This window comes from Peromyscus maniculatus, chromosome 3, assembly GCF_049852395.1.
Source record: "Peromyscus maniculatus bairdii isolate BWxNUB_F1_BW_parent chromosome 3, HU_Pman_BW_mat_3.1, whole genome shotgun sequence".
NCBI classification, from domain to species: domain Eukaryota; kingdom Metazoa; phylum Chordata; class Mammalia; order Rodentia; family Cricetidae; genus Peromyscus; species Peromyscus maniculatus.
Window position 1 is genome coordinate 23085135 of NC_134854.1, and position 72089 is coordinate 23157223.

General features: G+C 41.2%; 1 non-coding gene and 1 pseudogene across 1 annotated transcript; both read left to right on the plus strand.

The window, feature by feature from the left end:
- The first annotated feature begins 11654 nt into the window (after positions 1-11654).
- LOC121828441 (U1 spliceosomal RNA) lies at positions 11655-11822 on the plus strand. The gene has a single exon (XR_006070909.1). It is a non-coding gene; the product is annotated as a U1 spliceosomal RNA (small nuclear RNA).
- Positions 11823-26612: 14790 nt separating this feature from the next.
- Positions 26613-26902, plus strand: LOC121828250 (UDP-N-acetylglucosamine transferase subunit ALG13 pseudogene; annotated as a pseudogene).
- The last annotated feature ends 45187 nt before the right edge of the window (positions 26903-72089 follow it).

A 72089-nucleotide genomic window follows, 5' to 3' on the forward strand; every position in this document is an offset into this window, starting at 1 on the left:
AATAATCAAACCACTAAACATACACAATAAAGAAAGAATATTAAGAGCTACAAAGGAAAAAGGCAAAGTAACATACAAAAGCAGACCTATCAGAGTAATACCCAGGTTCCTGGACAGATGTTATGCAGACACTAAAAGACCACAGATGCCATCCTAGAGTAATATACCCAGCAAAACTTTCATTCACCATAGATGGAGAAAACAAGATATTCTATGATAAAATCAGATTTAAACAACACCTATCCATAAATCTAGCCCTACAGAAAGTACTAGAAGGAAAAGTCCAATCCAAGGAAGTTAGTTATACCATGAAAACACAGGCAATAGATAATTTCACACCAGCAAATCTCAAAGAAAGGAAACACACATACACTACTAACAACTACAACAAAACCAAAAAAATAACAGGAATTAACAAGCACTGGTCATTAATATCCCTTAATATGAATGGATTCAATTTGCCTATGAAAAAGACACAGGCTAACAGATGGGTATGAAAACATGACCCATCCTGCTGCACACAAGGAACACACCTCAACTTCAAAGACAGATGTTACCTCAGAGTAAAGGTTGGGAAAATAGTTTTCAATCAAATGTACCTAATAAAGAAGCTGGTGTAGCTATCCTAATATCTAACAAAATAGACTTCAAACTAAAATTGGTCAAAAGAATTGGTTCTTCAAGAAAATCAACAAGATAGACAAACCCTTGTCAAAACTTACCAAAAGACAGAGAAAGAATATACACATTAACAAAATCAGAAATGAAAATGGAGATACAACAACCGACATTGAGGAAATCCAGAGAATCATTAGGTCATACTTCAAAAATCTATACACCAGAAAATTGGAAAATCTAAAAGAAATGAGCAATTTTCTGGATAGGTATCACATACCAAAATTAAATAAAGAACAAATAAACTATTTAAATAGACATATTACCCTTAAGAAAATAGAAGCAGTCATTAAAAGTTCCCCCCCTCAAAAAAAGCCCAGGGCTAGATAGTTTCAGCACAGAATTCTACCAGAATTTATTTATTTAGTTAGTTAGTTAGTTAGTTAGTTTTTGTTTGGTTTTTTTTTCAAGACAGGGTTTCTCTGTGTAGCTTTGCACCTTTCCTGGAACTCGCTTTGGAGACAAGGCTTGCCTTGGACTCACAAAGATCTGCCTGCCTCTGCCTCCCGAGTGCTGGGATTAAAGGTGAGCACTACCATTGCCCGGCATTTTTTTTTAAGATTTATTTATTTATTTTGTATATAGCATGTATAACTACAGGTCAGAAGAGGGCACCAGATCTTATTGCAGATGGTTGTGAGCCACCATGTAGGTGCTGGGAATTGAACTCAGGACCTCTGGAAGAGCAGTCAGTGCTCTTAATCTCTGAGCCATCTCTCCAGCCCTCAAAGAAGAGTTAATACCAATACTCCTCAAATTGTTCCACACAATAGAAACAGAAGAAACAAAGTGAACAAGTCATTCCAAGACAAAGCTAGATTTAAACAATATTTATCCACAAACTCAGCACTACAGAAAGCACTAGAAGGAATATTCCAACCTAAGGAAGTCAGATACACCCTTGAAAACACAGGTAATAAACACACCAGTAAACCCCAAAGAAGAAAAGTACACACACACTACCACCAAAAAATAACAGGAATGAACAATCACTGGTCATTAATATCCCTTAATACCAATGGACTTAATTCACCTATAAAAAGACACAGGCTTACAGAATGGATACAGAAGCAGGACCCATCTTTCTGCTGCATACAAGAAACACACCTCAAATTCAAAGATAGACACTACCTAAGAATAAAAGGCTGGGAAAAGACTTCCCAATCAAACAGTCTTAAGAAACAAGTGGGTGTAGCCATCCTGATATCCAGCAAAACAGACTTCAAACTAAAATCAATCAAAAGAGATCAAGAAGGGCATTACATACTCATCACAGGAAAGATCCACCAAGATGAAGTTTCAATTCTGAACATTTATGCCCAAACACAAGGGCACCCACATATGTAAAAGAAGCATTACTAAAGCTTAAACCACATGTAAAACCCCACAAATTAACAGTGGGAGACCTCAACACCCCACTTTCACCACTGGACAGATCTCCCAAATCGAAATTTAACAAAGAAATAAAAGACTTAACTGATATCATGATTCAAATGGACTTAATTGATATCTACAGAACATTCCATTCTAACAAAAAAAAAAATATACCTTCTTCTCAGCACCCCATGGAACCTTCTCTAAAATCAACCACATAGTTGGCCACAAAGCAAATCTCAACAGATACAAAACAATTGGAATAACCTCCTGTGTTCTATCAGACCACCATGGTTTAAAGTTAGATTTCAAAAACAACAAAAACTACAGAAAACCTACAATCTCATGGAAACTGAATAATGCTCCACTGAATCACCAATGGGTCAAGGAAGAAATAAAGAAAGAAATTAATGACTTCCTAGAGATCAACGAAAATGAAGACACCACATACCCAAACTTATGGGACACTATGAAAGCAGTGCTAAGAGGGAAATTCATAGCACTAAATGCCCACATAAAGAAGTTGGAGAAATCTCACACTAGTGACATAACAGCACACCTGAAAGCTCTAGAACAAGAAGAAGCAAAGTCTCCCAGGAAGAATAGACGCCAGGATATTATCAAAGTGAGAGCTGAAATCAATAAAATAGAAACAAAGAGAATAATACAAAAAATTAGTGAAACAAAGAGTTGGTTCTTTGAGAAAATCAACAAGATAGACAAGCCCTTATCCAAACTAACCAAAAGACAGAGAGAGGGCATCCAAATCAACAAAATCAGAAACGAAAAGGGGGACATAACAACAGACATTTAGGAAATCCAGAGAATCATCAGGTCATACTTCAAAAAACCTCTACTCTACAAAACTGGAAAATCTAAAAGAAATGGATAATTTTCTAGATAGGTACCACATACCTAAGTTAAATCAAGACCAGATAAACTATTTAAATAGTCCAATAACCCCTAAGGAAATAGAAACAGTCATTAAAAGTCTCCCAACCAAAAAAAAGCCCAGGACCAGATGGTTTTAGTGCAGAATTCTACCAGATCTTCAAAGAAGAGTTAATACCAATACTCTCTAAATTGTTCCACACAATAGAAACAGAAGGAACATTACCAAACTCCTTCTATGAGGCTACAATTACCTTGATTCCTAAACCAAACAAGAATACAATAAAGAAAGAGAACTACAGACCAATCTCCCTCACGAACATTGGTGCAAAAATACTCAGTAAAATACTGGCAAACAGACTCCAAGAACACATCAAAACAATTATGCACCATGATCAAGTAGGCTTCATCCTAGGCATGCAAGGATGGTTCAACATACGAAAGTCCATCAATGTAATACACCATATAAACAAACTCAAAGAAAAAAACCACATGATCATCTCACTAGATGCAGAAAAGGCATTTGACAAAATCCAATACCCCTTCATGATAAAGGTCTTGGAGCAATCAGGAATACAGGGACCATACCCAAACATAATAAAGGCAATTTACAGCAAGCCAACAGCCAACATCAAATTAAATGGAGAAAAACTCAAAGCAATTCCTCTAAAATCAGGAATGAGGCAAGGCTGTCCACTCTCCTCATACTTACTCAATATAGTACTTGAAGTTCTAGCCAGAGCAATAAGACAACATAAGGATATTAAGGGGATACAAATTAGAAAGGAAGAACTCAAGCTTTCTCTATTTGCAGATAACATGATAGTATACTTGAGTGACCCCAAAGATTCCACCAATGAACTGATACAGCTTATAAACACCTTCAGCAACATAGTAGGATACAAGATCAACTCAAAAAAATCAGTAGCCCTCCTATATACAATTGACAAACAGGCTGAAAAGGAAATCAGAGATACATCACCCTTTACAATAGCCACAAATGACATAAAATAACTTGGGGTAACACTAACCAAGCAAGTGAAGGACCTATATGACAAGAACTTTAAGTCCCTGAAAAAAGAAATTGAAGAAGATCTCAGAAAATGGAAAGATCTCCCATGCTCATGGATAGGCAGGACTAACATAGTAAAAATGGCAATTTTACCAAAAGCAATCTACAGATTCAATGCAATCCCCATCAATATACCAACACAATTCTTCACAGACCTGGAAAGAATAAAACTCAACTTCATATGGAAAAACAAAAAATCCAGGATAGCCAAAAGAATCCTGTACAATAAAACAACCTCTGGAGGCATCATGATCCCTGACTTCAAGCTCTACTATAGAGCTACAGTAATAAAAACAGCTTAGTACTGGCATAAAAACCGACATGTGGACCAATGGAATGGAATTGAAGATGCTGACATTAATCCGCACACTTATGAACATATAATTTTTAACAAAGAAGCCAAAAGTGTACAGTGGAAAAAAGAAAGCATCTTCAACAAATGGGGATGGCATAACTGGATATCAACATGTAGAAGGTTGCAAAGAGATCCATATCTATCACCGTGCACAAAACTTACATCCAAGTGGATCAAGGACCTCAACATAAATCCAGCTACTCTGAACCTGCAAGAAAAGAAAGTAGGAAGTAGTCTTGAATGCATTGGCATAGGAGATCACTTCCTAAATATAACACCAGTAGCACAGACACTGAGAGAAACAATCAATCAATGGGACCTCTTGAAACTGAGAAGCTTTTGTAGAGCAAAGGATATGGTCAACAAGGCAAAGCAACAGCCTACAGAATGGGAAAAGGTCTTCACAAACCTCACATCTGACAGAGGACTGATATCCAGAATATATAAAGAACTCAAGAAATTAGACATCAAAATGCCCAACAGTCCAATTAAGAAATGGGCTATATAACTAAACAGAATTCTCAACAGAGGAAACTCAAATGGCTGAAAGACATTTAAGGAATTGCTCAACATCCCTAATCATCAGGGAAATGCAAATCAAAACAACTCTGAGATACCACCTTATGCCTGTCAGAATGGCTAAGATCAAAAACACTGAAGACACCTTATGCTGGAGAGAATGTGGAGCTAGGGGAACTCTCCTCCAATGCTGGTGGGAATGCAAGCTTGTACAACCACTTTGGAGATCAATATGGCACTTTCTTAGAAAATTGGGAATCAATCTCCCCCAAGATCCAGCTATACCACTCTTGGGCATATACCCAAGGAATGCTCAATCATGCCACAAGAGCACTTGCTCAGCTATGTTCATATCAGCATTGTTTGTAATAGCCAGAACCTGGAAACAACTTAGATGCCCTTCAACTGAAGAATGGATAAATAAAATGTGGTACATATACACAATGGAATACTACTCAGCAGCGGAAAACAATGACATCATGAGGTTTGCAGGCAAATGGATAGATCTAGAAAAAATCATCCTGAGTGGGGTAACCCAGACTCAGAAAGACAAACATGGTATGTACACACTCATAGGAGGATACTAGGTGTGGAACAAGGATGACTGGACTGCTACTCACATCACCAGGGAGGCTACCTGCATGACAGGACCCCAAGAAAAACACGGGGATCGCCCAATGACGGAGAAATGGCTGAGATCTACATGAACAACCTGGACATGAGTGGGAGCAATGAAGGGCGAGGGTCAAGGGAAAGAGAGTGGGAGACCCCAGCTAGATCAAGAACAGAGAGGGAGAACAAGGAATAGGAGACCATGGTAAATGAAGACCACACGAGAATAGGAAGAAGCAAAGTGCTAGAGAGGCCCACAGAAATCCACAAAGATGCCCCCACAATAGACTGCTGGCAATGGTCGAGAGATAGCCCAAACTGACCTACTCTGGTGATGGGATGACCAAACACCCTAATTGTCATGCTAGAAACCCCATCCAATGACTGAGGGATCTGGACGCAGAGATCCACGGCTAGGCCCTGAGTGGAGCTCCAGGAGTCCAATTAGCCAGAAAGAGGAGGGTTTATATGAGTGAGAATTGTTGAGACCAAGGTTGGATAAAGCACAGGGACAAATAGCCAAAGGAATGGAAACAAATGAACTATGAACCAATGGCTGAGGGGCCCCCAACTGGATCAGGCCCTCTGAATGGGTGAGACAGTTGATTGGCTTGATCTGTTTGGGAGGCATCTAGGCAGTGGTACCAGGTCCTGTGTTCATTTCATGAGTTGGCTGTTTGAAACCTGGGGCTTATGTAGGGACGCTTGGCTCGGCCTGGGAGGAGGGGACTGGACCTGCCTGGACTGAGTCTACCAGGTTGATCTCAGTCCTCGGGGGAGGCTTTGCCCTGGAGGAGGTGGGAATGGGGGGTGAGCCAGAGGGAAGGGAAGGGAGGCGGGAGGGGGGAGAACAAGGGAATCCATGGCTGATATGTAGAACTGAATTGTATTGTAAAATTAAATTAAATTAAATTAAAAAATAAAATAAAATAAAAAGGGAAACAAAGGTGTTTGAAGAATAATGATAAAAAAATAAGATACAAACAATTTGGAATAGGACAAAAGAACAAAACAAGAAAAAGAGCCAAAGAAAAAGCAAAAGAAACACATATAGATGCAGAGACACACAGATTTGCACACACAGGAATAAAAAAAAAACAAAACAAAACAAAAAAAACCCCAGAAACCATAATATATATGTAAAGGACCTATAAGATAAGAAAACAAGAAAAAAGAAAGTGAAAGAGGAGGGGGAAAGTAATGCCCTGACTTAATATTATGAGACAAAGAACCTGTAATCAAGCTATTAGGTTCATTTTGTGTTGGCCATCTACTGCTGGGCATGGGGACTACCTAAGAGTGGTTTGTTTCCCAAATGAGACTTTGTTGGAGAGAACTGATTTTTCATTTGCATGTGGCTGCCAATTAGAGATGGCTTCTGAGTGAGGGATGGGGGCATGTGTCCCTTCTCTCAGCTCTAGGACCTCCTCTGATGCAGACCTGTGCAGGCCCTCACATACTGCCTCAGTTTCTGTGGGTTCATAGGTGTTCCAGCCCTGTTGTGTCTAGAAAGCCTTTATTCCTTGGTACCCTCCATCCCCACTGGTACATATACTCTTTCTGCCTCCTCTTCCAGAGAGTTCCCTGAGCCCTGAAGGGGGAGATTTTAGAGAGATGTCCCATCTCGGGCTGAGTCTTCCAAATTTCTCACTCTCTGAATATTATCTAATTATGTGTATCTGTTTTTGTTCCCATCTGCTGCAAGAGAAGGCTTCTCTGATAATGGCTGAGCAAGGCATGGATCTGTGCATATAGCAGGATGTCATTAGGAGTCATTTCATTGGTATGTTCTATTAGCAGAACAGTAGTATTTGGTTTTTCCCCTAGGTCCCTGGATTATCTAGTCTTAAGTTCTTTGTCATCCAAGCAGTGTTGAATATGGATCCCGTCCCATGGAGTGGATCTTAAGTCAAATCAGGTAGTGCTTGGTAACTCCCACAAGCTCTGTGCCACCATTGCACCTGTGTATCTTACAGGCAGGTCACCACTGTAGATCAAAGGGTTTGTAGCTGGGTTGGTGTGTTAGTGTGAACAGGTATGGCCCCCATAGACTCATGTGTTTGAATGCTTGGCCCATAGGGAGTAGCACTACTCGGAGGAGTGGCCTTGTTGGAGAAAGTGTATCACTGTGGGGGCAGGCTTTGATGTCTCATATTCTCAGGCTATGCCCACTATGCAGATTCCTTTGGCTACCTGCAAATCAAGATGTAGAACTCTCAGCTCCTTCTCCAGCACCATGTCTGCCTGTACTCCTCCATGTCCCACCATGATGATAATGGACTGACTAAACCTCTGAACTGTAATCCACTCCAATTAAATGTTTTACTTTAATTCACATGGTCATGGTGTGTCTTCACAGCAACAGAAACCCTAAGACAGTTGATTTTATCTTTCTTCTTTGGTAGTGTGCAATATACCTTTCAGCACCATGATCACTAGTCTGCAGAGGTGAAGGCCCTAAGTAGGCACTAGGTTACCTTCTCCATGTTCAATGAGTTGTGTAGGTACTGTCTTCAGCAATGGGGCCTTGCCATGAGCTTGCAGAAAGCAACCTTGGCAAAAGCCTAGGTGGTTAGGAGGTCCCTATGGAACCTGTTTGGCCAAGAACTTGATTAGATGTAACCCATTCCCAGTACTGGAAGCTTCATTTGGTGATAAGAGATATTCAGTTACAACTCTATCTCTATCATTATCTGGGCACTTCATTTAGATTGCCTTCATATATGTATACATCATAGGAAGCTTCTACTGTATTAAGTTTCCATACAACCCCCTCAAGTGGCTGCCCTTAATTTTGGCTGCCCCTCCCAATATTCCCTCCCTTTACCCTTTTCCCTTCCAATCCCTGTTTAAAAAAATAAACTTCTGCATGAATTCAAGTGAATACACAAAAAAAAAACCCACAGCTAAATGAAAGAAAGAAGTGATCAATTCAGAATATGAAATGAAATAAAATAAAGATATGAAGAAAATAAATAAATGATAAAAGAAATCTAAAATTCTGGAAGTGGAAAATACAAGTAAGTCAAATTAAAGTTCCATGGAGGTTATACGAATATAATGAGCCAAGGAGAGAACAACATATCTGAAATTGAAGACCAGGTTGAGGTTGGAACATTTTAATAAAGAAAAAGATAAAAATAATATCAAGATATGAGCAAGACTCTCAAGACATTTGAATATTATGAAAATATCAGATCTAAGAGTAGCGAATAGAAGGAAAAGAAGAAATTCTAAAGGCATAGAAAATGTTTTGAAAAATCATAGAACAAAATTTCTCAAAATTAGGGGGAAAGATACCAATCCAAATACATGACTCATTTAGAATATAAAACAGACAAGACCTGAAAGGAACCTCTCCTCATCACCTTACAATATATACTAAAAATATAAAACAAAGAAAGTATATTAAAAGTGGCAAGAGAGGAGCACCAAGTCACATGCACAGTCAGGCCCACTTGAATAACAGATTTCTTAGCAGTACCTTTAAAAGTCAGGAGAGTATGAAATGATATGTTTTAAATTCTGAAATTCAATAATTTTCAATACAGACATAGCACAGCCATCTGTCATAAAGGAGAAAGAAAAACTCAATGATAAAAAAGGCCAAAGGAATTCATAACCACTAGACCATATCTAGAGAAGACAGTTGAAGGATCTATCAGACTTAAAAAGAAAAAATAGTGGGAAAAAAGATACTAGCACTTCCATGAGTCCCTAAGAAAAAGAACAACTCAAATTTGAAGAATAGTTAAGCAAGAGAGGAATAAATAGGAAAGCACCAAACACTACAAATGTCAACAAAAAAATGACAGGAATTAATAAATGTCTTTCAGTAATAATCCTGGATATTAATGGTTTCATTCCATCCCATGGTTTTCATTTCATCAAAAGACACACACTAGCAGAATAGATTGAATGAATCCTTCTAGTTACTGTGTCTAAGAAACACGCCTGACTGTGAATGACAGGTGCTGCCTCCTATTGCCACATTCCCAACTGCTTCCTAACTATGGAATCCCTGTACTCACAGGCCAGTGTAGTTCTCACTGCTGGTCAAAATGCAAATAACAATTTACTGTGGTCTGGTGGTTTGAATAAGAATGGCCCCCATAGACTTGTATATTTGAATACTTAGTCACCAGGGAATGGAATTGTTTGAAAGAATTAGGAGATGTGGCCTTGTTGGAGGAAGTATGTCACTAGGGGTGGGCTTTAAGGTTTCAAAACTCCATGCCAATCCCAGAGTCTCTTCCTGTTGCCTGCAGATCCAGACATAGAACTCTCAGCTATTTCTCCAGCACCATGTCTGTCTGCATGCTGCCATGCTCCCCACCATGATAACAATGGACTAAACTTCTGAAACTGTAAGCAAACCCCCAATTAAATGTTTTCCATTATAAGATTTTGCTGGAGTCGTGATGTTTCTTCACAGCAATAGAAACTCTAAGTCACATGGAATATCCATCCCCAATTGATATGCTTACAACACAACCCCTACATCAAGGCTAGGAAGCATCATGGAAGAGGTAGTAGAAAGATTGTATGACCGAGAGGGCCAGGATAATTGCCACTTGGTAGTTTCTCCTGGACAGACAAGAAGTGATACCCATGATATCTTAACAATATGGTCACCTAAACAAGATCTGCACAGTGGCAGCGCTAGTTGATATCCCAACATGGATGAGGGAAATATCACAAGGTCCCACACTAGATGAAGAACAATATGCAATTAATAGAGAGAGAGAGAGAGATTAGTCTTTTCCAGGGGTGAGCCCTGATAGGTTATCCAATCATAAGTGGTCAGCCCTTAACATAATCATGTATGTGAACACTAAATGTACTCACATATATGTATATGTGTGTGTATGTACGTATATATGTATGTATGTATATATGTATGTATGCATGTGTGTAGATGTAACCGTCTTATTAAAATAGAAACAGAGCCAAATGCAGAGTTGAGAGCCCAAGAGGTCAGAGCAATAGCTGAGAGCTGATACTAAAAACCCTTTTTACCCTTCACTGCTGCTGCTGTCCTTCCCCTCAGAAAGAGACCTACTTCCTGTGTGTCTGTCCTTTTATTGAATTTCTGTTCTGCCTTCTCATTGGTTGTAAACCCAACCACATGACCTCCTCGTCATTGCCTGTCTATACAGACCTACAGGTCTTCTATGATTGGTATTGAGATTAAAGGTGTGTGTCTCTACACTGGCTGTATCCTTGAACACACAGAGATCCACCTGGTTCTGCCTCCCAGGTGCTGAGATTAAAGGCATGCGCCACCACTGCCCAGCTTCTGCTATGACTTGCTATTAGCTCTGACCCCCAAGCAACTTTATTTATTAACATACAAATAAAATCACATTTCAGTGCAAATAAAATATCACCATATGTGTGTATGTATGTATGTATGTATGTATGTATGTATATAAATAGCATCAATAATAACTAAAGAAGAGCTAATGAAGTTGGGAGGGAGAGATTAAGGACAAGGGAGGATTGGAGGGAGTTAGAAATAATATAAATACAATACTCAAATATGGCATTTTTTAAAAAGTATAAATTTTTTAAATGTAAATAAGTTAAAATAAGTAAATAAATAAAATAAGAAGTAAGCATAAACTGCACTGATGACAGCAGGACGTTGGAGACACTGGGGCTATGGAATATCTTCCAAGGAAACCAGCAGGCACAGAACAGAGCCAGCCCAAAGGAGAATCACATGTGTTGCATGTCTCAGAACTGAAGAGGTGGGACCATCTAAGGCCTTTGGAACCCAGCCCATTCTATTACAAACCTTCGATGCCAGATATGGAACTAGAGGATTTTGTGGATTTATTTCTTGCTTTGATTCAATGATTTCTTCTGCTTCCTGATTTTTTTTCATTTTAAAAATAGGAATGTTTGTTCTATGTCACTGTGGTTTAGAAGTAAGTCACTTGTTTTGTTGTTGTTGTTGTTTGTTTGTTTGTTTGTTTGTTTTAGAGTTCACAGTTAAGAGAATGCCTTGAATAGAAGATGAGAAATGAATTTTGGGCTATGAGAATTGTTAAAGATTATGAGTCTTTTGAAGTTTGTATTTTTAATTATAAGATGAACATGAGACTGTGGAAACAAAAGATTGAAGATTACATTTTAAAGTGATGTGTTTGAATGCTTATCTGGCAGGGGAGACACCATAATCACAAAATTGCCCATCCAGGTCAAGGCTTATGTGTTACACTCCAGATATGCTGATCCCTGTGATTTCCCTAAAGGGATTTCCCTCAGCTTGACTGCCTAATTTGTGGTAGTGGTGGACTGCATTCATGCTCTCCCCTGAGAAAGAAAGAAATAGTAGAAGATAGATAGATGATAGATTAAGGAAATGGGCTATGATTAGGGTTTCTGCAGCATGTTTCAAGGGATTAGGGGATGGTAGTATATCCATGATAGAAAGTAGAGGTCACAATACTTAGGTCAAAAGATTTAAGCAGGAGGGAGAGAAATTAGGAAGAAGCGGATCTCTGTGAGTTCAAGGTCAGCCTGGGCTACCAAGTGAGTTCCAGGAAAGGCGCAAAGCTACGCAGAGAAACCCTGTCTCGAAAAAAAAAAAAAAAAAAGTAAAGATGCATAAAAGATAAAGAAGCCTGCTACTATGTAAGCAAATTGAAAACATGACTTTTTTTTTTAAGATTTAGAGCAGAGGTTCCCTGCATGGGTATATAAAGTTGCTCTCAGAAAACAATGACTATTGGCCAAAAATCCCAGTGCCTAGCTGAGCTAAGTTCCTATGAGCTGTTGGTCATGGGGTCCTTTGAGGTCCACAAAACAATACAGGCTATTGACACCTTCCTTGATCGACCACATGAACTAAATAGTAAGTTCTTATTGTTGAAGATAACATCTGCTATGGCTGTAAAATACAGAAAAAACAAACTGGAACTGAGCTAAAACATTACTCCTTGCTGATTAGATTTCAATGTGCCAGAAGATATCATTGAGGCTTCTGAGGAAAAATTGTCATCACCTGTCTTATCCAGCCTTGAACTTTGCAACTTTGAACTTTGTAAATCTACCAGGTATAATGTACCCACTGGTGCAATAATGGTGTTACTGTTATGAGGGTTACAAACCACCGCTTCTGACAGGATTTGAAGCCTACTCTACAGAAAGGAATTTATGCCTGCTACTGTAACCTTGCTTAAAAACTCCATTGCTGGGAAAATCATAAGCCTTAGTGGAGAAGCCAGTACTATTATTTTGCCAAATGGACATGTTGTGCCTGTCTATGTATGTTTGTGCCTGTAGATAAGTTGTCAGCTTTGGTCAAAGATACTTCTTTTTGCAGAGGAGAATCAATGGGTACTGAAAAGAATCAAACCTGGTAAAGGATTGAGAACAGTGACTTTTAAATGCTCAGTTCCAAGTGTTACATCTCATGGAATATGTCAGAAGAGAGACTGGAAAGAATGCAAAAGCCAAAGGAAGAGAAAGAGAATTATGGGATGCACTCTTCCAAGCCCAATCCTGTTCTATTTATCAACACACAGCAGTTGTGATTGCCTGTACAAGACCTGCACAAGATACAGCCTGTCAACATTCCATCATGGATGCCTCAGAGGCTTACAAGATCCCTTACTTATCCTTTAGCCACTTAAATCCTCTGTGGTGTCCTGCTTAGGTTGACAAGGCTTTCTCTCCTTATGGGTTCCAGAAATTTCTCACTCCCCTCATTTTTCCATGCCTAGAAGGTAACAGCTCTGCTGACACTAACTCCAGGACAGAACTAGTTTCCCACAATTCCCACCTTTCTGTAAAATCCCTCTTTGTATAAATAATCATCCTGCTATTATCATGATTTGTATGAATCATCTGTTTCCTGCTGGGATTCCACAGTATTGATATATTCTGTGCTTGCCCAAGACACACCTGTGATGTGTTTATCTAGGTATTCTTTATCAATTAAAAATGAGGAGTCAAATATTGAGGTAAGAACTTGAATGATCAGAGAAGAGATGAGAAGCAATCGATGACCTCCTATCTCTTCCATTTCTCCATCCAAAAGAGCTGAGATCCTATCTAAGCCCTGCCTTACTACTTTCTATCTCTCTATCTGTCCTCAGCCCTCTGAAATCTCTATGGTTAATTTTGGTCACCTAGTGGCTAGCTCCACCCTCTGATTCAAAGCAGGCTTTATTGTCAGAATGTGATCAAAATATCACACAACAGACCTGGTGTCTGTATGTGATTTCTTTGGAATGAGATTGGCCAACCCCAATAAGAATGTAAAGTTTGAAGTAAAGTCTCACTCTATATTTGGGGTTTTAGAGCCTTTTCCTCCTTCCTTTCCTTCAAGGGATGCCCTTAACTGAAGACTTGTTGTGTTTTAATAACTAGTTTTCCGATCTTTGTCCTGTAGAAAGCCAAATGTTGGTGGAAGGTGTTTCAGGACTCTTTGGGTAACAGAATACAGAGAAAGTGGAAATAGAATAAGTAGATAGAGCTTTCTGTCACCCACTTCACCCAAATTTTATTTGAAAGTTTATGTTTCAGTTTACCAAGTTGCCTTTTAGCAACTGGTTGAGTTAACTTCAATTGTACCCATGACGAGTGAGAGCTCTCTGGGACTCAGGAAGATACCTCTAACAGTGTGACTACAGGCAATGATGTTGAACTGGTCACAGCATAGAGACTTAATCTTAGGTTATTCTATTCCAGTGTACCTCAAAACATACCCTCTAATTATGCACGGCTACTCAAATATTCTCTTGCCTTGTTTCTTTATAGAAATTTCTTTTAGAATAAAACTTGGGAGGCATTTTATGATCAGTGCACCTTGCTAAAGACATTCTACTACATCACACAGACATTAATTTTCAACAATCACTGTGGTGGTTTGAAAGAAAATGACCCCCAAAGGGTGTGGCACTATTAAGAGGTGTGGCTTTGTTGGAAGAAGTGTGTCACTGTGAGGTGGGCTTTGAGGTCTCATACATGGTCAAGCCACTCCCAGTGACTCAGACCACTTCCTGTTGCCTGTACAAGATGTAACTCCTTCTCCACTCTCAGCTCCTTCTTCAGCACCATGTCTGCATGCACACCACCATGTCCCACAATGAAGATGATGAACAAACCTCTGAAATTGTAAGGTCCCCCAATTAAATGTTTTCCTTTATAAGACTTGCAGTGGTCGTGGTATCTCTTCACAGCAGTAGAAACCCTAAGACAGGCACTACACACCATTTCCCAGACTGGCCAGACTGGCTCAGAATCCACTAGCATGTTCCTCTCCTTTCTGCATCACTTGTTACAAATGTAGATGCCTCCTGCTATTTAGAAATCCAAATATCCAAATGAGTCTATCTTTTTCTAATTATTCTTATTGTCTTCTAGGAACTCTTCCCAGGGTAAGTAGTAATCGGCCCTCAGCAGTTACCATCTGGTATTATTTAGTGGATTTCAATCTGAGTCACAAAATTACAGGAACTTGATTGTGAAGGTTGCTTGACTCAACTTCCCTCCCCTATAGAAGCTCTGCTCTAATTTCCTCTACAAATGGTCATTCAACAAGCCACCTGAATGCTTAGACAGCAAAAAAAAAGGCTTTTTTTCATAAGGCTACTTCCATGAGTGATTTTTTTCTCTACATTAAGGCAAAAATGTGCATGAAAACAAGTATTCTAACATTCCTTCTCAAAGTCACATCAACTCTCCTCCCTGTTGATAGGACAGTCCTTCAAATACCACCCAACAGTACTCATATCCATTTTGTCTTTCCCACACAAATCATCCATTATCACCAAATGTGAAACTTTTCCTCTGGGGACATTTGAAGGCTTCCAAATAAAACTTTTATTTTGTTCCTATTTTTTTTTATTTTGAATGAGATTCAGGAGGCATGTTACGATCAGTGCAGCCCACCAGCCACCTTACTAGACATTGAACTATGTCACCCAGACATTAATTGTCAATATTCACTACATATCATTGCCCTGACTGGTTCAGAGTCCACTAGCATGTTCCTCCCTTTTTTACATCACTTCTCACAAACAAAGATATCTTCTTTCCTGTATTGGTACTTAATTTCATGACTTTAAATACCACAGGGAAGACACATTCTTCTTTATTATTAGATAAGAAAAATGTGCTTGAAAGGGTTAAATATTCTACAAGAATCATACAGCTGTCAAGTGGCTTGTGGAGATTTGGTTCACAAATGAAACTTGAGCATCTTCTGCTAAGTCATCCGTCCTCTCCTTTATTTGTTTTCCTACATTATATCTAAGATCCATCTGTATGCCAGACAATAGTCTAGATCTTGAAGAAAAAGTACTAATGGAAATGTTGTAATTAAATTATAGTCTCAAAACTCACCATAGGTAAACTTCTAAAAATGGAAGATAAATAAAAAAACTAGAAAGGAGTCAGATGAAGCAAAATTATTTCTGGAAGCAATAAGAATCATATATAGCATCTCATCAGAAATAGTGGAAGCCAGAAGTTGATCATCTCAACAATGATGGATAAATCAATCAAGAATTCTATATCAAGTAAAAGACATAACATTCTTCAAAAGTAAATCAATAACATGGTATTCTTAAGAAACAAAGTCTGAAATAATCCATAGTCCTGAGCCCTAAGATTACAAGAAAGTCTAAGAGAGTTGGAGGTAAAGAAAAATATCAAATGGAAATTTATATCTATAGAGAGACAAAATGTAGTCAATACCAGACAATTTTAAAACATCTTTAACTGTTTGTAGTCAAATAATAATGACTTATATAATACTATATCAGGTAAGTATACTGTCTCTGTGACAAAATACCTAAGAAAAGGTGACTTAAAGGAGAATTTGTGTTGGTTTGCTTTTTACTGTGACTGTAGTTTCAGAAGTTTCAGTCCTTGGGTATTTGCTCTGGTGCCTCTGGGCCAGTGAGGCAGCTCATCGTGATGGAAATACATGGCAGAAAAAGGTGCTCATCTTATGGCAGCAGCAAACAAGAAGAATGTTCATGGGCATGAAAAGAATGAAATGGACCTTTGACAGGTACATCTCCAATGACTTACTTCCTCAACATAGATACTGCCTCCTAGAGTTCCTACCACCTCCCAACAACTCATTAAGTCATGGATACATAAACAAATGAATCCATTCATGAGGTCATACCCATCACAATACAGTCACTTATCAAAGGCCCCATCTCTGAACACTGATGCATTAGGGACCAAGTCATGAGCTTTTGAGGTACATTTAGGCTCCAAACCATAATAAGTCTTGTAAGATTTAGAATGTGTAGAACAAAAACATAAAGCAATTGTGCCAGAAGAAATTTTTTCACTAATATTTTGCATTTCTACACATTTCGACACAGTAGCACAGAATTCTTTGTTTGAGGTTTGCCTTTTCAAAAATACATAGTAAATAGATTTGGAACATGCAGTGTCCCTTCCAGGAAGTTTATGAAGGAATCCACTAAGAAGGTTCAGATTCCCTGATCTTAGGATTGCTTTCCTATGGCATAACATGTCAGTCACTGTTGTGACTGATACCATGACCAAGGTAACTAATGAAAATCATTTAATCGAGGGCTTGCTCAGATTTCAGAGTGTTAGACCATGATCATCATGATGGGAAGCATGGTGGCATATAGGCAGGTGCTAGAGCAGTAGCTAAGAGCTACATCCTGACCCATAGGCAGAGAGAGATACTGAGTCTGACATGAACTGCTGAAACAATAAAACCTATACTTAGTGTCACACTTCCTCCAACAAGGACACACCCAGTACAACAAACACTTACCTACTACAACAAGGACACACCTCCTAATCTTTCCAAATAGTTCACCACTGGAAACTAAGCATGCAAATATTTGAGCCTATGGGAATCACTCTCATTCAAGCCCTACATAACTCCCCAAAAGTGTGCAAGAGTCACCTAGTCCATTTCATGTCACCCTCAATCTCACATCTTTCTTTTCTCTAAAATCAGTGCCACATGAGTTGCACTGACAAATCCAGCTGCCGACTTGAACCACAACTGCAGCGGCTTCTGTGTGCAGTTGCTTTGTGGGAGTAAGAAACCCCTGGAGTTCTCTTTTACAAGTTGGAGCTTTAGTTGGGTGGTCTTGCCCTGAGACCACTTTCCCAATCTCTGCAGTACAGAAGCAGGAGACTTCTCTTTAATAACATTTATCTCCTTTCAGCCTTTACAACACATGACTTTGCTTTAATATTAAACTTTTAGCGTGCTTTTATCCTCTAAGCTGCACATTTTTTCATTTATTTAGCCCACTGTGTTGTTCTTTCTCATCTCAGACTTGAGTAAGAGTAATCAGTATATTGCAGACTCAAAATTATGCTATCTTGAAGGTTGCTCAAAAAATTAATCAATTACTTTTAAATTTAGCTTTAGGCAACTTTGCAGGACATGGGCAGAAGGCAGACAGATTCTTTGCCAAAACAGCATTAATGTCCTGTAAGCCAGTCACCAATAGAGTCTCTATTCTACTTTGAAGTCTCATGAGGCATTGTTGACTTGGGGGGACCAGTGTCCAGGCAGCACAGGGCTTAAAGGGAAAGCCACAGCATCAGCGAGTACTGGAATTTTCTATCGAGGGGTTTAAGGAAAAGACATACATTTTCTTGATCGTCTCCTTTATTCATCAGCCTCTTATGATGGACTGACTTGCTGAATTCAGCTGTCTTGGGAGGCAAACAGCCATACAAAAGTGTATTTATAGATTGTTACATAAAGTATTTTCTCATACCAAGGTCCCCAGCCTTAATTTACATGTCTTACAGAGGGGAGCATCACAGGCCTCCATGACTCTAGTCCTTCATTATGCATTGTGTGCAATACACAGTAATACAAGAGCCCCAGGTGTGCCTGAGGTGTCCTGTAACCAAGGTCATGGGATGACTGCAAGGCCCCCTCAGGAAAACAATAATTGTTTTCAACAAGGATTCTTCAAGGTCAAGGTACTTTAAAAAAAAAAAATCTGTTCATTCTAATGTCTATCTCACACAGTTACTTTGCTAAATTCCTACAGAGTGTAGGTAACATGTTTTTCATCTCCCTTACATGATTAAAAACAAAGTTACCCCAGTATCCCATATGCACTTATGTCTAAGTAACTTATTGCAAATTAACAGAACATGAGTAGACAACAAGTATTTTTTCACAGCCAACTCTTTTGCTGGCAGGCTAAATACTATGGTTACAAAGAAAAACATCAATCATTTTACTGTTTATCTTGAAAGTTAATCTTATAAGGAATCTTAAAGGAATCACAAACATAAAACTTTTATACATAAAAGACAATTTGTTGGCTGTACTTTCAATCTTAAGGGTGTGTACCTATTTATCAGGAAGTTGAAGGCAGGAATGGGTGCAAGAAGTTAAGCGTCACCTTTGATCAACAACCAAACTTAACAGTTGGGCTGCTTTGCATTTTTGACCTCAGCTATGTGTCCTTGTAGACATTAGATTGTTTTCTGTGGTTTTTTCATCTTAAAATTATTGTCGAAACATCTGTTCTAACCTAAAGTTATTACAAGGCTTTGTTTCAACCAAATGATGCATACCAAGACTTGTGACTTTATCTTTTTAGCATTAAGAGAATTAGGGCCAACATGGCTCCCAAAGAATTCAGTTGTTCTCCTTATATCATTAACCTGAGCTGTGATCTAAAGCAGCTCTTGAGGTGGAACTCATAGGCCTTAGCTGTGAAACATACCCTTGTATATACTTTTATTCATCAAGGCTCTGTATAAGCTAATGTTATTATTATCAATTAGACAGTACAGCTTAGGGCAGAAGTCATCTTCATAATAATTCACAGGTAAAAATGCTCAGTAGGATGGGAAGTTTCCATAAGATAAAGCACAGGCAGCAGGGAATTTCCCCACACCCAGTTCAACCATGCCAGATATCAGAGAAAGATAGCAACAGGAAACATGCACAGGCACAGCAGAAGCAGAAGACATTCTGTGGCTTGGGGTCTTTGGGGGCCTTGCCTAACCAAGATCTATCCATCAAGGGGCTCCCTCCTGGTGGGCCAACACCCTGAACCTCAGTCACTCCCTGCTGCCCCCCTGATGTGGCTACCAGCAAGACAGGCCACTACTGTCTACATGACTCAGCACCACTGTCTCCCAAGTTTCTACTAAAAGGGTCTATTAAGAACTGTCTAAATAATTCAACAGTTTTCCCAATCCAAAGTCTTCCACATTCCTCCAAAAAAATAACAGGGTCTTCACAAAAACACCCCACTCTCTCTGGAACCCATTTCTGTATTAGTGATCTTTCTGTTTCTGTGGTAAGATACCATGACCTCAAGCAACTTAAGGAAGAAATGCCCCATTTTGGCTATGGTCCCAGAGGAATAGGATCAGTAATGACAGGGAAGGCACGGCAAGTCAGGAGCAGGAAGCAGAGAGATTGTATGTTTTCTGTACATGGGAAGCAGAGGAGGGCCACGGGGAGTGTGGTGAAGCTACAAACGTTCAGAGCTTGTCCTCAGTGATGTACTTCCTCCAGCAAGGCTCCACCTCCTAATGTGTTCTATAACCCATACAAATAGTTCCACCAACTGGGACCAAGTGATCAAATGCATGAAGCCCTAGGGAACTTTTCCATTCAAACCCCACAGTGAGTACCAGCTGCACCCTTGTTATGATATGGGCTTATCCGTTAGAATTCCTGTGTTGGGGAATTGATCCAAATTCAGCAATATTGGGGAGCAGGGTCTAACAGGTTCTGCTCTAATGAATGGACTACTGCTCTGCTACCCAAAATTACCAGTGGTTGGTGTCTGGAATTAGTGTTTCCAGGTTCTTGGTGTGTTATTCAAAGAAGTATAACAAAGGCACACAATTCCAAAGTAGCAAAGAAAAATTTTCAAAAGGAAATACATAGTGCAGATCAGAAGTACACTGTAAGTGGGCCATGGGAGGGAGCAAGTACTCAAGGGCCCACTGTTGCTGGGAGCTCCCTGCATGTGCTTGAAGAGGAGGTGTTTGACCGCTGAGGAGCATGGCACTGCTGGTTCTCTGTTTTGCTTTTGATTCACTTTTAACCTTTTTTATTTAAAATGCCTTATAAAATACAGCAAGTTTAAGAGCACCACCCAAGTTTTCCAGTGTCTTTCTGTTTGTTCTTAATTTTCAATTGTTTGAATGAAATTTTCATATATGCATTACATATGTTTTGCTAAAATCCACCCTGTCTCCCCTCAAATTCCTCCCTCATTTCCTTACCACTTTTCCTTCCCAACTTCATGTTCTTTTTTGTTTCCTAACACAGAGTGCATTTACTGTGACCTGTATGTGTATGGGACTTGGGCCATCTATCAGAGCATGGGTAGCATTTTAAGGACTGTATCCCTGGAGAAACCTTTCTCTGCCCAGCAGCCATCAATTGTCAAAAACTCCTCAGATGGGGATAGAATTTGTGAGATCTTCCCCAGTCTGTGCTGGGGTTTGGGTTGGCTTGATCTTGTACGGGTGCTGTGCATGCAGTTACAGCCACTGTGTGTTTGTGTGTGCATAGCTCTGTCATGTCTGGCAAATACTGCCTGGGTGAGGAATGAGGCCAGCTCTCCCATGCCCACACCATCAGGGCCAGCTCTCCTGCTCTGCCCAGGTGACAGGTGGGGCCCGCTCTCCCACACCCACCACCATCTCTCTACCACATGCTTACTTCCTTCCCCAACGAGTGTCAGTGCTTCCATCTGCCATGCCAGCCCCTCCATCCCAGTTTTAATTGTCATTTTCCCGATAGCTAAGGAGGTTGAATGTTTTAAAAATATATTTCACAATCATTTGTATTTCATCTTCTGGGAACTCTCTGTTTAGGTCCATGCCTCATTTTTTTTAATTAGGTGTTTGTTTGCTTGGTGTGTACGTTGTATATGTGTGTGTCTCTGTGTGTGTGTCTGTGTCTGTGTCTGTGTGTCTGTGTGTCTCTGTGTGTGTGTGTGTCTGTGTGTGTCTGTGTCTGTGTATCTGTGTGTGTGCACGTGTGTGTGTACATTGTGTGTGTGTGTGTGTGTGTCTGTGTGTGTGTGTCTGTGTCTGTGTGTGTTGTATATTCTACACACAAACACTCTGTGAGATAAAAGCTGGTGAAGATTTTTCCCCTTCTGGAGTCTACATCTTCACTTGAATGATTATGTCATTTGCTGTACAGAAGATTTTAGTTTCATGAGGCCCCATTTTATCTGAAAGCCTGTGATATTGGGACCCTATCCAGAACGCCCTTTACTGGGGCTGTACATTTAAACATATTCCCTTCTTTTTCTTCCATCAGATTTAGGGTATCATGTCTTATGTTGAAGTCCTTGATCCACTTGGAGTTAAGTTTTATGCAGGGTGAAAGACACGGATCTAGTTTCATTCTTTTACATGTAGCTCCACAGTTTGACCAGCACCATTTAGTGAAGATGCCCCTTTGCAGTGGTTCTCAACCTTGCTACGGGGACCCTTTAATACAGCTCCTGATGTTGTGGTGACTCCTAACTATAAAATTATTTCCTTGCTACTTCATAGCTTATGTTTGCTACTATTATGAATTGTAATGTGAATATTTGATGTGCAGGATATCTGATATGCGACCCCCAAAGGGGCTACAACCCACAGATTGAAAAGCACTGCTAGTGTGCATTTATTTATTTATTGCCCCTTTGTCAAAACTCAGATGGCTGTAGGAGTGTGGGCTTATATCTGCATCTCCACTTTTATTCCACTAACCAATGTGCCTGCTTTTCTGACATTAACATGCTGTTTTTATTACTATGGCCCATAATACAGCTTGGAATCAGGAATGCTGCTTCCTCCAGCAGTGTTCCATTGTTCAGGATTTTCTTGGCTATTCTGGCTCTTTTGTGCTTCCATATGAATTTTGAGATTCTCTTTTCAATTTCTATGAGAATCTGCATTGGAATTTTGATGGGAAGCTTTAAACCTATGGATTGCTTTTGGTAGGATGCCATCCTACAATATTAATCCTATTAACATGTGAACATGAGAGGTCTTTCCATTTTCTGTTATCTTCAATTTCTTACTTCTGTGTCTTAAAGTTTTCACTGTAACAAGTCTTCACTACCTTGATTAGATTTATTGCAAAGTTTTTTGAGACTATCTGAATGGAATTGTTTTCCTGGTTTCTTTATTGGATGTTTATTGTTGATATTAAAGAATTCTACTGATTTTGTGTATTAATTTTGTATCCTTCTGAATGTGTTCATCAGCTATAGGAGTTTTCTAGTGGAATTCTTGTTTTTTTCATCTTTAACATCGACTGATTTATTTTTTATTTCTATTATCAGCTTGATACAGTACAAATTCTTATCCTAACAGTGAAATGTTTCATTGAGGCTTGCCCAGTAATTGAGTAAAACCAAAACTTATTATAAGCCACAGTCATTCTAGGGTCCCCCCTGCTATATAGACTCCCTGGTTCTGTGGGTTACAGTCTGATTGTTTTTTGCTTTATATCTAGTATCCACTTATAAGTGAGTACATGCCATGTTTGTCCTTCTGGGTTTGGGTTACCTCACTCAGGATGATTTTTTTCTAGTTCAATCCATTTGCCTGCAAATTTCATGATGTCATTGTTTTTCTCTGCTGAGTAGTACTCCATTGTGTATATGTACCACATTTTCTTAATCCATTCTTCAGTTGACGGCCATCTAGGTTGTTTCCAGGTTCTGGCTATTACAAATAGTGCTACTATGAACATAGATGAGCATGTATCTTTGTGGTATGATTGAGCATTCCTTGGGTATAAGCCCAAGAGTAGTATAGCTGGGTCTTGAGGTAGATCGATTTCCAATTTTCTGAGAAACTGCCATACTGATTTCCACAGTGGTTGAGCATTTCTTTAAATGTCTTTCAGCCATTTGAGATTCTTCTTTTGAGAATCCTCTGTTTAGCTCTTTAGCCAGTTTTTTAATTTGATTGTTCAGTATTTTGATGTCTAGTTTCTTGAGTTCTTTATATAGTTTGGAGATCAGTCCTCTGTCAGATGTAGGGTTGGTGAAGGTCTTTTCCCATTCTGTAGGCTGTCTTTTTGTATCATTGACCATGTCTTTTGCCCTACAAAAGGCTGTCCACTCTCTCCATATTTACTCAATATAGTACTTGAAGTTCTAGCTAGAGCAATAAAACAACAAACAGAGATCAAGGAGATACAAATTGGAAAGGAAGAAGTCAAACTTTCACTATTTGCAGATGATATGATAGTATACATAAGTGACCCCAAAAATTCTACCAGGGAACTCCCATAGCTGATAAACTCCTTCAGTAAAGTGGCAGGATACAAGAGCAACTCAAAAAAATCAGTAGCCCTCCTATACACAAATGATAAAAAGGCTGAGAAAAAAGTCAGAGAAACATCACCCTTTACAATAGCCACAAATAATGTAAAATGCCTTGGAATAACACTAACTAAACAAGTGAAGGACCTGTTTGATAAGAATTTTAAGTCTCTAAAGAAAGAAATTGAAGAAGATACCAGAAAATGGAACGATCTCCCATGCTCATGAATAAGTATGATTAACATAGTAAAAATGGCAATCTTACCAAAAGCAATCTACAGATTCAATGCAATCCCCATCAAAATCCCAACACAATTTTTCACAGACTTGGAAAGAAAAACACTCAACTTCATATGGAAAAACAAAAGATCCAGGATAGCTAAAAGAATCCTGTATAATAAAGCAACCTCTGGAGGCATCACCATCCCTGACCTCAAGCTCTACTACAGAGCTATAGTAATAAAAACAGCTTTGTCCTGGCATAAAAACTGACATAAAGACCAATGGAATTGAATTGAAGACCCTGACGTTAATCCACACACATATAAACACCTGATTTTTGACAAAGAAACCAAAACTGTACAATGGAAAAAAGAAAGTATCTTCAATAAATGGTGCTGGCATAACTGGATGTCAACATGTAAAAGATTACAAATAGATCCATATCTGTCACCATGCACAAAACTCAAGTCCAAGTGGATCAAAGACCTCAACATAAATCCAGTTACACTAAACTTGATAGAAGAGAAAGTAGGAAGTAGTCTTGAACACACTGGCACAGAAGATCACTTCCTAAATATAACATCAGCAGCACAGACACTGAAAACAATTAATAAATGGGACCTCTAGTGGAATTCCTTAGGTCTTTATGTGTGGAATTACATCATCTACAAATAAGGATGCTTCGACTTCTTTCTCTCCCATTTTTAAGCCCTTTGTCTCTTCCTCTCATTGTATTGTTCTAGCTGACACTTCAAATACTAAGTTGAAGAGGAATGAAGAGAGTGGATGGAAATGCTTCAAGTTTTTCTCCACTTAGCATGTTGGTGGCTAAGGACCTGCTGTATATTGCCTTTTGAATGTTAAGGTAGATCCCACCATATCCCTAGATTCTCCAGGACATTTTTCAGGAATGGCATTGGATTTTGTCAAAGGCCCTTTTTGTACCTGTCCTTGTGTGTGCTTATGTGGTGAATTACATTTATTCATTTACATATGGTGAACCGTCCTTGCACCTCTGGGGTCAGGTCAACTTGATTGTGATACATGACACTTTTGGTATGTTCTTGAATTCCATTTGCAAGTATTTTATTGAGAATATTTACACTTAGGATCATCAGTGAGATTGACCTATAATTTCTTTTTTGTAAGTTATTTGTCTGATTTTGGTATCAAAGTAATAATGTCTTCAAAAAAGAATTTGGAAATGTTCCTTCCTGTCTAAGTTGCTTTTTTATGCTGTAAGGAGACACCATGACCAAGGCAACTTATAGAAGAAAGGGTTTATTGGGGCTTACAGTTTCAGAAGGTGAGTCCATGAACACTGTGGCAGGGACCATGGCAGCAAGCAGGCATCCATGGTGCTAGAGGAGCAGCTGAGGGCTTACATCCTTCTCTGAAAGTTGGAGAGAGAGAAAGAAAGAGCTTACTGGGAATGGTGTGGACTTTTGCAACCTCAAAGACGAAGCCCAGTGTGGTAGTTTGAATAGAATTGCCCCCATAAGCTCATAGAGAAGTGTGGCTTTGTTGGAGTAGATATGGCCTTGTTGAAGGAAGTGTGATACTGAGATGACTCCCTGTTGCCTACAAGATGTAGGACTCTCAGCTACTTCTCCAGGACCACGTCTGCCTGCACACCATGCTCCCTGCCATGATGATAATGGACTGAAACTCTGAAGCTGTCACCACAATTAAATGTTTTCAAGAGTTACCATGGTCGTGGTGTCTCTTCACAGCAATAGAAACCCTAAGATACCTAGTGACACTCTTCCAACAAGGCCATACCTCATAATCCTTCTCAAATAGTTCCACTAACCAGGACCAAGCATTCATATATGATTTTATGGGGGCTGATGTCACTCAAATCACCAAATTCCATTCAATAGTCTCCACAGGCTCCTGGTCATACCATAATGCAAAATGCATTTAGCTCAGCTTCAAAAGTCCCCAATAGTCATTCACAGTCTCAACACAGTTTCAAGTCTGATGTCCAAAGCCCAAAATCTCCTCTGAAACTCAAGGCAATCTCTTAATTATACCCCCTTGTAAAATCAAAAGGCAAATTACATTAAAAAATATTTCCAATGTGCAATGGCACAGAATATACATTACCATTTCAAGGTGAGGAATTGGGGGCATATCGAGTGCATACTGAACCAAAGCAAAACTTTAAGCCTAAAAGGGCAAACTCCAAATTCTGTTCTTCTGTCTGATGTCAAAGATGGGTCCACTCTTCCAGCTTTACTGACTGCAACATACTTCCTCTTCAGACTACCTGTGTCATGTAGATTTTGGTTTGTTGTGTTTTCATTTTCATTCAGTTCTAGGAATTTTAATTTTCTTATTATTTCTCCCTCGGCCCATTCAGTAGCGCTCAGTAGTTCAGCTTCCACAAGTTTGTATACTTTCTGTAGTTATTATTGTTGTGATACCCAGCTTTATTCTCTTGTGGCCAGATAGAATGCAGGACATTGGCGTTTGTGACTGTGGGGACCACCAGCTTCAACGACCTCATTGTGTGTGTGGCCGCCAAAGACAGCCTTCGGGTATAAGGATTCTTTGAAAGAAGACCTTCTTGCAAGCAGACCATCAGCCACGCAGGTGCAGGAAGCTGTTTGGAGAGTTTGGGAAAAGGCAAGCCACTTGTGGTAGTTGTAAATGAAAAGTTAATGAACAATCATCAATTGGAGTTGGCAAAGCAGTTGCACAAAGAAGGACATCTCTTCTATTGCACCTGGAGCACGCTTCCTGGGCTGTTACAGTCAATGGATTTATCAACACTGAAATGTTATCCTCCTGGCCAGCCAGAAAAATTTTCTGCATTTTTGGATAAAGTTGTTGGATTACAAAAATAAACTCTCAACACTTTAAAATACCCCTAAATCCAGTTTATGGGATGTGATTAAATCAAAATAAATTTATGGCATGTATTTGTAGAGCATTACAGATTAATATATTTACTATAAAAATAGAATATATAAGGAACTTTGTGGCATAAACGTTGCACTTGGGTCCAAATCCTAATTTCACTAAATTTTTGAGATTTCCCTGACATTGAATATGTAGTGAGTCCCTAACATTGAAAATGTAGTCTTCACAGTTTTGTCCTAAAATCTTAAATGGTTGATCGCTTAAAAAAAAAAAACAACCAAACAAACAAACAAACAAAAAACCCCAAGCCTGGCAGTGATGGTGTACACCATTAATTCCAGCCCTTAGGAGGCTGAGGCTTGAGTTCAAGGCCAGCCTGGTCTTCAGGGTGAGTTCTAGGACAGCCAGGGCTACAGAGAGAAACCCTGTTTCCAAAAACCTAAGCAAAACAAAAACAAAACCAAAACAATTTGAAAATGTTACTAAAAATCAGATATTACTTTAGATGCTCCTTTGAAGAAAAAAATGAAATGCTAACAATGTAACATTTGGTGAGAAAGTCAGCATCTGTAGGTTTATAATCTTAAGAGACAGCTTTTTTTTTTGTATTAAGCAGGAAAAAAATGGGTTTGATTTGTGGAAGCTAGTAGTTTTCTGAAAAATATGATCAAAGTAATTGATCTACTGTACTTGGAGTAACTTTTATCTTGAAGAATAAAGTAGATATGTTCACCTTTAAAAAAAACAATGCAGGACATTATTTCAACTTTCCTATATTTGCTGAGGTTTGCTTTGTGTCCTAATATGTGGTCAGTGTTGAAGACAGTTCCACGGGCTGTTGGGAAGAATATGTGTTCTTCAGTGTTGGTTGTTCGGTCCATTTGATTTATGTCATTTAACTCCACTGTTTCTGTTTTCTTTGTTTCCAGATGACCTGTCAACTGGTCAGAACAGGGTATTGAAAACACCTGCAATCACTGTTGTGGTTAATCTGTGGTTTTATATCTAGCAGTGTGTATTTTGTAAAGTTGGGTGTGCTGTGTTTGGTGTGTATACATTTAGAACTGTAGTATCATTTTTGTAAATTGTGAAGTTGAAGTGACCTTCCTTATCTCTTCTGAAAAGAGTTGGTTTGAAGTATATTTTGTCAAATACTAGAATTACTTACTATACCTCTTTGTTTCTTGGTCCCATTTTCTTGGTATACCCTCTTCCATCCTAAGGTGATGGCTATCATGATGGTAATCCTGTTTTCTGACCCAATAAACTAGTCTGTGCCTTTCTATTGGGCAATTGAGTCTATTAATATTCAGTTTTATTTAAACTGCATTAATTCCTGTCATTTTGTTGATTTTGTGGAGTTAACTTATTTCCTATGAACTCTTTGGTATTTTTATCCTTCTCTTCAAGCTGAATTATTCCTTCCAGTATCCTCTGGAGAGCTCTCTTGGTGATGATTAATTCCTTGAATCTGCGTTATTGTGGAAATTTCTTTCAATTTTAAAAGAAATTTTTGCTTGGAATGATAACTTTGGGTTGAGCAGTGTGAGCTTTCAGAATTTGAAATACATCTTTTCAGGCCCTCTGGCTTTAGAATCTTTTCTCAAATCGTCAAGGACCCATCTGATGGGCCTGCCTTGGCCTGTCTCTCTTGCTACTTTTCAGCATCCTTTGTTCATTCTCTGTTTTTATAACTATAGCACATTGCGGAGAATTTTTTTTTTTTGGGGGGGGGGGGTTCTATCTGTTTGTTGTTCTCCAGGCCTCTTGTACTCTTTCTCTAGCTTTGGGAAATTTTCTTCTATGATTTTATTCTCTATGCCATTGCTATGGGATCCTCCTTCTTCCATGGCCATAACTAGAAAGCTCTCTTGTTGTTCTGTTCATATTTTTAATTTTTTCTTGTTGACCTTTACTGGGTGATCCAGTTCCTTGACTTTGTCTTCCAGCTCTCACTTGGTTTTCCATGTGATCCATTCTGTTGCTAAGGCTTTTCACTAGTTCTTGTTCTTTTTGGTTTTGTTTTTGGCTTACTGAGTTTTTTTTTTTTTTTCCTAGCATTTCAATTTGGCTTTTCTTCAGCAACTATACCTCTTTATTGAATTCTATTTACATGTCTCAGAATGACTTTTGTGTCTTATTCAGCTCTTTCTCTTGTGTCTCTGGAATATAATCGTGTCCTCTTTGAATTATTTTAACATATTATAATCATCTTTCGAATTCTTTGACTGGAAAATCTTCGAGGTTCATTACTATAGGATTTCTAATGTGGTGGGTGGATTGGTCTCTTGTTTTGTGTGTGTTATTTATTTTTTCTGTGTTATCACTCGATTATCTGGAATAGTTTGTTAGTTTGGTCTGGCCTTGCTCCAATCACCTCCCTTCTGTGTAGGTGTGTTCAGTGTTCAGGAGAGCAGTGGTTTGTAAGAGGGTTGAGATGTTTTCTTTTGTGGACTTTGTATTAAATGCCACAGGTTCTATCCTTAGTCTTCTTTTGAAAGTCCAATAAGCTCCTGTGGACAACACTGTCCATGGGTCAGCACACTCCTTGGTTGTCTTCTCTTCTACTGCCTTATTATGTAGCTCTCCAAATCTGGTCTCTCTTCATTAAATAAGCTCTGGTCCACTCTTGGTTAGGGGCAGAAATGCTTAGAAATCTGAGTATGTAGTTCTATGGGGTTGGGGTGGGGCCTCCATGGAAACACTGAGAAGTAAGGTTCTGGAGTAGCAGGTAACTTATAGGGTGGAAAGAATGGACCTAGTCTGAGGAGTGGGAATGGGAGATCCCAGAGGTGCTGGGTGGTCTGGCAACACTTGGAGGTAAGGTCTGTAGGAGACAGAAGGCCTGTAGGGTCGGCACTATTACCCAGTGTCAGAGATGCTACATCACAGAGGATATGGACTGCCTTCAGGGTGGGGTGTGGCAGAGTCAAGTTGATGGGAGGAGAGAAAGGTGTCAGATGAGTGTGGGGATGCTATGTGATGGGGAGGAATAGGGCCTACCTGGTGACACAGGGAGGTGAAGTTCCTGAGGAGCTGGAGAGACCTGAGGGATGGATGAGAAGGATCTGATTTACCTGGTTGTATAGGGAAGGGAAGTCCAGAAGAGCCAAGCTGGACTTTGGTGAGGGTATGAGAGGACCCCAGGGGAACAAGGGGGGAGAAAATCCCAGAGGCAGAGGAAGGTCTGTTGGTTGGGAAGGAGCAGGTCTGCCAAATGGTGCCCATGAGATGGGAAGGGTTTTCTGTGTTGATTAATTGGCTTGGATTGTGTAAGCTTTTCTCTACAGGTCCTTTCCAACAATGCATCTGATTTTAATCACATGTACACCCAGTTGTGCAAATTGTGCATAGGCATAAGATGGTAAATAAGTCTTTTTTTCTTCTAAGAGCTCATTCAAAGTACATAGTTTAACAATTTACTTTTAGGTGCATGCACATAAACCAATCCAAGATGGATTGGACCACTGCCATAGTTCCCAGATATATTCCAGGATGTGCCTGAATGGAAATGGGGTGCCACCATAGTGTTGCCAAGGAGGAACACACCCACTTCAGTGTTTGAAGTGGGGTGTACATGCTGCTCAATGCACGTTGGGGCCTGGGTTGTGCATTGTTAGGAGAGGAATGTGCAGGTGGGTGTCCTAGGTTGACAAGTGTATCATTATGAGAGGAGTGTGGGCATAGTTCAAGCCAAGTAGAGCTAGGCTGCCTGTCCTTGGCTACCTCGGAATGACTTAGTTATCATAACACTTGCTTTTGTCATGACACAGTTCTTCAACTTTTTTCTTTTCATATGCACTCACTGCCCCTTCTTCCTTTCTACCAGATTGTGATTCAGTACTCTTACAAAAAGCCAAGCAGATATGAGTCCCATGCTCTTGGTTTTCCCAGGCTCCAGAACCATGAGATAGAATAAATCTCCATTCTTCATAAATTTGTCTTGCAAAGGTTACAGCCTATTCCACACACCTTCTTCTATCAGTTTCTAAAATGATTCCTTTAGAGTCCTAGGAGGTCTGTGCCTAGATCTTGAATGCAAGATTTTTGAGGGTTATGGCTCCTTTCATGAACTATTGTGTATGACTCAAGGTCCTAGGATGCTGAACATCAGGTCTTTGATGTGGTTGAAAACTAGATAGTTGTAATTTCCTCAGTTATGATAAAAGATAAGTTAGATATAAAACCTTAAACTCACAAATATAAGATAGATAGGACATCTTCTTTAATATTGTAACTGTAATTCTTGCTCGATAATTGTTTTGTTATATGTAATTTTACCATGTTAAAGTTAAAACCTTACTTTTTAAAAAAAAAAAGAAAAAAAGGGGAAGTGCTGTGGATATTGCTCTATATAAATAAAACACTGATGGCCAGTGACCAGGCAGGAAGTAGGTTGCCAGGCAGGAAGTAGGTGGGACAAGGAGAGAGGAGAATTCTGGGAATTGGAAGGCTGGGCGGGGAGACACTGCAGCCACCACCAGGACAAGCAACATGTAAAGACTCTGGTAAGCCACCAGCCACGTGGCAAGGTATAGATTTATAAAAATGGGTTAATTTAAGATAAAAGAACAGTTAGCAAGAAGCCTGCCATGGCCATACAGTTTATAAGTGATATAAGCATCTGAGTGATTATTTTATAAGTGGATTGTGGGACTGCGGGGCTTGGGGAACCTGGAGAGAAGCCCTCCAGCAACAAATGGCGCCCAACGGCTCGAGTTTCCACCTTAAACCTGAGAATATTTAATAACCAATTCTAAACAGAGCCAAATCATGGTCATCTAAGACTGACCTTGGAAGGTGGCTCAAAGTTCATTGTCTTGTAGCAATAAAAATTTTAAACATGGACTCTCATGGAATTATGCAAAGCTGAAGTAAGCTTTATTAAGAATTACAGAAAAGTTAGAGTTTGAGGAAATGTAAGAAACTCAATAAAATAATCCCAAGAGTAGGAAGAATTCTCAAAAAAAAAGAAAAAGAAAAAGGCATCAAATTCCTTCTCTCTCTTCTCTCTCTTCTCTCTCTTCTCTCTCTTCTCTCTCTTCTCTCTCTCTCTCCCTCTCTCCCTCCCTCCCCAACAGAGTCATGGTAGAAACTAGACAAAGGCTGAAATAATCTCTATTGAGATTGGTTACTTCTGTAGGCTAAAATTGGCCTAACCAATAACTTGCCCACACACTATTACACTATGAATGTCCCTCTGGCCTAGCCATTGAGATGAGCATACATTGTTCATGTATTGCCCACCCACATGGGTGTTCGAAGCCCACCCCTGTCCATCCATGATTCATGCTCTGTTAGCTATTGCCCTTAATGATCTGCTAGATTTTAATCACTGAGTGATGTTCCTGCCTGTGCAGGAATCTCAAGTGCTGTTAATAGACTGAGTCCCCTTTGTTCCCACATTTACATAACCAGTTCCTAGCTTTACCATGGCAGAGAGTTAACGCCATCCCAGCTGCAACTTGAAGTCTTTCTTGGTTACCTCCTGTTTATTTCATTGCTATGAGATGGTATCCTAGGTAGAAACATTTTGTTGGTAGCCATATTTATTTACAATTGTCTGTTACATGGAGCTGCATTCCAAGTAAAGACAGGCAAAAGAGCACTAGTATCTAATGCACATTCCCAGGAGAGGTTCATGGAAGCCAGCCAGTCAGCCTGCTGACATGGACCTTGCTCCTCAGTGCCTGATTGGCTGTCTTTTGTCAGTTCTGCTTGCCTGTTACAAGCCCTCCTATTCTTCGTCTTTCTTGGTGTAGTAGATTTTGCCATTTTAACCTTTAACCTTCCTTTTAACCCCAGCCAGTGTTCTCACGGCAAAATATGTCAACAGCTTCAAGTTTTCACCATGGGCCCCCTTTCCTTCCTACCTTCAGAAAGCTGGCCCCACATATGTGTGTGTTTTACATGTATTCCTAAGTAGCTCAAGATGGGCCATAGCCAATGCTGTGGTGTAGTGCTCCAGTTCCTGCTGGGGACTGAAAACAGCTCAGCGCAACTCTGGAAAGTCTTTGTGGTTCCAGAAGTTCCTGTACAGTCAGCTGAGGCTTTGTGAATCCTGAATTTCAGCCCAGATTCACCTCCTCTTCCCAACACTGCATTCTCTCTTCCAGTGTTAATCCCCATCACTGTATCTATAAAACTTCCAGAGTCTCGGGGCTTCCTGGAGGGCCCAACCTGAGAACTGGACCAATGGGTCAGAGTCAGCAGGCCATCTGACCCTCGCCTGTATGAAGGTGTTCCTTGTCTCACTGTGACAAGTGCCTGGCTGAAGCATCTTGGGGCAGAGAGGGGGAGTTTCGTTCTGGCTCAAGGTCTAAACTTGGGAGGGAATCCTTCCTGTGCGAAGGCATGTGGTAGGTCTCAAGGAGACCCAGGACAAATGGCTACCTGAGGTCTATTTAACATATCAGAACAGACACTGGCCACCAGTAAGTGTTACACTGGCTCCCAAGCACTTACCCCCCTCCCGCCCCCTACCGTGAACTTCACCAACCCCTGAGCTTCCCTCCCTTCCCCCAGCTTCTCTTCCTCTATAACCCAGCCATTTTGGCTACTTGGCCTCTCGGCCTCCTGGTTCCTCTCTCCCTCTCCCCCCCCCCCAATGGCCCAGTTCATTCTGGACCTTTCCAGATGCCTCTGATTGCGCTCTCCCTCATAGCTACAATAAACCGTCTTCTCCATCACACTGGGAGCAGCCATGTCCTCATCTCTTCATTCAGCGTGGGGACAGAAGCAACATTTGCTGTGCTCACACCTGGAAAGATCGGGAAGAAGGGAAAGGAAAATAGATTTTCCCCCTTTGCGTTCATACTCAGTCCAGGTGTGCTGCCCACATTAGGGCAGGTCTTCACCCGGAATTTAATCTTCTCTGGAAAACCTTCACAGACACGCCCGACGGTATGCCTCACTAGTGCCCTCAATCCTGTCAAGCTGACAACCAAACTTAGCCGTCGCATGTGGAGTCTTGATTATGACGAAGGTAACGTAGCTGTTAGGAACAGGCTGTGAGGCAGCAAACTCAGTGCTGAGCAGTTTTCTCAGCCTTCACAGCTGTGTGGCCTTCAAGTGCTCCGTACCTGTGCCGATACTAAGCATTATTCCGTTTCATTTTTTTACCCAGCTAATTAACTGCATTTTGTTACAGTTTTACTGGTCATTTCAATACCAACCACAATGGTAAGTAAAAACTGGAAAGAGCAGTCTCCTCAAGTTTCCTGATGTTGAAAGTTTCTACTGTTGACTAATAGATAAGTATATTATATTTACAATTATTATTAAAGTACACGCATATAAGTACAATATGAGCGTTGCATGATATACTTTGAAATGCTATAAGAAATGTTGAAGTGGAAACCTGTCTTGACACCTCCCTCCATGTCTCTCCTCTCCTTTATGACTCCTGGCTTCAAAGCAAGATCATGTTCTCTGCTCTTTCCTTCTGTTCCCTTGTATAATTATCTCCACCACCGCCCCACTGGAAATAGTGCTGGAAGTTTCTTCTCAGCAGCATGGAAGGCAGGCATCCACTCCCACTTGCTCCACGAAGGCCTCCAAAACATTTCACTCTTGATTTTTTTCCAACAATCACTGACTATTTATCCTTCATTCATTTTTATGATTCTACCCTATCTTTGTTAGAAAGTTTTTAAAAAACAGAAAATCTACATATAATGGTACAGTGATATTTCCAAATCTTATGTATCCAAAATGATAATAAGTTTATATAGACATATGCTGTGCATTCCGTGCTAAGACAGACAAAACAACACTCGAGGTCCTGAGTTCAAATCCTTGAAATGTTCCAAGAGCTGAGTCTTAGCTTCTCTCTTTCCTGCTTACACTCGCTCGCTTGGCGATTCCATCCTGATCGTGACTTTCAATGCAATCGCTATGTGATTATGACTACACCTTTATTTCTGTACCCTGCTTGTCCCTCCGTGTTTCTTTCTTACTATCACTAAGTTAATGTCTAATAGGCACCACAAACCGCCAATGCGTCCAAACTGAACTGAGCATTTCCAAATGTGTTCCTCTCAATGCTTCCCTAAATTTTGATAATTCCACTCTCCCAGTCTGTCAAACCATAAATTCATCTCTAGCATCCATCATGTTTTTATGCCCTGCCTCTTGTCCTGAATTTTATCTGTAAGACTTTTCCAGAAAAGACTAAATGGTGGGGTTTGGGGGGCAGAGACCTGCCCTGACAAATACTTGGCCTGCTCCCTCTCTGGTGTGCATCTGCACCCAGTCCCTTCTGGGTAATCCACAGCTGGGAGCACGGTCCACACCCCCACTCTCCTCACCGAAGGGTTGCTTCCGTTCCTACACCACTTGGTCTGTCCTCTATATGTTCCAGAGGGTTTATGGGAACTCAAGTCAGCCTGCAATCCTTGTGCTCAAAGGCATTCACCGGCTCTGCAAGTGACCCGAGTCAGTCGGCGGTCCTTACAGTGACCCGAGTCAGTCTGTCGGTCCTTACAGTGACCCGAGTCAGTCGGCGGTCCTTACAGTGACCCGAGTCAGTCGGTCCTTACAGTGACCCGAGTCAGTCGGCGGTCCTTACAGTGACCCGAGTCAGGCGGCGGTCCTTACAGTGACCCTCAAGGCCGTGTGGATTTGAGTCCTCACCGCCTTACCTTTTCTACAATTTCAGCCCCTTCTGCTCCAGATACCGTGCTATTGTGGCTGCTGGTGACTGAGGTGGGGAGACTGCAGGCGGGCGTGGTGTGAAAGGAGGCTCAAAAACCGTACTTCCAGTCCGAAGAGATGTGATAGAAACCAAAGTGAGGAGTCTGGGTTTGCAGGAAAAAGGACTCCAGGGCCTGTGGGCTGAGACTGGACTGCAGGTCTGAGCTTGGGAACCACCGTGTGCAGTACTGATTCTACTGCAAATTTAAATTATGTGTGCTGTGACTAAAGACAATAAAGAAGAGCTTTAAGAAAAATATTTTATAACAAAAATAACAAAGAGTCACTGTGTGACACACAAAAATCTTTTAATAAGTTGGTGAAGAAAAGGAAGAAAAAACAGTAGAGAAAGACAAAAGAGATAAAGACAGTTTATGAGAAGGGAACCTGAATAACCAGTCAATATATGAAGAGATGGCCAAACCCAGTAGCAAAGAAGAAAATATAAATTTGAATATTACAGAGACATACGTTGCACCCAGTAGACTGGAAGAAAACACTCTTGCAATGAAGACTTTCAAAGCTACAGAACAGAGAGCATGGCCCAGGGGAAGGGGAGCTGGGATGGACACACACCACCATTCAGAGCTCATAGAGCACAGCCCAGGGGAAGGGGAGCTGGGATGGATATGTACCACCATTCAGAGCTCATAAAGACAGTCCAGAGGAAGGGGAGCTGAGATGGGCATGCACCACCATTCAGTGCTCATAGAGCACAGCCCAGGGAAGGGGAGCTGGGATGGATATGTACCACCATTCAGTGCTCATAGAGACAGTCCAGGGGAAGGGGAGCTGGGATGGATATGCACCACCATTCAGCATTCATCCTTAAAGCTGAAAGTCTAGGTGTGGAGCCCAGGATTGCTCTTCCTCACTGGTCTCCTTGGACATGGCTCTTCCCAATGTAGTTCATGATTTTCAAGGATGTGCCAAGGTCTCTAAGTCATATGAAGACATGGAGAGAAAACACAACTTTGGACTTTTAACTCTCCTATCTCTTCATTCCTGAAAGTGATACACGGGGAAACGCCCACCGTTCACTCAAGGCTGCACAGTTTGTCCTTTGCTCCTCCCATTAGACAAACAGTCTCCCCAGTTCACTCACTGAATTCCCAGAGCAAACACTTGCAGAGATCTCTTCCCTTCACAGTAACTGGCAACACCCCAGATGCCGGTCAACCTCTTCCAGAGTGGGACAAAGGAACAGGGAATCCTTGGCTAACCCAAGAGAGCACTCAGGGCCAGCCCAGAGATCACGTACAAGTAACAGTGTATGGGTTAGGCAGGTTTTATTTAGGTATCCAGGAATACACACACACACACACACACACACACACACACACACACACACAGAGAGAGAGAGAGAGAGAGAGAGAGAGAGAGAGAGAGAGAGAGAGAAAGAGAGAGAGAGAGAGAGGCACGCATAGGAGCACATGCAGACACATACACTCACACACACAGAAGCACACACATACATACATGCATGCATGCACACTTACACTCACACACACAGAAGCACACACATACATGCATGCATGCATGCACACTTACACTCACATACACAGAAGCACACACATACATGCATGCATGCATGCACACTTACACTCACACACACACAGAAGCACACACATACATACATGCATGCATGCACACTTACACTCACACACGTGCGCACACACACACACACACATACACACGCACACATACTATACCGACTGATACAAAGACATTCCTCTGCCTACTCTAAACTTTATTATAGTTCCTTACCCTACGTGTGAAAACTTCAGGGTTGTCAAATATAGGGCCAGTTTGACATATTGAGTCCTCCTTTAACAATTAATCAATGATCTACAATCTAAAAGCTCTTTTATGTCTCACACATCATTATGCCAGTTATAATAATGATCTTAAATAGTAACAATTTCATAAGATTTGTAAGATACTGTCACTTTACAAAATTTTAACTGTGTTTATTCCCCCGGCTTATGTTCTAATGTATTTGCAATAAATATATACTCCTTTTTAAAAAGGTAAATAGACATTTGATTATGATGTCCATTAAAATTACTGAAGTTTTTCTGAGCTCCAGGGGCTTCTAAAAGCTTACCCAATGCTTAATACGCATGTGCAGCACGGGTAACACACCCTCACACATTTAAAAATCTTTTCTTGTCATTTGTAATTATGTGTATGTGGGGGCGGGATGTCTCTAAGCAAAAGAGCAGCAGGTACAGTTCACCATTTCCTCTCCTGTCCAATACGCCTGCGGCACATTCCCTGGAAACCAGGGCAGCCAATGACTGTGCTGTCCATATAACAAAATGCTTTTGCAGGTAACGTCGTTTCTAAACATTTGCTGATAATAAAGTGGAGAGTAACCCTAATTATAAGCATCAGCTGACAGAATTTTTATGACATTAAATTGTTCTTCCAATGGGTCGATCTTTATCACAAACTGAAGCATTCACACAACAGTTGATTCCGGGTACGTTAAGTGCTTCCTTCGAAGGCCTTCAATTCAGATGACCGTTACATTAAGTTTAGCAATATAACTTATCATGAGCTCAAATAGTTGACAAAAACATAGCAAGATCTGCCCATTCCATCCACCACTCACGCAGACACGGGTCCTCGGGACCGTCAGCCGCAGTCAGGGCAGATGTGGAATGCGTGTGTACCTCCTGCAGCATAAGGTATCCAGATGCCAGTTCACATACACTTATCCACGCACGTTCCAGTTGTTTTAATATTTAGTGAATGTTCACAGAAATAATTGCCTGGCTTTGATCAATTTCATAGTAGCACCAATAGTTCCAAGAACTCAATCCAGAATAAGATATTTGAACACTCGGGGCTTTGGGTTAGAGAGGAGGGGTTTTTAAATTCTTTATTTATACTTTGTTAGAAAAATATAGTAAGACTGAGAAGACACCTCCAAATATTTAAAAAAAATAACTCACTAAGAAGGCCAGCGAGTTGGTCCTGCCTCAACTTGATATGCCATGCTTTGTTGATGCCCATGGGAGGTCTGCCCCTTTCTGAATGGAGATGGAGGAGTGGATGCGGATTGGGAGGGGGGGATAGGAAGGGGTGGGGTAAGGGAATGGAAGGAGAGGGGGGAGGGGAAACTTTGATCAGGCTGTAAAATAAATGAAATTTTTTAAATTAATAATAGTAATAATAAAGGGCCAGCGAGATGGCTCAGTGAGTTAACATGCTTGTGTGTGAGTCTGCCAGCCTGAGCTGGGCACCTGGGATCCACAGGGTGCAGGAGAGAACCGGCCCCTGCAGGTTGTCCTCTGACCTCCTCAATGTCACGGCACACATGTGTTCTGCCCCCACACAAATAAATGCACAATCGTAATTAATTTAAATAAAGAATTAGGATTCAAGTGTGGAAGGGTGAGTCTAAGGGGAAAAAGGAACAGGGGATTATTTCAGACTCCTGCTACGGTGTGTCTTCATGTTTCTATCCATAGGAGTTTTCATCACCCTGCTTGACATTTGAATGACTGCATCTTCAAATACCAATAAGACAAAAATCACATAATTTGCACTGTTCAAATTTACACTGAAACTTTTAGATGTTATATTTTTAGATGTGTATGAATGCCTTGTTTTCCAAGATGATGTTAGGGAACAGAAATGAACAGCTGTGTGTGTGTGGGGGGGGGTTCTCACACAAGAGCACTTGGAGGAACAGAAAAGAATGGCATTCTAACTTCAGACGTAAAAAGAACTGTCTATGGACAGGAAAGTGAGTAGACTTCACATGCTAAAAAATCACGTGGGGGCCTGAGGAGATGGCTCAGCAGTTAAGAATGCTTGCTGCTCTTCCAGAGGACCTGAGTTCGGTTCCTAACACCCACAGGGGGTGGCTCAAAACCACCCCAAACTCCAGCTCTGAGGAGCCTGATGTGGCAGATGCACACAGAGACACATAAATAAAAACAAACTCTAAGTATATATTTATTATAATGCATATATAATATGAGTGGAACACTCCTTTGTGGAACTAAAAATGATCAACCAGAGGTTCGTGAGGCAACAGGGACATCAAAACGCAATGTTAATCCAGGAGATTATCCTGTTTGCTAAGTATTTTCACAGCAAAGCAACAAAACCGTTGAAATAACTTTTTGACAAGAGAAGACAGAATAATTTTTAAAACAGGCATGGATTTAACATTACAACCGTGATGACAACTGATTCCCAGCTCCAGGGGGAAGAGATATGTGGATCTCAAGGGCTCGCTGGCCACCCAGTCTAGCCAAAATGGCAAGCTACAGCTTCAGTGAGAGATCTTGTGTCAAAACTTCAAGTGGGGAGCAATGAGAGACAGAGAGACAGAGACAGAGAGACAGAGACTAGACAAATTCTTTCCAGCAGCTTAACTGTTTACAGAACCAGGGATCCAAGCGGAAGTTCCGTGCCGCCTCAAAGGGTGGCAGTGACACAGAGTGACCACTAGATGGAAGTGTTACCTCATATTTATCCTCATTTTTCAGCGTCCTAGCCTGTCAATCAATGCCCTATACAAAGTAAAGACTTGCATTTCAGATTCTGTTCTGGTCCCTTTCAGGTTTGTCTCAAATAGCTAATAATGAGAAAATAATATTATTTATAGTTAATAATTTCATTATTCCACGAAACATTAATGTTTTATCAAACATACGTTTCCTAAGTCCGTATATTTCCTGTTACTTTTTTAGTTTGCTGAAGCACTTTTGGATCTACAAGTGATAAGGGCAAGACATTTGCTGTCAGCTACAGCATTAGGAAGAGGATTGAAGCTTTAAGAAATTGAAGCTTTCTAGATTGCCTCTAATTTGAATATACAATAAACTGTCTTCTCTTGTCAACACAAGTATATAAATTCACAGAGAGAGGGGTCTTGGAAAAAAAATCTATCCTGTATATCCTGTATATTTTCATCCTATTAAAAAAAAAAAAAAAAAAAAAAAAAAAAAAAAAAAAAAAACAGAAACAAAACCGGACAAATAGGAAGCTACTCTATTTTTAAAGATTCTATGGAAGGAAATCATCAGTCAGGAAGCTGCTCCTGCCTCTCCAAATCCCCCCTGGTGAAGCATAATCCCGTTTCCTCTAGGAGAGGCTTCCAGTGATGGTGAAGGACATCTTCAGATGCTGCGGACTGCGCCACCCTCGAATGCTGGGGTGAGCCTGTGAGGCTCCCAGCCTGAAACACAGATTGACCTCAGCCAGTCACGGAGGTGCAAGCCACCTCTGGCAAACCAATAGCTCCAGAGCTGTCATAGAAACAAACTCTCAAGTAAAAAACGTGTGTGTGTGTGTGTGTGTGTGTGTGTGTGTGTGTGTGTGTGTGTGTTTGCAATTAAAGAAAAAGAAGCCATGAATTTGGAAGAGAGAAAGGGGGTATTCGGTAGGGCTGGAGTGAGGAAAAAACAGGGAAATGGAATAATTATAATCTCCAAAAGTAAGAGGGGGGGAGGGAGAGGGAGCCAACCTTGAAGTTCAAAGACAGAACCTTGAAGTAAAGAGATAGAGGCACTGAAATAGTTAATAAGCGATGTTCTGGAATCTACTTCTCCGTCTTTAAGATCAATGTTAACTGACATTAGAGGAAGCAGGATGCTAAAGTCAAAGCATGGACCAAAAGTTCCTTCCACCCAGGCCTGGTTTATGGTGAACTTTCAAGATTAGGATTGGGATTGGCCTTGCTGCTAGCCCCTCCCCCCTCCTCCTCTCCACCTCCCTTCCCCTCCTCCCCTCCCCCCTCCTCCCCTCCACCTCTCCTCTCTTCCTCCCCTCCCCCCTCCTCCTCTCCACCTCTTCTCCCTTCCTCCTCTCCCCCTTCCTCCTCTCCACCTCCCCTCCCCTCCTCCCCTCCCCCCTCCTCCCCTCCACCTCTCCTCCCTTCCTCCCCTCCCCCTTCCTCCTCTCCACCTCTTCTCCCTTCCTCCCCTCCCCCCTCCTCCTCTCCATCTCTCCACTCTTTCTCCCCTCCCCCCTCCTCCCCTCTTCTCTCCTTCCCTCCTCTCCCCTCTTTCCACCCACCCTCTTTTCACTCCCTCCCTCCTATGTTCCCAGACCCTCCCTGACTCCCTCCTTCTTTTCTTCACTTCCTTCTTTTCCTTCCCACCTTTTTGTCTTTGTTGTTGTTGTTGTTGTTGTTGTTGTTAATTACTAAGCAGCCACACTTCCCTTGAGAAGCAAGATCAAACAATACAGGCACAGTGAACAGTGGACAGGCTCAAACGTTGCCACTTGCTGACCCGCCCGCCCGCCTGCCCGCCCGCCTGGCCTCCCTCTCGGCAGCATCCTCAGAGAGAACCGGAGGACAGGGACAGGACGAGAGCAGAGAAGGAACGAGGAGGAGCCTCTTCCACACACTGGGGCGGTCTTGCACACTCTGCCCAGTAGTGTGCTTTGCACACTGAAGTACCCAGGGACTGAGTGTGTGTTCCCTCAGCTGCTGTGCGCTTTGTGAACATAGAGATGCTCCCAAGTCTGGAATCCCAGCACTCGGGAGGCTGAGGCAACAGGATTACCAAGAGTTTGGGGCTAGCCTTGACTACATAGAGAAACCCTGCCCCCGCTCCCCCCAAAAGCAAATAAACACCAAAGATGTTTGGGTGTTTGGGGAGGTTCTACATGAACTGGCTGACCATTTCTCCCTGACAAGTATTTAAACTGTCCCATTGGGTGGCTGCGGCTGCCCACACCACAGTCATGACTTTGCCCCTGTCTCACATTTCATGTGGCTTCTATTAAGTGGATTCCATGCCAGGTTGTCCTGAGTCTCCAGGATGTCACACTTCTACATCTCTTTCCATGAATTAGAAGTCGTTACAATTCTCACAGAACAGGCTGTGTAATAAAATACAAACGCTGGCGCATGCTCTCTGCAGTCTCCAGCAGGCCTCAGCTGCACAATGCATCCCAGGTCAGCATAAGATTGTACAGTGAGAGCCTGTCTCGGGAAACCAAACAAACAAACAAACAAAAACTTAAGAATAGAAACAAGACAGGAAACCAATAGAGTGAGAGGGACTTCTGGATCTCTAGCTAATGGGTTCTTCTCTTTTCCTCATGTTTTACGAAAATGTTGCTTTTATGAAAATGTGGCATTTGTGAGATCTATTTGTGGTTTGGTTTGAGAGGTTTTACAAGATCAGTAACTATGCCGAGTACATTCAGGGAGTTTGGTAAGCGGGATAAACAGTATTTCTACGCTTTTGAAAGTTTGTTAGTGCCCTCTTCCGAGAACTCCCAGCCTCCTCGACCAGTCTCATTCCTGTTTCTGTGGACACGTTTTGGGGTTTCTTTGGTTAAGTCTCTCAGGATGCAGTTGCTGAGCGACTAGTTTCTAGGGATAACTTCCCAAGGTATGAGCCATCAGAAGCTTGTAGACGGTTCCATTTTGTATCCCCCCTGGTGCCTGTACAGTTGCTGGTGTTCCATGGTCTCACTGACTTCTCGTGTGGCACAAGCTGGGATTTTAATTTGTTTTTTCTTAATTCTGGTGTTTAATGATTAATGGTGTTTGAGAATTTATTCTTGTCCATTTCTTTTGTCAAATCTATGTTCGTATATTTAATTCCTGCTTTAAAACTGTTAACATAGAGGAGTTACCCTGCATGTCCGAAAGAGACTTCTATCAGCTATGGAAAGTAGAATTCTTTTCTGTCTTTAGCCTATTATTTTATTTTACAACAGATCTAATGTTCTCCTGTGCTTCCTTCTAATAACTTTCTGGTTTTTACTTTTAAGTTCATATCTTCAGTCATCTGATTCGCGTCTGTGTGCTAATATTGTGTGAGGTGGGAACCTTGGCTCATACGTGTTTTTCTTCGTGTGGATGTTAGTGTGTGTGCAGGAAGGAGTGCATGCCTGTGTTTACACGCACACGGAGGCCAACCTCCAGGGTCGTTCCTCAGGCCGCATCCACACTGTTTCTGTTCTTGTCTTTTTCAGATGGGGTCTTTTCCTGGCCTTGTGCTGGCGGATGAGGCGGGCTGGCCAGCAGGTGAGCCCCAGGAACCTGCCTGTCCTTGCTTCCCCAATGCTGGAATTACAGGTTCATGCCACCACACCCAGCTTTTTTATATGGATTTTATATGGACTCTGGGAATCAAATTCAAGTCTTCATGCTTACACAGCAAAGCACTTTACCACCCAAGGCAGCCTGCACAGAGTGGCTTACCGTCCATGTAGTAAATAATCCCTAAAGGGCTCCCACGCCATTTATTGTTAATGAGAGAAAAGGGAGCCTTCACTCATTTTGGTGAGTCCGCTGCATGAATCATGGGAAGGAATGCCAGGTAAAAGAATTCATTCGCTGACGTGGGGAGGTTCAAGGTGTTTATTCTGTGGGCTGTGGTTTGGCGATTCCTGCTTGGAATGGTCCATAACGTGGAGTTCTGGGTGGGTGCCATACCACACAGGAAACAATTGTAGCCTGCCCTGGGAGTGAGGTAGAGAGCTAACAAATCCAGTGGCCCCTGCAATGCTCCATCAGCACGCCTTCTGCAGGGCCTGCCTGCCCTCGCTGCTGGGTGACTGACCTTTGTAAGTGCACCGTCATGGCCACCGCCTGACGGGCATGAAAAGAAGGGAGACAAAGGACGAGAAGGAGACAGACACGGGGAGAAAATGCACTCATTCACGGGATTTACTGGTCAGGGATGTCACGTCTTCTGTCCAGCTCCAGACTGCATGTGGTGGTGCTTAAACCGTGCATACTGGGCTGAATAAGCCTAAGGGATGGTTGTTATCAACTTGTGGGCACAAAAATAGCCCTAAGAATCAGCGGCTATTTGGTGGCAGAGCACAGCCGTGAAAAGCTGTTCTTTGCTGCAGTTTCAAGTCAACTTTTAAAGGCTTTAGATCATTAAAATTGATTAGAGTGTCACCCAGACTGATTTCAAAGGCATTCCAGACTCTGGAAATGGCATCCTACAGCGGCCTGCAAGTCAGGGAGAAAAAATGAATTTGGGTCCTGGGTTTGTCACTAAGTAGTTGGGTAACCTTTGACCTCCTGCTTCAATTCTCAGACATCTATTTCCTCATTTGTTTATCAAGTAGGCACTGCTTTGATAAATAGTCCCAGTGTCGTGATGTTTCGGCCGTTCTGTTTGTCATTATCTCCTCACGTCCACAGAAGATGTGCACACTTAGAAAATACACTAAAATGGTTGTTTTCAGAATGAACCTCTGCCTCTCCCAAGGTTTCCCCGTCATACTCTAAGGCCACACCCCACCCGCTTCTGTTGGAAACAAGCGTTTGAGAGACAGTCTGCAAGGATCTTCTATCAGCCTCCAGCGGTCTGCGAGTCATAACCTCAAAGCAGTCACCAGTTGGACTTTTTATTGAGAAGGTTTTGACATTTACATTTCTTTCCTATCGATATACTGTTTCTTAATCAATATAATACCCTGTAAGCTACGCAGACCCATCTGCAGAGACATGCATCCCAAGAACTCCGGTTTGATAGCGCACACACCGCTACTTCAGAGATTGTCACACAAAGGGGTTTGTGCCCCTGGGACCAGCCGCATTTCATACTCAGTAAGTCTTGCCACCCTCATCTGCTTACCTCAGCCCAAGGGCATCTCAAAAATGGCATCTACCAGAATGCATATTGGTGGGGGGCATGTCTCCTAGTTAACAGTGGTTTAAGGAAGATAACCCAATTTTAACAGTAACCAGACCCACCATGATTACCTGCATAAGTTAGCAGAAAGAATAATCACAGGGTTCATTCTAAGGCCAAGTAAAACTTATTTCTATTATTGATCACTGGAAAGTAATCTTCCCCTCTAGTTCCTTCTAAGCAACGTGCAAGTGTTTCTTAAACCCTAAGTATGTATCCAACATTGACAGAAGCTTCCACTTGTGCATATGGTAGTAATAATTACGCAAGCTTGCAAAAGTCAAGAGATGGAATCCTGGAGAGGGTAACATCAACGTTCACTTTAATGAGTACGTACGTAACTGTAACTGACCTTCCCAGCTGCGGACTAGCGTCTCCCCGGGCAGCAGCAGTCCGGGGACATAGAACTACACTTTCCTCTGAGTCCTGAGGGAAATAACTGTTTCTGGACTTCTTGAGAAGCACTGGAGAACACTGAACATGTTTGGCATAGTCGCCCCAAAACTAAAGTGTCGGGGTGATTGTCTTCTAGGAGATTTAAACTCACTATCATGCATGTAGCCTAAAATACCACATAGTCATGTGTTGAGCCTCTTGGCGCACAGCTAAGCTGTTTGGATATATTTTTAGTTTGTTCTTGACGTCCCTATTCCTTTTCAAATCTCTTTCTTGTGGAGATAGAGGAGGAGCCACACTTAAATTTAATAGGGACAACGTTGGCCAGAATTTTGAAGGCAGTGACTGCGTTCACCCCGCCCACTTCATCGGGATCAGCTTCCTGTGTGAGGTGGGATTTGAGTCATATTAATTTGTCCCAGACCACACCAAAATTAAGCTGTTCACGTCTAAAACATTCCACGATTTCAGTTGCGAGGAAGAACTTGTTCAGCCATGTTATGGATTCGTCCGGTGTCCTTATAAGGGAGACCGCCTCCATTTCCCACAGTGTGGAGAGCTAACTAAATACTCTCTCACAGTCAATGCAGAGGTAACTTTTTTTTAATGGATTAAAAAAAAAAAAAAAGCCGTTCTGAGAGTCCATCACTGTTCCAGCATCCCCATTCAGAGAGGGGCTTTTGTCTCTCTCTCAGTGGGAGCTGCCATTTTAATGGGGCCTCCAGCGGGGCCTGGTTTGATGATGTGAAGTAGGCCTGGAAGAATCCCCGAATTTTTTTTTTTAATTTAGATTTTTGGTTAATTTAACCGTAGTAGTTTCAAAAGAACTGTAATGTTAAAGTGAATCCACAGAAAACGTCGCTGAGAAGCGGCTACCAGATAATTTTAGGGACTCCTTTGTGAAGCTCTCTCATGTGAAAACCAAGTATCTTGAGGTTCTAATAGGCATTACGAGCTCCCTGCCCACCCCGACCCCCAGTCTCTTTGCAAAGAAGAAAACCGGGAGAAGAATTCATTCTCAGAAATATGCATAAGTATACACAGACGCAAACACCCGCCCTGAAACCAGATGAAACAGAACTGCTCTTGAGCCGACTGGTGAGGCCAAGCTAGGATCTGGATGGCTTTGTGGTAATTCTGGGGTTTCCCTCCTGCCTGAGTCATAGACGCCATGGTATGTGAAGCGCTCCCCCACCCCAGAGATCCCGAGTGCCAAAGCTACTCTCCACGCGCTTGCCCCACGAGAGGATGCCAACCCCCTGGGCTCACTTCCCAAACTTCAGAGATAAGATTGACGCTAGCTCGCACGGGAGCTGGCCCGATGGAGTCTGCCGAGCCAAACCTGCGGGCAGCCAGCTCCCCAGGGCGGCTCTGACAAGGCTCTGCCTCCGTGGTCCCTGCGGCCACACACACGCTGACTGCGCCTGGCTGCTGCGCGCCCAGATGCCAACCGCTGGAATGTGTTTTATGTTCCCGCGCCTCTTCCTGGCCTGCCTGGGGGTAGGTTCTTGCTGGGCCTCGCAATTGGGGCGCTGGGTGGCAGCAGCTGGGGAGCAGGGGTGCCCTCAACATGTGATAGCTGGTCATCCTTCTGGGAACTGTCTCGTCCCTGATGCACATCTGACTCTCTTGGCAGGGCTAAAGGCCTAGAATGATTGGTTTAGTATTTGGCCTGCTGTGTGGACTTCAGGCATCCAGGAAATTCATTTGCTGGTTCTTGCAAAGAGTAAGTGCCACTACTACCTCGTAGAAGTGAACACACACACACACACACACACACACACACACACACACACACACACACACACCACTCAGGACTAGCATCATTCTGGTGTTGTGCAATTTTGCTGTATCTATTCATGATTCTGATATTTGGAAGTCTACACAAAAATACATACAAGCCGAATGACAAGCAAGATCACTCAAAGGAAGTTTATGAGTTGAAAGTCGAAAAAGAGAGTTGCTCTCTTAAAATTAATTTGAAATCTGACTTTGTTTTTTTCCAGTAACGACTGCCTGGCTGAGACCAGGAAACCCCAAGGCACTCAGAGCTACACACAGAAACAGACACAGCAAGAGCGTTTCAGATAACGTGGATGGATTGAAGTTGTTTCCCACACAAAGTTTTAACTCTTAAGATTGATAAGATGTGATATCAGGACATTTGATATCATGACGGCTAATCCGTTTTTTGATTCAGATTTATTTGTTGGATGTAGTTACTCTCAGGTTTTTGTTTATTTTGTTTTTCTCCTTGTTGAAATGGTTGGTCCAAAGGTTCACCAGCCCATCAGTGTATCTCTTGGCTATGTGGCCAGCTTCTCAAATTAAAACATTATCTCCTGCAAGGGGGAAGTGAGTGGAATCCATAAGATGCAATAAAGAAAACATACAAGACCCAGGAAATATAAGAAACTTACAAGGCTCAGGAAAGCCATAAAACTTAACAAGATTTACAAGACTGTGTCCTCCAGTGCCAAAGTTATATAAGCAGTAAGACTTGCAAGGGTAGGGGGCTCTCCAGCCCATATAGCTACCTGCAAGTGCAGGAAGATGTATCCAAGGATGAAGGTTTTATCATCATCCATTCTGGAGTAAACTTTTCAGTGACGTAATGCCCACTGAGTTATGATGCTTCTCTACTCAGCCCCGGTAAAGCCCATTGGTTCATGATGCTGCACTTGAGTGGGACTGTTTGTTGGTTTGTCTTCAGTGTCCTATCTGGGGTGTGTAGAAATTTGCTCACCTCTCCCCAGGAAAAGTTACACAGTGTAAGACCATCACCACAAACAGATTGTAATAAAAAACAAATATATATTTTTTTGCCTTTCTGTGCTTCAAACAGAAAATGATAATTGCATACCAAGAGTCTAGAACTGTATTTGGCCCTAGGATAAAAAGTTGTCCATCGCAAACTCAGTACAACAGACAGGCGGGTGTGGAGACGCACAGGATGTGCACCAGCTCATAAAACAGAACCCGGAGCAACTGGGTCCTGCCTTAAAAAAGGCTTAGGCTCTGGATGTATTTATTACCTTCTTGTAAAAACATGACAATACTAAATGTTTCACATCACTATTGGTGAAATTATTAAGGCCATTCCACGTAGTTAAAAGGAAGATTTATTTAGTGGGTGACTTACAAATGAAGGGATAGGTAGATTGCGGGGCGGGGGGGGGGGGGGGAGGGTCTGGGGAAGATGTATCACAGTCCAGCGGTGTTCTCTGGAGCTCTGCTCAGTCAACCTCCACCGTAGGGTCCAGGAACAGAGAGAGCGCTCGCCCATCCAGGTCTCGGGTCTCCAGATGCCTCCCTTGGCTCCGCCTCGTAGGCGTGACAGTTGCCAGAGTCTCAATGGGGGTTGGAACTTCCAGATCCAAGCTGGAATGGCTACCCACTACACATCACTGTCATTCCCACACCCTAGAAATAATCACGGATTTCATGAGAGTCTTTCTGGCCTTTTACACACACCATACACACACACACACACACACACACACACACACACACACACACCTGACTTACAGTAACCTGAGCCACAATGTTCACCTTTATGATGATATACAAGAAATGTATATTCAGAAGAAAGCATACTCTGAACTTTGACCTCTCCCCAGGCTAGTCACATGTAACACACGACCACCCACCTTCTGGCAACTGAGCAAGAGAAGAGCGAGCCTGAGGTCCGAGTGTCCCTGCCAAAGGTGAGCCTATAGAGCTCTGACTTCCCTGCACTAGCACACAGATGTTCTACCACTCTCACAACTGTGCTGGTTCAGCTGGCAGCCAGTCTTCACCACACAGACCTTTGGGGGATCCAACCGCAACATTTAAAATTAGCAGTCTTTAAAATGGACCGCTATGGAAGGAGAGGTGTCTCAGTGGGGAAAGGCATTTGCCACCAAGCCAGTGAGCAGCTCTGTCCCCAGGACACACATGTGGAAAAAGAGACTTGATTCCTAATGTGGTCATTTGACCTTCAAACATGTACTATGGCGTGCATTTGAAACACATGCTCACACGCACACTAAATAAACAAATATAACTAAAATTTTAAAGATGAAATTTAACTGCTCAGGCCTGTCCTGCAGGAGCCTGTGGCATTACCTACACTGTGAATTTGAATTCCAGATTTCAAACACCTCTGTGAAGGGTCTTACTTTCCTACTGCTTAATCACTAACATCCTCTAAAATGTGACAGATTTGTATCATCATCATCATCATCATCATCGCTTTTGAAACAAGGTCCTATACATCCCAGGCTGGCTTCCAGTCCACTATGTAGCTGAGGAAGACCTTGAACTTCTGATCCTCCTGCCTCCACCTCCCAAGTGCTCAGGTCATAGGGCGCACCACTACCCTAGGTTTGTCTTGTCCTAAGGCTCAAACCCAGGGTATCATGCATACTATAAGCAAGCATTCTCCCAAATGAACCACATTCACAGGTTTGTTGTTCTATTGTTGTTGTTGTTGTTGTTGATGATGGTGGTATGGTTTTTGATGTTAAAACAAATCAGATTTTTTTTACAAGATTATTATCTTTTCTCTTCCATAAGGGGAAAAATGTTTCTTAATTTATGAAAGCAACTAGCTCAATTGTTTATATTTCTATCTAGCCTGTCTTTCAATTTTCTATGTAAGCACACTTGCTATTGACATTCATTTACTTAAAAAGCTATATGCCAAATAAATTTTAAAGCAATGCAAACCATGCTCAGCATCCTTTTGGCAAGAACAGAAAGATTTGGGATCATATCAAAGATGTTATTTGGTTATGCCTTTGCTATTGAATCTAGTGATGAGGCCATGTTTTCCTTTTGTCCTTAGGAGTGAACTGCCCATTTGTGGGACTGATGTCATCTAGAATATCTCATCTATAGAGTCACACCTGAGGCTGTGCATCTCTGAGCAACCTCATCAGCATCACTGCTGTGCCCATCTGCATTTGTTCCTGTTCCCCACAAGATTGTTGTGCGCCATTAGTGGCCTAAATTTGCTACAATGCAAAGAAAATGACAAACTTTATGTCTTTATGTTTAAAAAAAACTTTAAAAAAGGCAGTGTTTCCACACTTCCCTTATTTCCTATTTTTACTTATTTTTGTCATTATCGTTGTATTTTATGTGTACGGGGTGTTTTGTCTGAATGTCTGTCTGTGTACCACATGCCTAATTGGTGCTCATGGAGGTCAGAAGAGGGTGTCAGTTACCCTAGATCTGGAGTTACAGGTGGTCGTGAACTGTCATGTGGGTGTGGGGAATTGAACCTGGTTCCTCTGGAAGAGCAGCCAGTGCTCTTATCCGCTGAGCTATCTCTCCAGCCCCTTCTCCCCTGTATTTAGTTGATGTAATGCTTTAGGAAACGCTGGGGCAAAACCAAAACTTGAAAGAACAAGATTTCTTATTTTTCTTCTTCCAAGGAATTCTCTCATTATTCCATTTGCTTATTTTCATTTTTTAGCATTTTGTGAAATGAGTAATAATAAAGTCATTCTTAGCATACTGAAATTGCAAATAGGAAAAAATATTACTAAAATTTTATAATGTAATGTAGAATGATAAAGGACCCCAGGGGAATATACGGTGATCATATAACATCCACTAGATTTTTGGTCTATTAAAGGAAATTGAATACATTTTCTCTTGGCCCCCTGGAAAGAAAAAGTCATGAAATATCTTTATGAATGGCAATCAATGTGATCAAGATAAAATTGAGTGCTGTGGCTCTTGATGGTGTATGGAGGGTTAAGGAATGGAGCAATTGTGAGGTCAGCTCCTCCATGGTCATGCAGGTTTAGGGTGTGACAGCTTGCTAATGGGCAAGTGCTGATTTCATTTTAGACCCTTGAAGAATCAACACTGGATAAAAATAAAGAATAATTCTCAATGATAAACAATAGAATCTTAGAAGTAATTTCAAAATGTCAAGTTGAATTTGTGTATGTTCTATATATATCAATATCTGTTTAACACAGAAAAATTAAGGTAAAAGTTAAATAATTTATGTAACTAAAGTTAGTTAAACGAAATATTCTGATCTTCAAATCTGTGGCCCTGCACTCATTCAAAAGCACTTACTGACAGTTCAACTATGCAAAGGACTGTTATTAGGCATTAAGCCCGGATGTCTCAAAACATGTCTGAAACATGAGCTGGGGTATGGCTCACCAGGTAAAAGTGGGTACTGCATGGGCCTGGCAGCCCAAATTCAATCCAATCCCATCCCTGTTACAGAAACCATGTAAAAAGCCAGATAGGATTGTAGCAGGAATCTTAAAAAGTTCTTATTAATAAAATCAAACCTGAGCCAGGTATTGGGGTGAACTGGAAGATCAGAGAACCAGAACAAGCCACAGCTAACCTCACCTGGCCAACTTCTCAGCTGGTCTTGTTTCCTCAGACTGGAAGCTTCTGTGTCCTCATCCCAATGGCTCTCAGCTGAACTGCTGCTCGAAAACCTGAAGCTTAACCAGCTAAAAGCTTCTAGTTTCTGGTCCTCACACCTTATATATCTTTCTGCTTTCTACCACCACCACCTGGGATTAAAGGCATGAGTCACCATGCTTGGCTGTATCCTTGAACACATGGATTTCTGCCTCTGGAATGCTAGGATTAAAGGCATGAGCTACCACTGCCTATCCTCTATGTTTAATATTGTGGCTGCTCTGTCTCTGACCCCAGATAAGTTTATTAGTGTGCACATTATTTGGGGGAATACAATACCACATATGATGGCATGTTTCTGCAATCCCAGAATTCCTAGGGAGAGATGGAAGGTGGATACAGAATTGCCTGTAAGCTTGCTGGCCAACTAGTCTGGAATTTGCCTCATAGCAGCAGACACAAGAAGAGAGAGACCCCACCTCAATAAGGTGGAAGGTGAAAACGGCTCCTCACGTTGTCCTCTGACCTGCGCATGTGTGCCGTGGCATGCACTAATAACAACACATCATTTTTAAATGGCAGAGATAGAAATGTTGTAGGAAGACACTACTTAAGAACAACATACATTTTTCCAAATCTTGGGTCTCTAACTTTGAGAATGGCTCTACTACCAAACATTTTAGGAAAATTGTGAGCTGGGGACAATGCTCATCTCTGCTGATTTTGCCCCTGAAACCTTTCTTTAGTCCACATACAGTATCAGGTATAAACAGAATCATGTGCTTTGTTCTCCTCAATTTGGAGAGATTTACAATGTCATTGCTTCCATAAAGATTTTAGGCGCCATACATATATATTTTTTCCCACACAACTGCATAAATTAGACTATAACAAAAAAGAAAAGTTAGCAAAGACTTAACGCAGGAATTAGCATTAAGCCAGCTTCAGTCCTGCAGTCTGGATGCTGGGTAATCCTCCAAGGTCCAGGGATTTAAAGGTTTTGCCCCAGAGCAATGCTACTGAGCCGTGATGGGAACTTTGGGAGATGCAGTCTAGCACAAAGCTTTTACGTTACTGATGATGCTGTCAAAGTGGATCACTGGAGAAGAGAGACCCTCCTATTCCTCTGTTTGCTCCCTGACTCCAGAGTTAAGCAGTTTTTATTCTCTGGTACATAATCCCTGCCATGATGTGCTATTTTGCCACAGGGACAAAACAGTAGGAGTAATCAGTCAAGATGAAACCTTTAACACCATGAGCCCAAACAAACTATCCTCTGTATGAATTAATTAATTATTTGCATTTTGTTATTGTTGTTGTTATAGTGACAGGATATTGACTAGTTCAATTTAAAGGTTTTGTTTTGTTTTGTTTTTTGTTTTGTTTTGTTTTGTTTTGACAAGCACATCACACCTTTGAAAGGGCAGATACAGGTCACCCTTAGCAATTACTGGAACCAGGGCATTCAGTAAGAATCATCCATGTGTTTCTCTGTCTTACGCTGCTTGTCAATTTCATTATTCTTCGTAAAGTCTGCTTTTCTCTGTATGAAAGAAATATGACCTTCACAGCTGCTAGATTTTTATATCCCGCAGCTCTAGCCTAGAGCAACTGATGACTCTCTGGGTATCTGCTCTCCTGTTTTCTGTACAGAAGACTCTAACTGGCCCATCTTGAGTTAGCACTACTCAAGTTCATGATATTGTTTGTCCCCCAAGGTTTATGCGCTGAGAACAAGGATGGCGGTGCTGAGGATGACTGTTGGGGGAGCTTTAAGAGGCGGGGCCTAGGAAAAGGGAGTTAGGTCATAGAGAATTCACCTTCAAGAAAAGAGGACACCATCCTACAGAAGTGGAACAGATAGATCGCTTGTGACTGGGTTCCTTCTCACGAGAGTAGATCGTCATATCAAGGCCACCCCATGCTGTGGCCTTCCCTTTCTGTTTCTCCACTATGTGCTGATGTAGAAGGGAAAGGGACGGAGTTTACCAGACACAAACACCAGACCGTCTTGTTTGGTCTTTCCACCCCTAGAACTGTAAGTTAAGTGCACACCTTTCCTTTATACATCTCCCAGCAGTAAGTCCAGGGTGTTTTTATAACAATACAAAACAGACTGAGACAGACACCACTTGCTCATGCAAACATCAACGCCTGACATCACCGGGAAAGCCCGAAAGGGAGTATGATCTGTTCACTTTAGATGCATCTGCCACTGCGCTCTTGAGTTTCTATCTGGAATGTCCCCCAAGTACGCAAAGGGATTGGTCATCTGCAAAGGGATTGGTCATCAGTTTGGCAATATTGGTAGGTGGCAGGAATTGGTAGATGTCTCAAAAGATGTCTTCAGGACACCAAGGACATGACTTCAAAGGGGACTGTGGTACCTCAACTCTCTTGGTCCACATCCAGGGCCGGGTAAACATTTTTGTTCTACCATGCACCCCTGCCATGATGTACTTACTGCCTTGCCACAGGCCCAACAGCCACGGAGACACCAGGCCATGAACTCAGATCCTCAAAAGTATGGGTCCAGATATATCTTATTTCTTTGAATTAATTTTCTCGGGTATTTGTAACAGTGCTGGGAAGCTGACTAACATGTATGTAGTTAAGTGTTTGTGCATGCACAAAGTAAATGTAGACAGGGACAGGATCATGTTACACAAAACAGCAACGTCCATAAATGCCAATCCATAGAAGATTAACCCAAAGAAGCCAGTTGTGCTAGAAAGACAATTCCCAAGATATTTACAAAAGTAAAATAAAGTATATCTATGATAAGAATACAACTAAAGCCAGTGAAACACCTGGGCCACCAGATTCTCACTCAGAACACTTCACCAATTAACCAACTGTCCAGGATAGGAGCAGGGAAGAGTCGGCTAGAGAAGCACTGGCCGCCACACTGCCCGAGCATTGTTGAAGGCAGCTCCTTAGGACAGGAATTCAAAGTGGGCTGTGTGGAATTGTTAAAAGCCACTAATACACCACTGTGGCACAACACAGTTCAGCCAGCCAAACCTAGCTGATTCTAGCCAACCCACCTTGATTGAAAATGTCATCAATCAATTACTCTGCTCTCGAGGGTAGCAGAAGGCTGAGATGCTTGCTGTGTTTATCTGCCTCCGCCAAGAGGAGAGGTCCGGGCCACCTCTGAGATCCAAAGAAAGGCCCAACAACCTCCCTCGTCAGGCCTCACTAGCCTGTTCTAAGGCTGCCCTTGACTGACGGTAATTCTGATAATTGCCTAAATTTTCTTCTAAAATGTGGTGACAAAAAAATACTCATTTGGCCCAAATACCAAAAAGCTTAAGTTGTTATAAATGATCTTATATAATCACTGTGAAAAATTAATCTTAAATTAATTTTAAAACATCCATGTTATATGTCAGAGCACGTTAAATATATTGAATTTCATATATTATTTCATATATTATTTTTAAGTGACTACATCAGTGTGGGCTGCTTTACATATATAGTATTTATAATACATTTTGTATTTATGTGTTAGCAATACATACTTGTGCTACATATTCACTTGTTATTGGCTTTTTGCTCTCTGAATGACTTCTCAAGGGCATAAAACATATTTATCATACACTATATTTATTGTATTTATTGTTCACATTCAAGCTCCTAACACAGTGCCTGGTGCATAGTAGGTGCTCAATAAATGTTAACTGAGTTGATAGCTCCTTTGTAAAAAACTAACAACAGTACGGTTGTATATAGTCAGAGATGGGATCAAAGTTGACAGATATACAAGAAAAAAGTAAATTATGTATCTCTAAATTACTAGGGTTTTTACTAAAGTGTGTATTAACTATTTTTATTTTAATATGTTTTAATTGAAATACAGTTACTTAATTGTGCCCCTCTCTTTCCTGCCTCCAGCCCCTCCCTGGTCCCCTCCCTTCAACCCTTTCCATGACCCTCCACTCTCAAGCTGATAGCCTCTTCCTCTGTGTTATTATTGTATACACATATATGCATACACACATATGCATACACATGTGTGTAGGGGCATGTACAAATCTATAAATACAACCCGCTGAGTCCATTTTTGTTGTGTGTGTATATGATTTCAGGGCTGATCATTCTTCATTGGACAACCGCTAAGGGACTCATCCCTGGGAGAGGCTAATTCTCCTTCTCCTGGTGGCAGTCATTAGTTGCCTGCTGTTCTTTGTCTAGGAGTGGGACCCTGTGAATTTTTCCACCAGCCATGTTAATATTCCTATTGATGTTGCCATTGTTCCTGTCTTGTTTATGCAGCCATTTCTAGGAGAGAAATTTTCACAGCTGACTCCCTGGAGTTCTGGCTCTTGGAATCTTCCATCTCCTTTTCTTGATGTTTCCTGAGCTGTCAATAAAGGAGCGGTGACCTTGTTTCATCTGTTGGTGCTGCTCAACCCCATGATCCATTTGTGCTTTTGTGTGATGCTCTCCATCTGCTATAAAGAGGAGCTTCTTTGATAAGGGGTGGTAGCTGCACTTATCTGTGGACCTAAGGAAAAATATTAGAATGTAGGAGAGAATTGTGCTCACCAAGCAAAATGACAGAGGTAGATTCTTTTCTCGGCTCCATGACCTCACTAGCTCTGGAAAGCTGACTGGTTTTCCGGTACTGGGAATATTTTTCCCTCCTATTGAGTGGGTCTTATGTCCAACTGGACAGCTGCTGGCTGCCACCAATGTGCGAGTGCTCTTTCTTGAGCCTTTATGTGTGTCTTGCCATGCTGGTCGCTGTTATGGTCCATAGATATCGCTCAGGATAGGGCTGTTTAATTGCTTCCTCCCTTGGTATCTTGCATAGTATTTTCTGGTACCAAAAACACCACACTACAAGAGAGAGCTTTCTGATCAGATCCATCTAGAATCATATGAGTCTTGTCCTAAGTGTGTGGTGTCATCAGCAATAGACAGTCGCCCTCAGCCCCTGAGTGACAACCAAGGGCTACATGGGTAGTCTAGACTGTTCTGGGAGTTACTTGAACTACTCTGATCAACCATTCAAAAGGAGGTTTCTTATGCCTGGCACTGGGGACTGTTAAACTCTCATTCTTGTGGGGAGTACTTTCAGCCCAAGTAGCTTAACTTCCTTTTATATATGTTATATTATAGCAATAATATTGTATATTAATTAATAATATGTTAATATAATATATTCACGTGTAAATGTGTGTACATATATATGTGTGTTGTGTATAATTTTAGATAAATATAAAGTAGTAAGAGTCCTTGAGGCTTCATAAAACAACCGTGATGTTGCCTGTCCCTCATCAGTCTGTACTCATCTGTACTGACTGCCTTCCCTCTCTCCTCCCCAGTTTTAACTGTATTTTTTAAATGAAAGCATCTTTTAAACTCTTTGCCCTTAGTCATAGTATAGAAATAGTTTAAAAGAGAGAGGGAAATGATCCTTGATAGCATGAGGGAACACTTCATATACAAACTTTGCTGGATGCATTAAGGTATGGGTGATCACTTGGAAACCTGGACCATTAGAGACGATTTCTCAGTGAAAGGAAAGAGAAAAAGCCCATTGGCTGTTCTAGGTTCCTCACTCTGTCTTTCACTCCAGATTTGCAATGCCATGGAGAGTCAGGAGGAGCTTACTCCAAGTGCCAAATTCTTCCACATGTGCCATCCTGCTGCACTCAAAGGGCCAGAGATGTCTTCAGCAAATTAAGATGCAAAAAGGCTGGTGGAACTGTTTAGAGAAATGAGCAACGCAAACCTCAAAGATGAGCCTGTTTCTTGCACCACCCACACCCGCTCCACCACCGGAAACATTTTGCAGTTCTTACAAACCTCCTCACCCTAACTTCATTCTTAATTCCAGTCTACCCACCCTTACACACACACACACACACACACACACACACACACACACACACACACACACACATTTGCACAACTACTCATTCACAGAACCACAAGTGTTCTGGATTGCAATCTGTTCTGTGATGTCTCATTCTATTCTCATGAATAGAATGTACAGCTAAATTCCTTAAATCCTTTATCTGAGAGACAAATAAATCTCTTCCTGGAGATTTGATCTCTGAAGTCAGTTTCAAGTGGTTACTTCCCACCAACCCCAGCGTTCCCTTGCCCACACAGAAAAAAACATTGTCTCTTACCATGAGATTATTGTTAGAAAGCATTCAATCTATACACACCCTTAAACTTTCTAGCCTAAATTACAGAAGAAATTGTTTCTCCTCGAGCTCATGAACAAGGCATATATTATATTAGTAAGTTCATTGATATTCATTGAAGGGTTATTTGTGCTCTAACAACAAACATGTACCAGATACTATGTGTGAATGGTCTACAAGGAATATCACATTTCACCCACACTACAGGCCCAGATTGTGCTAGTACCCCCAACTTAGCATATTCTAACTTAACTAACCACGGACTTGAGTGGTTAAGTAAATCGCTCAGGCTCACAAGGTCGACACTGGCAAAGCTGGAACTCAGTCCCAGATATCTGACTAGAATGCATGATCAAACCACGTATTCAGTTACTCTCTGCCATCACTACTATCACAAAAATATTTCTCTCACCCTCAAAGATCACAACAAAGATCCTCAACAAAGCAGAGGAAAAAGTAGACTCATTGTAGAAAAGCAGACACCTTCACATTCCTCATCCCAGATCTGAAACACATATCAAGGTAAGAAGGATATGCCCCTTTGGTTTCTGCCTAAGATAGAAAATAGAAATGAACAGATTATTGTCCATATGCGTTCACAAAGCAGATGCCCATATCCTGCTATCATCCAAAATATGGCATCATGTAGCTGTTCCAGTTTGTGTATGAGTCTAAAATCAAAGCACTAAATGTCAGCATCTGCTGTAGGTGACCCTAACTTCCACGCCCACGCTCACCAGTGTAAACGGTCCTGATGTTTACTGTCCAACATGGTGCCCAGCCTAGAAACATGCAGGCTCTTCGGGAGCCCTCGTAAGGGAACACAAGTCTTGCTGGGCTTACAGGACCTTCCTTTCACTCATCTGGGAACTTCTCGTTCCCTCCTTCCTTAAAGACCCTTGACCTTTGCTTACCTTACCATTCTCTTTAACCCTTGCAACCCAGGAAAAGGTTATGTGATTCAAAATGTAGTTTCATCTCACAAAGGTGATCCAAAGTCCCTTCAAGGCCCCAAGGCCAGGCCAATGGCCTCTGAGGAATGATTTTTTTTTTTTTTTTTTGGTTTTTCGAGACAGGGTTTTTCTGTGTAGCTTTGCGCCTTTCCTGGGACTCACTTGGTAGCCCAGGCTGGCCTCGAACTCACAGAGATCCGCCTGGCTCTGCCTCCCGAGTGCTGGGATTAAAGGCGTGCGCCACCACCGCGCGGCTTCTGAGGAATGATTTAATCCCCATCCTTTTTTTAGAATCTGAGACAGAGTAAACCAAAAGCCATTTTCATAGAAAAGAGAAATCCAAGCCTCCAGTACGTCATTCATGGAGATCCATGTGCCACCATTTGGTCTAGTCCAGAAAGCTCTGGTCTGGAAGCTCAACTTCTGACTATCCCCAATTAGCAGAGGACTTTGAGCCCCCCTCTTAAACTCTAATCCCTAGTATCCTGTTAATAAAATGAGTGGGGAATCCACTTCACAGACTGCATTGAGTCATTCTTAGAAATGCCCCTTCCATGATGCCACCTTGTCACCATAGGGACTGGGCTGTTAGTGTTTATGACTTCTGACTCTGAAACCATGACCAGCTTTGGAGAATAAATTGCAAATTACATAAGATTTAGTAGCCATTCAAAAGTTTTAAAAATATCTTTTTCAGCATACTTCTTTTCAGGTGATGTGGGTGGGTGGTATAGTTGAAAGTTTTTCTGTGTCCCACCTGGCCCATGGTCAGGACAAATTTCTCTCACCTACTGGTCCTACAGCTACTCCGGCCCAAGTAAAAACACAGAGGCTTATATTAATTAAAACTGCTCTGCCATTAGCTCAGGCTTACTACTGACTAGCTCTTACACTTAAACTCAGCCTTTCTGTTAATCTATATGTTGCCACATACTCCATGGTTTTACCTGTGTGCCACTACATGCTACTCCCTGGACGGTGGGCTGGTGTCACCTCATTCAGCCTTCCTCTTCCCAGAATTCTCCTTGTCTGCTTATCCTGCCTATACTTCCTGCCTGGCTACTGGCCAATCAGCATTTTATTAAACCAGTGTACAAAAGCATTATTCCACAGCATTTCCCCTTTTCTTTCTATTTAAAAGGAAGGTTTTTAACTTCAACATAATAAAATTACATATAACAAAACTGTTAGCAAGCAAGAAATAGTTATAATATCTAGTCTATTTGTATTTGGCAAAATTAAAGAAAATATTTTTTCATCTATCCCATATTTGTGAGTCTAAAGCTTTATATCTACCTTTTCTCTTATAACCAAGGAAAACCATAATTATAACTATCTAATCTTCAGCTACATCGAAGACCTCAGAAGGATACAGTATTACCTAAGTAAACAGGAAGAGCATTGTAAGCAGCTTCCAAAAATCTAGAATGACAGAGATAGCTGCCTGCCTGGACAGTCATCCAAAGTTTCTCTGTAATGTTGGGGTATCCATCTTCAGCCCATAGGCTTAGTCTCTTAGCCATTTTTTCTCTGTGTCCTGTAGAATATCTGGCAGTTTCTTTTGTGAAACAGGAACCTAAAGGATCATCTTGCCTTGCAAAGTTCAGTGGTCATCTTCCTATGGGTCTTGCATGTTCAGTTTATATAACATTTTGTCAAGCAGTCCAGGCAAGAACAGTTTCTTGTCCAATGGCTATTTTTGCCAAGAAGATAAACTCCATATGGAGTGTCTTTGATGCTCATCTTTCTCTCTGAAGTAAATCAATACTGCCAGGAGCAGACATGTCTCATTGTCCAGAAAGTCTAAGTTTTTAAAACATTTTAAATCCCATATTGTGTAGGTCTTTGAAGTGTTTGAAGATATCTACCTAACTGAATTATATCTATGTACACCTAATTGAATTATAACTATGTGTATCTAGAAAACTCAACATGGCTATAAGTTTGACTATCATAGAAGACTAATTATTGATCTGTATTTCTTAATTATCCATTACAATTTAAATGAGTTACATAAACACGATACCTTAAATAATAGAAATATACATATAGTATAGCAAAATTAACTTTACCTTTGTATCAATAAACTAAAATCTATACCAATGTAAAACATTTTAAACAAGTTGCTCTTTAAAAGTAGATTCAACAATCCATCCTTTTATCCTATCATATCTACATCCTTTATTTCCATATCATATCCCTTTCTTCTTTTAGAAAGATATTGACTATGACCAATATCAATTTGTAACCAACAACCTAAACAAAGACAAACATCCATAATCCATTTTTTTGGAATGTGGGCATAGTGTTCTAGGCTACTTCCTGCTGATAAAGGGTGGTGTATTCTTATGGGGATCCTGAGAAAATTAAGAATTATGGTCAAGTCCAGACTGAAATAATTTGTGAGGCTGCATTGTCTGATCCAGTTGCCTTGAAACTGTTCTGGATGTTGGATCATCTGGGCCATGGTATCATCAGAGACCTTTCAGGGGGTCTTGGCTGGTCAAACCATATTAGCCTGAAAGTAATCCACAGGTTCTCATCTTTTGTGGAAACAAAAGCAGAACCTCTTTCCCAAAGCAACACATCCTTAGACATAGATTTTGAAATCAAGATTTCTTTAAAACACATATATTGATTTAATTCAGCAGCCTTTGCAATCAAATGTCTTTCTGTGTAGTTAAAAATCCCAAAGACGGGCTGGAGAGATGGCTCAGAGGTTAAGAGCACTGCTTGCTCTTCCAAAGGTCCTGAGTTCAATTCCTAGCAACCACATGGTGGCTGACAACCATCTGTAATGAGATCTGGTGCCTGTGGGGATATGTGCAGACAGAACATTGTATACATAGTAAATAAATAAATCTTTAAAAAAAAAAAAATCCCAAAGACAACACAAACCAGATTCTCTGTGTAATATCCATCTTTATGTGGCTTATTTTTTTATATTACCTTTACTGTCTCTTTAAAGACTTTATTTTTTAAAACTATTCCTTTATATAACTGTCTATATTCTTTTTCCTCTCTCTTCCAAGCCTATGTACATTTTTACACATACCATAAACCATTTCATCTGAATTTGACTTATTGTGAATTTATTGCTTTAAATTGTAGAATGACTAGGACTGAAATGGCAGCTTTGGCTGCTGGCTCTGCCCACCTCAGCTTCCCAACATGGCAGAACTACATTTACCACCAGCTCTGGAAACCATGCTCACCACCAACTCTGGGAAGCAGTGGGTCTATGTTTCCATCTAGCAGCATACAGCCCAGAAACCTCTTTTTTTTTTTTTTTTTTTTTTTTTTTTTTTTTTTTTTTTAGCAGCAAAAGCTATATCTACCACACACCATGGTGCATGGCTTGCAGAAACCTCTATGTAACTCAGCGGGAATCCACCATGCTGTAGCTCCAACAGACATGTCGTGAACCCGCCACAGCCAGGGGATACATCATTATAACTAGGCCCGCCATGAGTGACATGAATTAGGAAGGTGCTCTTAGCTACATTTATAATTTCTTCTTAAGTTCTCTCAGGTTTTAGGTGGAAACTCTTGTACCACATTGGGCACCATTTGTAGCTGAAAGTTTTTCCTGTGTCCTGCCTGGCCCATGATCAGGACAAATCTCTCTCACCTACCAGTCCCACAGCCACTGGGACCCAAATAAACACACACACACAGGCTAATATTATTTTTAAACTATGGCCATGACAGGCTTTTTGTTATCTAGCTTCTATATCTTAAATTAACCCTTTTCTATAAATCTATACTTTGCCACGTGACCGTGGCTTACAGTCTGCTGGCATGTTGCTCCTTTGGTGGCGGCTGGTATCTCCTGACTCAGCCCTTCCTCTTCCCAGAATTATCCTCATCTGCTTGCTCTGCCTGTACTTCCTGCCTGGCTACTGGCCGATCAGCATTTTATTAAACCCGTGTACAAGGGCATTATCCCACAGCAGGGTGGTTTCATGAAAAGTAACTACTGAAGGACAATTCTGCAACTTTTTAGTAATTATATTGTTTTGTGTATTTCAGTTTATTAACGGAATAAACGTGAAGCATCTTGTTTTAGTTACTAAAAGAAATTCTTAAAATTGCCAATTTCCATTTTTCCAAGATATCCACTTTTATAGATTAATTCCAAGCCATGCCATAAACATAGGTTTTGCTGAATTTGGGTCCCAGCTCCTTCAGAGAACTGTAGTATTGAACCTCAGGCAAAAGATCATGTGAAAGTAGGGCTGCTTGACCACTCACTGCAGCCTCCCCCATCCTATCTCCAGTAGATCACATGGATCTTCCCTTCCAAATTCTCTTCCCCCAACTCATCCCATTATCCCAGACCTCAACTACAGCAGGCCATCCTTGGCAACCCACAGGGCTCTCCTGCCAAGGAAACAAGTAACCTAACTGCAGATCTTCACCTCTGCTTCTGCTCCTCCGAATCCAAGCCCACCCCCACCCTCCCCACCTGGTCATATGCCCAGCTCTGTAGCAGACCACCTGCCTCGTCCTCTCCTTTCCTGCCTGCATCTCCAGAGGATCACACAGAACTTCCCCTCCAGCCTTTCTGAACCCTACTCATCAATTTACCCCAGTCCCCAACTAAACAGGCATTATCTAGGACTCTCCAGGCCACTCGGGCCAGGGAAACAAGCAGCATAACTGCTGAGCTACACTTCTCCTCCAGATCCCAACCCCCAGTCTCACCCCCATCTTGGTAGCAGATCACCTGCTGTAGCCGCCCCTTCTCACTGCCCCACGTCCAGCAGCTCACTCAGATCCTCTTTCTCCCCACTGCCATCATCTCAGCCCCTGACTGCAGCAGGCTCTCTCTGGTAACTCGGAGAAGAAAGTAGGAGAGGGAAGCAGGCAGGCAAGCTTCAGGTCTTCATTCTCCCTCCTCTCCTCCAGATCCAATGGCCCAGTCTTTTCCTATCTGTAGCAGACTACCTGTTGGGACCTCTCCTCACTCTCTGCCCCCATTCCCAGGGAACTAAGCAGATCCAGGAAGAACACCCTACTTTCCTCCCTCCTGTGGACACCCGAAGGACCCTGTCCCCCAGTCTGTCCCCGTTCCTAATACTCCAATACCTGGAAACACATTTTACCAAGAACCCTCAGTCCCCAATGACCACACTTATCAAGATCCCAGAAGAATTTCTTACCAGGCAACTCACAGCCACCACACTCTTCTAGGAACAGAGAGGGCAACAGACACCAAGGAACAAAACATCCACCCAACAAAGACAAGACCAGATACCAGCACCTAGAATTACAACCTTCCCAAATCCAGGTGCCTAGATACCAGCTTAAAAACACAGTCAGTAACAACCAGAACCAGAACAATATGTCTTCACTAGAGCCAGCAACCCTACCACAGTAATCCCTGAGGATTACAACACAGCTAAAGCACAAGACAAAGACCTTAAAGTGGCCTTTATGAATATGATGGAGGAGGAAGTGAATAAACCCCTTAAAGAAATCTATGAAAACACAACAAACCACTTGCAGGAAATGAATAAAATCATTTAAGACCTGAAAATGGGAATAGAACCAATAAAGAAAACCCAAACCAAGGGAAATTTGGAAATGAAAATTTTAGAAACTGAAGCAAGAACCTCTGAGGTTAGCCTCACAAACAGAATATCAGAGATGAAAGAAAGAATTTTGGACATGGAAGGCACGATAGAAGAAAGGAATACCTTGGTCAAAGAAAATGTTAAATCTTGAAAAAACAATCCTGGCACAAAACATCCAAGAAATCAGGGACACTATAAAAAGATCAAACCTAAGAATAATATGAGCAGAGAAAGGAGAAAAATACCAGCACAAATGACCAGAAAATATTTTCAACAAAATCATAGAAGAAAATTTCCATAACCATAAGAAGATGTCTATAAAGTTGCAGGAAGCATACAGAACACCAAATAGATTGGACTAGCAAAGAAATTCTCCTTAGCATATAATAATATAATAATCAAAACACTGGATGTACAGAACAAAGAAAGAATATTAAAAAGTTGCAAGGGAAAAAGACCAAGTAACATATAAAGGCAAACCTATTAGAATTTGTGGTGGTTTTAAGACAATGCCCCCATAAAGGGAGTGGCATATTAGGAGGTATGGTTTTGTTGAACTATGTATGACCTTGTTGAAGGAAGTGGGTCACAAAGAGGCAGACTGTGAGGTCTCATATATGCTCAAGATACCACCTAGTATCACAGTTCACTTCCTGTTGCTTGCAAGATGTAGAGTTCTCAGTCTACTTCCTGTTGCCTGTGTATCAACATGTAGCAGCTCCTTCTCCAGCACCATGTCTACCTGCACACTTCTATGCTCTCTGCCATGATAATAATGGACCACACCTCTGAAACCATAAGTCGTCACCTCAAGTAAATGTTTTCCTTTATAGGAGTTGCCATGGTCATGGTCTCTTCACAGCAACAAAAACCCTAATGGAGACAGAATTACATACAACTTCTCAATGAAGACTCTAAAAGCTAGAAGGACCTGGACAGACTCTAAGGAACCATGGGTGCCAGGCCAGACTTTTATGTCCAGCAAAAATTACAATAAAAAAGATGGAAAACATAAGACATTCCATGACAAAACCAAATTTAATCAGTATCTATCTAAAAATCCAGAAACCCTACAGAAAGCACTAGAAGGAAAACTCTAACCTAAAAAGATTAATTATGCCCAAGAAAACACAGGGAATAAATAATCCCAGACTAGCAAACCAAAGGAGGGGAAATACACACCACCACCAACAACAACAACAACATAACAGGAATTAATAAACACTGCTCATTGACATATCTCAACATTAGTGGACTCAATTCCCAATAAAAAGATACAAACTAATAGAATAAATTCAAAAACAGGATTCATCATTCTGCTGCATCCAAGAAACACACCTTAACATCAAAGATAGACATCATCTCAGGATAAAGGATGGAAAAAGATATTCCAAGCAAATGGACATAAGAAGGAAGTTGGTGTAACCCTTTTAATATCTGACAAAATAGACTTCAAACCAAATCTAATTGGAAAAGATTGTGAAAGATACTATATGCCAAAGTAAAGTCCACCAAGAGGACATTGAAATTCTTAATATCTCTACCCCAAATACAAGGGCAGCTAAGTTCATAACAGAAACACAGCTAAAATCACACATTGACCCTCACACACTGATAGTGGATAACTGTAATATCCCATTCTCACCAATAGGCAGGTCATCTAGACAAAAACTAAACTTAGAAATGCTGGATATAACAGACATCATAAACCAAATGTACATAATAGATGTTTACCAAAAATTTCACCCAACAAAAGATTACATCTTCTTCTCAGCAGCCCATGAAACTTTCTCCAAAATTCACCACATATTCAGACACAAACAAGTCTCAAAAAATACAGGAAAATTGAAATAACTCCCTACCTCCTATCTGACCACCACATTTTAAAGTCAGATATCAACAACAGAAAGCTTAAAAAGTCATGGAAACTGAACAACTCTCTACTGAACAAAAAATGGGTAAAGAAAGAAATTAAAGACTTTCTAAAATTGGATGAATGTAAATATGTATCATATCCAAATTTATGAACACAATGAAGGCAGTTCTAAGAGGGAATTCATAGCAAGCACTAAGTGCCTACATAAAAGAATTGGAGAGATCTCATACTAGCAACTTAACAACACACCTGAACTCTCTAGAACAAAAAGAATAAATCACACACAAAAAAAGAGTAGATGGCAAGAGGCAAGAAATAATCAAGTTCAGGGCTGAAATCAATAAAAAAAAGAAACAACCAAATAAACCAACAACTCCCTCCCTCCTCAAAAAAAAAGACTCACAGAAACAACAAGGAGTTGGTTCTTAGAGAAAATCAATAAGATTGACAAACTCTTATCCAAACTACCTAAAGACAGAGACTTATCTAAACTAACAAAATTAGAATTGAAAAATGGGACATAACAACAGACACCAAGGAAATCCAGAGAATCATAAGGACATGCTTTAAAGACCTGTTTTCCACCAAATTGGAAAATCTAAAAGAAATGGATCATTTTCTTGAGATATATCACTTACTAAAGCTAAGTCAAAATCAAATAAGCAATTTAAACAGAGCTATAACTTCTAGTGAAATAGAAGCCTAATTTAAAATTAAATTAAATTAAATAAAAATTTTAATAAAAGAAATTAAAGCCCACCCCACCCCCTCAAAAAAGCCCAAGGACAGATGGTTTTAGCACAGAATTCTACTGGACTTTCAAAGAAGAGTTAATACTCCTTAAATTATTCCACACAATGGAAACAAACAGACCATGGCCCTGATTTGTTTTATGAGGCCACAGTTATCCTGATATCCAAACCACACAAAGACCTAACAGAGAATTAGATACCTACTTCCCTTATGAACAGAAATGCAAAAATACTCAATAAAATACTTGCAAGACAAATCCAAGAACACATAAAAAATATCATCCACCATGATCAAGTAGGCTTCATACCAGAAATGTAGGGATAGCACAATATACATATATCAACAAATGTAGTTTACCATATAAACAAACTGAAAAAAAATCTAATCTCATTAGATGCAGAAAAGGGCCTTGACAAAATCCAATACTCCTTCATGATAAAAGTCCTGGAGAGATTAGGGTTAAAAGAGGCATATCTCAACATAAAGGCAGTGTAGAGCAAGCTTATAACTAACATCAAGTTAAATAGAGAGAAACTCAAAGCAATTCCACTGAAATCATGAAGATTGTCTAATCTCTTCTTATCTATTCAATATAGTACTTGAAGTCTTAAGAAGAGCAATAAGACAACTAAAGACGATCAAGGGGATACCAATTGAAAAGGAAGAAGTCAGAGTATTGTCATTTGCAGGTGATATGATAGTATGTTGCTAGAGTTTTCCTGCCTTGCCCACAGTCAGGACAAATCTCTGTCACCCGCCAGTCCCACAGCCGCTCAGACCCAACCAAGTAAACACAGAGACTTATATTGCTTACAAACTGTATGGCCGTGGCAGGCTTCTTGCTAACTGTTCTTATATCTTAAATTAATCCATTTCCATAAATCTATACCTTGCCACGTGGCTGGTGGCTTACCGGCATCTTCACATGCTGGGGGTCATGGCGGTGGCTGTAGTGTCTCTCTGCCTCTGCCTTCCGCTTCCCAGAATTCTCCTCTCTCCTTGTCCCACCTACTTCCTGCCTGGCCACTGGCCAAACAGTGTTTTATTGACCAATCAGAGCAACAGATTTGACATACAGACCATCCCACAACAATAGTATACATAAGTGAACCTAAAACTTCCACCTAAGAACTCCTACAGCTCATAAACACTTTTAGCAAAATAGCTGGATACAATATTACCTCAGAAAAATCAGGAGCACTCCTATAAACAGATGACAGACTGAGAAATAAATCAGGGAAACAATACATTTCATAATATCTTCAAGTAATATAAAATATCTTGAAGTAACTACCAAGCAAGTGAAAAGACTGAAGAAGGTATCAGAAGATGAAAGACCTCCCACACTCATAGGTCGGTAGGATTAACAGTAAAAAAAGGCCATCCTACCAAATGCAATCTACAGATGCAATGCAATCCTCACCAAAATTCCAACACAATTCTTTTCAGATCTTGAAAGAACAATTTTTTAGCTTCATATGGAAAAACAAAAAAACCTAGTTTAGTTAAAATAACTCTGAATAATAAAAGAATTGTGTGAGGTATCACTATTCCTGATTTCAAGTTGTATCATTCTGTAGAATGATAATTTAAAAAAGAATGGTATTGGCACACAGACATGTTGATCAACAGACTCAAACTAAAGTCACAGACATAAATCCACATGCTTATGGACACCTGATTTTTTTTATAAAGAAGCCAGAAATACATACTGGAAAAAAGACAGCATCTTCATTAAATGGTGCTGGTCAAACTGGATGACTCCTAATGACATTCGGCTATAATTATAGATCAGGGTCTTGCTCAGCTGACATCAGAGAAGCTTCTTCCTGCAGCAAATGGGAACAAACACAGAGACCACAGCCAGACTTTAGAGTGAGAGACCTTGGAACACACAGCTCTAAATGGGATGTCTCCTTCAAATCTCTCCCCTCAGGGCTCAGGGAACCCTATGGAAGAGGAGGCAGAAAGAATGTAAGAGCCAGAGGGGATGGAGGACACCAACAAGTCCTTCTAAAATAACATGAGCAAAGCACATCTGAACTCACAGAGACCGAGGCAGCATGCACAGGGGCTGCATGGGTCTGTACCAGATGGGGTCCTAGAGCTGAAAGAAGTGGACACATCCCTAACCTAGAGTAATCTCCAATTGACAACCATCTGCAAATGAAAATTTACATTTCTTCATGGGAGTCTCACTGGGGAAGCAAACTGCTCTTAAGGGAAGGCTGCATGCCGTGCAGTAGATGGCCAACAGAAGACAAACTCAGTGTCTTTGGACATTCCTTGTCTCATAATGTCATGGCAGGGCTTTTCCTTTTTCTTTTACATTTTATCTTATTACTTTTTATTTTTATTTTATTTTATTAATGTATTCTTCTTCTCTCTTTTTACCCTATAGGCCCTTTACGTATTTATTATGGCTTCTAGTTTAGTGATTTTATGGGATTCCTGTGTATGCCTTTTCTAGGGCTCCTTTTTCTCTGTTGGTTTTGTCTAATTCCAATGTGTTAGCTTTAGTTTTATCTTATTTTTATGTGTTATTACCCCTTAGAAGCCGGTTTGTTTCCTAATGAAAAACAGAAAGGGAATAGATCGAGATGGGAGGAGAGCTGGGGAGGTGCTGGGAGAATTAGAGGGAGGGGGAAACATAATCAGGATATATTATGTGGCGGGGAAAAAATCTGTTTCCAGGGGAAAAAAAGGAAATAAGAGAGAAAAGGAACTGGAGCTGCTTGGATGTGCAGATTTTTGATCCTTCGGAGTGAATTTTGACCTGGAAATTAAACCCTTTCATTATTTCCTCTTGTCACTGTCATCGTTTCTCATCTCTTCACCCCCTGAAGTCCCCTTCCCTATGAATCACTATGACAGTGCACTAATGCGTGAGCCAGGTTGCCTGACACAGGCCATCTGTCTTCTATAGTATGTCGATGTCCACCACTACCGGTGCAGGTGGTCAGATGCAAAGTCACTCAAAGTTCACTCAAGTCTATAAGCCTCAGTTTCCTTGTCTGTCAAATGGAAAAAAGCACAGTGCTGATATGAAGGCCGTCTAAGATATAAAACATCTAGTTAGAACTCAGCAGTAATAGTTGTTATTATCATTTCTGGTTTTCTTTTCTTTGAATACTTCCTGAGTGTGCACACATTCCTTGTCCTCCCCCTATCAGAGAAGCATAAGAAAGACAAATTCCAGCATTGCTGCTACCAGTGCCATGGAGAGAGGTCTAACATCCTGTCAATGAACAAACACATTTAAAGTCTTGGAGTCAGTTGAAGAGTTGGAGTTGGGAACTGCTACTGAAGGTATTTGCTTTATTAAACCATAGTCCGAATGCTAAAGGGTTCTGATTTATTTATCAGATTTTTGTTTCATAACAACTATGTCAGGCACTGTGGTTAAAATTCCCTATAAACTCAGTAGAGTTAGATGCTGACCTTGTCTCGGCTTTCCCGTGACTTTGCATCTCACCAACCTCCAGCGGTAATGGTGGTCCTAGCACTTCACTGCAGCTATGTGGAGAAAGAAAGGAAGTGAAGAAACCAAACAACCTTTCTGTGGTAATATATTGTGCACCCCAGTAAAACGTATCTGGGGAGCAGAGGACAGAGCCAGTCACTAGATTCTACATAGAGGCCAGGCAGTGGTGGCACACACCTTTAATCCCAGCATTTGAGATCTCCTGTCTTTGCTTGGAAAGCATACACACCTTTACTCCCAGGAAGTGACATGGCTGGGTGGAGAATGGAATATAAGGCATGAGGAGACAGGAACCTAAGCAGCAGTTCAACTGAGACCCTCAGGGGTGAGAACTCAGAGGCTTTCAGTCTGAGGATTCTTGGAAACAAGATTTATTGAGGAGTTGGCGAGGTGAGGCTGTCTGTGGCTTGTTCTGTTCCTCTGTTCTTTCAGCTTTCACCCCAGTATCTGGCTTCGGTTTTGTTTTGTTTTGTTTTGTTTTGTTTTGTTTTGTTTTGTTTTGTTTTGTTTTGTTTTGTTTTTACTAATAAGACAGTTTAGCAATTCATGTTACACATTTCCAGGGGAGATTTGTGAGCCAGATGGGCCATACTGCTTGGCACTGTGAGACTAAGCCAACATCAGCTAGGTAGAAGAATTTCCCAATGGCAGTGGAATACACACAGCAGCATTCTTACCTTCAAAGCTCTGGCTGATGCTCTCTATCCTGGCACTCTGAGTTCAAGCAGGTTGAAGGGTATCAGGGGATCACCTTCCTGGGCAAAGTGATTCCTTCAGTGCTTTCAGGCATCTGAAGTCGATGGAGAGGCTGGAGCAAGATTGCTCAAGGATATTGAGATGTGTAGCCATTAGGTCTCCCCAAGGACTTCTAGGAATATGCAAACAACGTCCCCAAGTTGCAATCGATCTTTATTGGATAGTTAAAAGAACTATATGCCTTAAATAACTGCTCAAAATGTGACCCACAAGGGCTTGTATTGTCAGGGATATAGGCTTTGTGTTACCAAATGAATTTGAAGAATCCCAGGTATGTTCATAGCAAGTGACTTAGACACTCTGATGCATCTCACATGTTTCTGTTTTCATCAGGCCCTGCCGCTTCCTACCACCCCAGCCTTCCTCTTTCTCCCAAGCCCCGACTCTCCAAATCCTGATGATGATGTGTTGAGCTTTTCAGGCTTGGCCTTCCTAATCATTAAACATTTATTACTATAGGTTTGTCCACCCAGCTTTGTCCCGTTTCTCAAAAATGGAGTCCAACATAGAGAAAACAGC